At 33.1% G+C, this 72,089-nt stretch overlaps 2 protein-coding genes across 3 annotated transcripts; both read left to right on the top strand.

The window, feature by feature from the left end:
• The first annotated feature begins 9,135 nt into the window (after window positions 1-9,135).
• Window positions 9,136-23,878, top strand: LOC127856206 (neurotrypsin-like). The gene is made up of 9 exons (XM_052392276.1): window positions 9,136-9,270; window positions 9,458-9,587; window positions 9,799-9,983; window positions 15,128-15,304; window positions 15,691-15,876; window positions 17,297-17,423; window positions 17,851-18,029; window positions 21,137-21,316; window positions 23,389-23,878. The coding sequence occupies exons 1-9, from the start codon at window positions 9,207-9,209 to the stop codon at window positions 23,406-23,408; spliced, it is 1,248 nt and encodes a 415-aa protein (XP_052248236.1). The 5' UTR covers window positions 9,136-9,206; the 3' UTR covers window positions 23,409-23,878.
• Window positions 23,879-24,348: 470 nt separating this feature from the next.
• LOC127856205 (adhesion G protein-coupled receptor L3-like) lies at window positions 24,349-39,334 on the top strand. 2 transcript variants are annotated; one of them, XM_052392274.1, is made up of 24 exons: window positions 24,349-24,601; window positions 25,464-25,592; window positions 26,518-26,708; window positions 27,760-27,960; window positions 29,989-30,126; window positions 30,841-30,932; window positions 31,145-31,357; window positions 31,496-31,567; window positions 31,709-31,814; window positions 31,970-32,092; window positions 32,292-32,367; window positions 32,469-32,568; window positions 32,727-32,776; window positions 32,907-33,039; window positions 33,256-33,353; window positions 33,690-33,792; window positions 34,338-34,488; window positions 35,025-35,094; window positions 35,655-35,721; window positions 36,787-36,872; window positions 37,151-37,277; window positions 37,637-37,678; window positions 38,255-38,341; window positions 38,565-39,334. In XM_052392274.1, exons 3-24 carry the CDS (start codon window positions 26,519-26,521, stop codon window positions 38,574-38,576), a joined length of 2,337 nt encoding a protein of 778 aa, XP_052248234.1. In that variant the 5' UTR covers window positions 24,349-24,601; window positions 25,464-25,592; window position 26,518; the 3' UTR covers window positions 38,577-39,334. The 2 variants fall into 2 exon arrangements, with proteins under 2 accessions (XP_052248234.1, XP_052248235.1); XM_052392275.1 differs by having other exon boundaries at window positions 27,760-27,939.
• Window positions 39,335-72,089: the final 32,755 nt, after the last annotated feature.

A 72,089-nucleotide genomic window follows, 5' to 3' on the forward strand; every position in this document is an offset into this window, starting at 1 on the left:
GATATTAGATGTAGGTCCAGATTTGGGTATTGGATATATTTTACTCTGATATAAAACTATAAACTTTTAAAACAATTCATAAACGTATACATTATAAACTAAGGACATGACTTATTTAAGATTACTAACCAAAATCAATTTAACATTGCACCGCGTTTTAAAACAAAACAAAGCACTCGTTACTGTGCGTAAAATGTGTATGATAGCATGCACTCTTTATAATTTTTCGTCTCGATTAATTAGGTGTTATCTGAAGCAATTTATTATCAAAGCCGCATTTTACAGAAGGCGTTCGTAATTATTCCTGCAGACACCCTAGGGACATATGCATCAAATTCACTAAAATCCATTCAGTTGCTTTTGTATAACAAATCCATCAGAAAAAACAGCATTCAAACGGCTTGATTGCTACACGTGATTAAATGTTTAAAAATTCAGGATTTATATTTTTCTAACAATGTATTAAATTTGAAACAAATACAATGTACAAGTGCATTACTTTACAGTGTAGTGTTTATTGAATTTTCGCTCTTCACGTAGTCTGTAAAGATCCACCATTCACTTGTCGTCACCATTCAATTCAGTTGGATGTCCACCTTCTTTATCGATAAAACCCACACAATAGACAACAATTATTATTTTAGGACAAACAATACAAGAAAATCATTTTATTACAAATTGTTTATCAGCATTTGCAGAAGCGTCGCTATCAATAACTTAAACAAATGCCAAACACCAATCCATCTTACACAACGCCGATACATCTACAAGACCTCATAAGCGCTAGAATATTATATTGAAGACGCAAACAAAGTCAAAGCAAAGGATATCTTTTAATGGTACTACAAGTTTTCAAATCGTAATGGTTTACGTTAGTTTGGATTGTAATTCAAATTGACACGAAATGGTATTATTTGAATGTCTGCTTATGAATAAATATAAATATATATAATGTATGAATTACTTGTTATCGGTGTATTACATCATCACTTTCTAAGGGATGTTTCACATTTTAAATTCTAATGGCATATTTATAGTTATATTATTGCTGCCAAACTGGGTAAGTCGTTTCTGATTTAATTGACAGAGCGAAGAGACAAAAGAAATGTCATTAGCCACTTACACAATATTAGAGCCTTATATGTCAATCAGGTTATTATTAATATAAATAAGAGGTTTATACCTGTTTAGAAAATTTAAATAAAAAAGTTCGGGCACTTTACAAAATTAAATAATATATATATATTCAATATTTAAAGTTTGGGAATTTTCCAAAATAGAAAAGTAAATATGTGTTGAGCGGTTTCTGTAAAATACAATCTCTTAGAAAAATTTAGTGATAATATGAAATCTATTTGAAAGATTAAATGTAACCCTTAAACCTTGATTCGGCGTTTAACGAAGCTAGAAATAACAGTCTGGCTCAACACAAATGTAATTTCAAAATATGTTTTAGCTGTCATCTTCATTGAATCTTCTTGTTTAAAGCTCAAGAGATTCGCAACCGAAGCACAGCCTAGACGATGCGTCTCACACCATCCTCAGCATGATCTACATCATCTTTCAAGTTTGTGTACTTGAATTCAGTCTTGTCTATAATACTATGATTCACTTTGAGAAGGAAAAGTGTACAAGCAGGTTCACGCATACGACGTTTTAACACGGGGAATGGCTGACAAAAGCTATGGCAACCAAGACAAGATTATTTTTATATTCCACAAGCAGGTTCACGTATACGTCGTTTTAACACGGGGAAAGGGCTGCCAAAAGCTATGGCAACCAAGACAATATTATTTTTATATTCCATATTTATACTTATTGACTATATATTCACATGACATGTTACGAAAGGCGAAACTATTGTTTAATAATATCGTACCGATATATCTGTATTTGGATTGATTTGACTGCAATTTACATCCTTTTACAGATTTCTCACCACTAAAGTCCACGTGTATATTCGTGTTCAATTTATTTGTGAAAATAAAGACAGAATGTCCATGATATAGCAATCATTTCAACTGTCATCTAATAAACAATTCTTAAAAAAAAGTTGTCAAACATAAACGGGTTTTCAACTGTACAACATTTACAGTTTGTATTACAATTTGTTACTACAATAATGTAATACACATATAACCGATGAAACAATTAAAACAAATGTTATCATGTAATTTTTAAATACGTATTATCAACAATCTTCATTTATAACATAAATGAAACAGAACAATCTTGAAATAAGCAAATGTTTATATTATACAGCAGATAAACGGATAACCTTTCTAAACTAATCTTCTTTTAGAAGTCAACTGATAATCCTCATTTTCCAAAATGCAACTTGTGTCTTCAATTATATATATATATATATATATATATATATATATATATATATATATATATATATATATATATATATATATATATATATAACAAAATGAACGAATACATACACTGTAAAGGAACGTCTCAGACAAGGATTGAGTCCGAATCGAAAACAATCATCAGCTGATATGATGTTCTATGAATTCTGAACGGAATTGGGCGAATAAATCATTTTCAAACATTTTGCTATAGATTCAAAAATAAAAGAAAACATCAAATAATAAAACACCATATACATAGACATAAACTAAAAGTACGTGTTGTGTTTGATAAATTATCGGTTAGAATGATAAAATTGCAAAAGATTTTATTAAATAATTTCAAGTGTTTATGTTGTTTTCGTTTAACATACTTTCGCCGAGAGATTATCTTCGATAAGTTAAAGAATGATATATACAAAATAACTGTAAGAAAGGCAGGTAGATAAAATTGGTAGCCTTTTTTTCCGGATGATACCGGTGTGTACACCGATGGTGCCAACATTGTTTCCCAATCTTTATAAATGTAGGCTAAAATGAGTGTTATCTTGTTATACTTGTTATCAAAAGTTGTTATCGAATTGAGTATTTTTATTGTATTCTTAAAAAAATTCAAGTACCTTTGAAACAGTAAACATGTATAATTGGCTTAGGATCGAAATAAGCATTTAGTGCAGTATGCCGAATATAAGCACTTGCCTTTTCTTCTAAGTCAGTCGGGAGGAGTTCCGTCTTTCCGTCAGTCCATTCACCCATCAATTGATATAAATTGTTTGTACTTGGTTGTTTCAAGTACGTCGGTATTTTCTCCCAGATGACCAACATCTCACTGAGAATTGTTATGTGAGGCCCCTCTCCAAAGACCACGTTTGATCTTTCAGTTCCTGGTGCACGCTTAAAATCGGTTAAACGTCACATGCATACAACATACTACTAAGCGTGCAAACTGCTTTCCCAACTTCTAATGGAATCGTTTAACCTGTAGAAAACGGATTCGCATGACCTTGTGATCTAATGATCGTAAAAAACACTGTCTATTTTTAAACACGCTTTATAAAATTACTTATATATTTGGCGACAATCGTTTTGCCAAGTTGTGTGTTGTTTTAAAGAACAAACCACTTTAGAAACCGTATGTTTAATATTCTTTTTAACATAATAAGTTCTTACAACCTTTAGTTATTGCACATACATTAATTGTGTATGTAAGCTGTGAAACTTTTAACCATGTTTGTTTTCAGAGGTTGATTCCTTAGGCGTGTGTATTCGTCATATTTAAGTTGCGTTCGTTACATTTCCGTTGTTATTAAAGTATATATACTGTCTGAATTCATACAGTTAATTGTCAGTACACGCCAGACAGAAGGAGGTAAAGTATTCATAAATGTGTGTTCATTTGATTTGATTTTGCATAGCTAATATTAAAGCATAGTTTAATCGTTTTAATCGTTAGCATTTTCATTTGATATTATCCCTCAAGATCACGGTGGTGTAGTGGATGAGATGTCCGCCTAGCGATCGGGAGTTCGTGGGTTCGCTCCCTACTTGGGAGCGTTTTCATGATATCCTCAATAGACACCAAGTACTGGTTCTTCCCGGGAAACGTACACAACGTACCCTGTCAGTAATAATCGAGAACGATTGTAGACAGTATCAAGTTGAAGTTGATGTTGAAATGTTTGTAAAATTACCAAAAAATGTCGTTTTGTGGATACGGTAAGCACAATTTTAAATATTAAATTTGGATGTCTTTTAAAAAAAATAATTGATTATGAGTTACGGATTTCCTGTTCTTATATGCACCAATTACCGGACAAGTCCGCCTTTACCTTTATTCTGCACACAGCGCTTCCTTCTCAACTTACATTGTTTTGCGCGTTTGCTTTTGTTCATGACCGGCTAATGTAAATCGCGTGATCATTTACTGGTTGTTATAATTTAAAGCATGACACGTACTTTTAACACTATTGGCGGTTCACAAGTTAAAACAAACAGTTGCAGTTCTTTAAGTGATCATAACATTGGAATGTTGGAGTTTTACATCTTATGTTATGTAGTTAAAGTAGCGATGAGGAATGCTGACTATTTTATGCAATACAAATGGCGAGTCAACCCTTCAGAATTTCAGGTATACCGAATTCCTCGCAATTTAGAATTTAATAGGAGTCGCTATATCCTGCACGAAGCTCTTCTCCAGTTACAATGTTTTTGCACGATTCATTCATTTTGACCGACACATGACAAAGACGTGATCAATAAATGTTATGAAAGGTATACTTAAACACATGAGCCCTATTTTCTGCTTTATCAGAAGTTAAATTACCACTAGATATAATGGTTATACTTCTTAACATTCGATAAAGTATTGTTCTTCAACTTACAAGATAATTTTGTGAAACATGTATAGGTGGATGTCTGTCCGAAAATTAATCCGCCATCAGACGGGTTCACTCTACATACCAATATAAATGTTCATTACAGAAATGTGGTGAGTGGGGTAAATAAAAAAAGACCACTATTTACTTTTGAGTCCATTATGTAAAGTGTCAAGGCAACATAATGCACTTAGGTAAAATTATTCGAGGGTTATTTTAAGAAAATAGTACAAAAGGCGATCGTCGCCAAAATGATTTGCATGAACTTAATGTATTTGCAGTACGTTCGTCTTCTAAACATAACCCATTTCGACACGTTCAGAGAGCTTATCCTAAATACCGGACGGACGCCAGCAATTAAATCTCGACATGTTATGATATGCATGACGTTAAAGCATAATACAAGGAATTCGAGTAACGTGTGTCCATACCGATTTTTTTTAAACATATCCACTTAATTTCAGCTCTGTCGCACATAACGCAATATATGGATGGAAGTCTGAAGTTTTGTCCAACAATACATACTAAAAATTGTGTACATTGAATGAAACACATGGATTTAATTTCAGCTTTGTCGCACATAACCTAATATATGGATGGATGTCTGAAGTTCAACAATACATACCAACAATTGTGTACATTGAATGAACACTGAGGCCTATTTAAGTAATAGTTAACCTTTTATTTATTCAGGTTCTACGACAATATTGAGAATACCTCAAACAAATTGTTTTAAAAATTGTGTGCGGTAAATCAGGACACTTTTGTAACAATTTGTTCAACATGTAATGCTTTGTTCATTAGTAATCCGTTCGTGCACAAAATGAATACTCTTGCGATAAAAGAGTATTATTCCATTCGCAAATATCAATACTTATAGTCCTGAAATTTATTTGATCTCGTTAGATATAATCATTATACTAAAACGATATAAATGTCATCAGTCCTGAACCTTGACTAAGATTGATCAACAACAACAAAAAATAATATATATATATGTGTGTGTGTTAAATATATATCATATATATAACATCTGATTGGTTTTCTCGAAATAGCTTTTTTATAATGCACAGGGTCGTTGCATCTTACACATGTACATTACGTATGCAAATTGTCCTGTTCCGTAATATTAGTGTAATATCATGTAAAAAACATAAAAAAATACGTTTGATTTCTTTACCATGTTCCTATCGTTTCTATCTATCATTGACATTGAATCAACATCAATTATTTCTGAACGGGATTAAGTTTTATGTTACGTCTCATTGAGCAATACACAAGGGAGACAAGTAAGCGGTCTAGTTTGTGTATAATAACATGATATTTGTCATTCGTGTTATATTTATTCTACTTCCTTTATATAATGACGACCAGCTATGTCAATACTTGTAGCTGTTTATTTATATTTCATTACACACTTTGTATTGCGTATTTTTTGCCAATACTTTTTATTAAAGGTGCTCTTTAATGAAAATACAGGAATTTAATACATATCATTTAAAAGGGAGGTATTTTATTCGTAAATAATGTTGATTGTATTTACAGTTGATTAATCAATATGTGTATCATATTGTTTGGCATTCTCACTTCAACGTAAAATGCCGTATCAAAGGGGGAAAAGATTGGAAAAAACATATACACCCGAAAACATGTTGCACAGTCAGCCATCTATTGAAAATTGTATGCTAAAAATAAAAAGCCACTCTCAGGTTGTGTTACGAAGCCTTTTATCTGAGATTGATGTCATATGAACGAATGATTAATGCAGCCTATGGGTTCCATACATAAACACTATCATACTGCCTTGTTTAATTAGTGTGAATGACCTAACATTATTATCTTACTGTTCAACAATTTGATACTTCATTAAAAAAAAACACAAATTTAACTAGCAAAAACGATTTTCATAATCACATTACATTTTCGTTCTTGTAATAAAATTCTGAAACATGCCGATACATACATGTTAGTTATAAAAGTACTTTTTCTTAAAATATAACGAGACACCAATTTCGCATGTAATCTTGTGGACTCATTTCTGCAGTTAAAGCCCTTTTTAATATACACAACTAAACAATGCGCCCTTAAGCCTCATCCCGAAAGAAATAGTTTATAAAGAACACTTAATATGACAAACGAGCTAGAGACATGTGGCATGAAATTGACACCCAAAATAAGTTTTTTTTAACTCTCCACATGTGCACACCATCGCGTATGCTTCCACATAGATAATTTTAGAATGCGTATGTCCAATATTTCATTTATGAACTTGAAGGTCACGTGTACATTTGAATGTTATACCATTAAACGAAGTTATTTAGTCATTGGTTGACAGTATGCATGTGCGCACGTGCATAGCTACAGTTGATAAGTATCAAGTCTTCATGTGCGAATGCTAGCGATCCAAAGTTCAAATGCACGCTCTAAATATGCACATTAATGTTTGCCACTCGATGAACTATATAGACTTAAGTGCTAACCACTAGAAAGTCTTCACGCGCGGTCATTTAAGGTTACAATATACTAAATAAACGTTGCATGTAGTGCTGTACTCTCTAAACAATATCATAGTTGATTCGAAGGCATGTTGTACAATTTAAACTATTGTTCTGGCTTTATCTTTTGGAGAAAGTAGTAGGGCATGAATATGTCCTCACAACTAAATCCCTGAAATGTGATAAACTTAGAGACTTAAGTAAAACATTGCACTGAAAAAGGTTACATTCCACTATACAACGGCCGGAAAAAAAGTTGCAAAAAACAGTCGATTTTGACTTTTGACAAGTTCATTCTTGGTTCGTACATGACATATCTTTTTTGTTGCACAAATCGACTCCGCTTAGAATGGCCTTTAAGAAAAGGTATGGGTATGGGGGTCTCTATGTGCAAAATGTTGCATTTATTTTTGCTTAAAGATGTCGCTTTTACATTGAATTATGTAGGGAAACTATTTAGTATATTGTGACCTAAACGCAAACCAGGCCCCGTCACGAAGGAGCTGTATTTACATAAAATCACCATTTTTTTGGTGGGATATTACGCGATTTGGCAATTTTTACGGAATTAATGCGTTTGTTTTATGTATTTAAGGAGCAGTGTGAGTTTTTACGAAAAGATGCTTTTTAGAGGAAAATAATTAAAAAAATCGTACAAAAACTCGTCTTGAGCATCTTAAATCGCAACAATTTTTGCTGAAAGCACCTCAAAACACGTTTTTATAGTTGTTTACTTCTTTATGGAGGTAGCTTGTAACAATATTCCAGTATTTTGACTGAGTGTTATTAATTAGGGCAGTCTTTTTACGCCTGATCGCCTTTATAAATCAAAGCTCCGACCGCGAAAGCCAGATGGCTTATCAGGCGTTATTATAAAATGCATTTTCAAGCATTTCTACGTAAAATATCGATCTGAAATTTGGCACGCATATTGAAAACTGGTTTATAATTATCAAGAAGTGCTTATTTTTGGCGATGTTAACAATAAACGTTTTTTAAGGTTACAATATACTAAATAAACGTTTCATGTAGTGCTGTACTCTCTAAAAAATATCATAGTTGATTCGAAGGCATGTTGTACAATTTAAACTATTGTTCTGGCTTTATCTTTTGGAGAAAGTAGTAGGGCATGAATATGTGCTCACTACTAAATCCCTGAAATGTGATAAGCTTAGAGACTTAAGTAAAACATTGCACTGAAAAAGGTAACATTCCACTATACAACGGCCGGAGAAAAAGTTGCAAAAACAGTCGATTTTGACTTTTTACAAGTTCATTCTTGGTTCGAACATGACATATCTTTTTTATTGCACAAATCAAATCGACTCCGCTTAGAATGGCCTTTAAGAAAAGGTATTGGTATGGGGGTCTCTATGTGCAAAATGTTGCATTTATTTTCGCTTAAAGATGTCGCTTTTAAATTGAATTATGTAGGGAAACTATTTAGTATATTTTGAACATAAACGTGTATCACAATACTTGTACACGCGTACTTGCTTGAAGAAAAATATCGGATGTATCCTGCATGCGATCATATCTCCCGACCTGAAGGATTTTTAGCGATGGGCCCATATGAACCAACATTTATCTCGAATAATTTGAGTTTTCTTCAGTAATTAAAAAATGTTCTAAACCGATAAGAGTATACATGTACATTGAGTGTGCATGAACAATGTATGATACCATGTAACACAAACCTTCCATCAAATAACCGCCTTACCAACTTAATCGAAATCCGCGCTTTCGGATTATTTTCTACGTATATAAAATGCTTAAATAACATCCATCGTATGTAGAAACAACCGAGTAAGCGAATAAGTATTTGACAGAGGTAGAGTGCCATGTTCAGCGTTACGACGCTTACTTTAAGTGCACAACGCGGAAGAACACAAATAATGCCAAGTACAAAGGCATGTACAAATATTCATCAACGTTACGATAAAGGTTTAGTTGAATTTTAGAATTGATAGTTAAATATGTTTTATTTGGGATATATTATTTTTGGCTTATGTGTTACACGTGTTGAAAGCACAGACCCAGGTGGTTTTGATTGTTAAATTTTAATAAGATGAAATACGTGTTTCTTTCACCGTACCTCATCTTTCTATTTTTTTCATTATTAAAGATTTAAAGACACTAATTGTATTTTTTTGTTTTAAATTTTTTATAAGTTTTATTATTTTCTTTGTTGTGACGTTATGTTTGTTTTAACGTTTCATATATCTAGGTACTGTTCGGCTAGTTGGTGGAGGCACCGATTGGGGACGAGTGGAGGTTTTTCATAATGGCGTTTGGGGAACAGTTTGCAGTACAAACACTAATCATCGTGTGGCTCAAGTAATTTGCGATCAGTTGGGGTATGTGTTATTTAACAACTAAGAATTAAAACAACAACCAAAACGTTTAAATGGTAGTACCCAGTTTGTTCTTAATACAAATATTTGAATATGTTTTTCCACCTCGAAGAAACAACATTATGTCTCCTATCTTTTATTTATGCAAATGCAATTATATCTGATATTGTGTCTTTTTCATGGTTCTTCTAATATATAACGTAAATTCTCTCAGATTTAGCAAGAATGAAAGATACCGGTTACAGCTAGTGGATATTCACAAAGGAACAGGCAAAATATGGCTAGATGTTCGTTATTGCAACTACGATACTTTGTCCATTCAAAACTGTATCCATCGCGGTTGGGGAAATCATAATTGCACCCACGACAACGACATTGGCGTCTTATGTGCTAGTAAAGGTAAGAACGACTATTATACTTCTATCATACAATGGAGTGAATTTCGGGCAAGGGGAAATCCAGCATGTTATGTATTAGCAAACATAATCCTGGGAATTGGTTAGTCAACATGCAGCGAATATCAAGCCAAGGATGAATACCCAGCCATATTTTGCGATTTTCAAAACTTCGTGTTCCCTTACAGCCAGTCTTAGATTCGCATTGTCGACCTCTCGATAACAAGGGCGAATACGCGTGATCACTGTACGAAGTTACTACTTGAGAACATTAGATAACAATTGCGAGAACGCGAGATCACACACTGATATTACAATAGTTATATCGCAATCTCACATCGTATCTCATCTCTTCGCATAGTGATCACGTGTTTCCGCTTTTTTAAAATAAAAAATATGAGAACACGATGCGAGAGTAAAACATTCATATCACATTAATTGCGTTGTAACCTCGCAATATGACCTCGTGATATCGCACTATTTACCTTTGGATTACATGAGCGAGATCGCGAAAACACAATGCAAAGGCATGATACTACGATGCAAGGTCTCGAAAACACGATGCGAGATAACAAGAAAACGATAAAAATATAGCGAAACAACGATGCGAGGCAAATATATCTTGATCTCGCATCATGCAATCGGGATCTCGACTGCGCTTGGGCCGAAAATTCGAGATCTCGATATTTACTTCACAGTGTCGCTTTCCGATCGCATATGCGACAACAAATCAGTTTCGTAAAGTCAAATAAAGGCATTTCAACACAGCGTTCAAAAAACGCTGACAAATCTTAAACATTCAAATGCACAGTGGAAACGAGTTGGTGTTTGCTTTCAATGATCCGGGGTATGAATACCGACAAGAGCAAATATGTTATTAATCTTTGTCTCTTTCTTTTTTGTCTGATTATTGTAGAGCATTCCCAATAATTATAATTGTTTTAGTAACAGCATTTAAAGACAAGGAAAACATGACTACACTTCCACAAGCTACATGATATTTTTCATACAATAAATTCAATTTACTTAAATATCTTCATTATCCAATATTCACATTGTAGTTCGGTGTTAATTGATTTAAAAGCAACAGGATAATAATAAAATATTAACAATAATTGATTTTAATGTTAAAAATAAGAAATATTGGAAAAATAAACAAAACATAGCCAATGGCACTTAAATAAATAGCATATGTATTATTTGGTTTTCCGCAAACCATCGATATATCGAAATTTAATTATAAATCGTGTCAGTTTAATAACATTATTTTGAGATTATATTTTTTAGTGTAGGTTCAATGACTAAAACATAATGATTGTTATGCGGTAAATTTATATCATTAATTTTTTATGTACTCAATTTTTTGAATCTTAAAACTTAAACATATTCAGATAATAATGAACTATCATTATTGAAGTGAACAACAAGAAAAGCCTCTTGACCAAACATTATTACACTTACAAGAAAATCCAAATAAAATATGCTATGATCGCGGATGATCGTAGATGGACGCATATGAGTGATTGCATCACAAATATTACAATTATTAAAATAAAGAAAACATGTTTATATGACCATTTTTCAGAAATAGGAAATATTGCCTATCTTTAAATGAATGTCGACATCGTAACTGCAAAGATACACATTGTACCCATCGACCTCGAAACTAACATGCAACATGATCAATATGTTCGGAATTTGCTATTTCGTTTTGCTTGTTTGTTGGCATTAAACAATCTTGTCCAGTATTCGTTCGATAGTGTTGTGCCTGTACATAAATAAGTACACAATAGGTGAATGTCATAACTCCTTGATGCGATTCACCATCCTGCTCAATCCAATTTAACGCAATATTAGTAAACTTAAACCAGTTCATGCTTTCATCCATGTCTCTACATCCCTATACGTTGAATGACTTATATATGGCTGTGTATTGCACATTGGCTGGGTAATTACAAACGTGTTTTAGGGAATATCAACAAACGAGCTTGGTATTCATTCCTGGCTCGATATTTGAAAACTGTTGAAAACTCAATACCGCGTTTGTTGTTGAAGGTTAACTGACAATGAGTAATGGTGTATTTCTCGAAAACTAAATTCATTGATGGGATGTAATTGTCCTCTTTACCACAGGTGGTTAGCGTGTGGCTATGATATAAATGTGTGAAAACATCATTTTGAATGATAACTTATCATATTATAACGAAAAATCAACTTTTCTGAAAAATAAATTTTCCCTATCAAGTATATATATAACAAGGTATCCAACTCGAAATCACCAGAAAACGCAGAAATGAATTTCCTTTCTGGAAATGTATATATCTTGCAATATTTTTACTACTGGGTCAACTTTTAAGAAATAACACGATTTGCAACTCGCGTTACCCAGTTAACATCGATAAGACAGTATTCATGACTGAAATCTTCACGGAGTAAAGGACATTTTTCCTGCAAAGTTCACGGACCTCGATACCATAATTCAATAAAACGTATGAAAAAAAAAAATTCTTACCGTGCTTGCCGTTGCATTATGCATCAAAACTTACTGTCCAGCGCCGTTTGAAACCTTTGTTTACATACATTTCAACTAACTGACATTTTAAACACACGAGTGATTTCATTGGTCCCATGCGAAGGTGTTTCTTTACAACTGGAGATTTCATTCATGAATACTGTCTGATCGTTGTTAATTGGGTCAAGCGAATTGTGTATCGTGTTATTTCTTAAAATTTGACCCAGCATGAATAGAAATATAACAAGATGTATCCAGAAAGGAAATTCATTTCTGCGTTGAATAAGACCGGGTTCATGAAAATCGCTGCAAAATTGATGAAGTAATGGCTGTTCAAAGCGATGCACCCCGTTTTCGGGTGATTACGAGATACCTTGTTATATATATATTTGATAGTGAAATTTGTTTTCAGAAAGTATGATTTTTCGTTATAATATGATAAGTTATCATTCAAAATGATGTTTTCACTAATTAATATCATAGCCACACGCTAACCACCTGTGCACTTTACATTTCCTTTATTTTGAATAACCCACCGGGCACTTGTGACTGCCTTGATATTCGATAACAAGTTGCTTTTTCGCGAATATCCTATAACATGTTTTATTTTTAAATATTTATACCTGGCTTGCTATATGTTGACCATCAAATAACAAGCTGGGTATTTGACAGATGGATAGAATTGCGAAAACCTGCATTTTTTCGATAATACCAAAGACACATCTATACTTTCATTTGTAACTCGATATTGGCAATACTAAGCTTGATAAGGAGATGTAGCTGGATATTCGTTTGATGTGTATTGTGTCAAATAACCGATTGCACGATAATTGCTGTATTTTAATAACTTAATACAGACCTTCCTTGTTTTCTATTGATGGCTGGATGTTTGCTGTCATGTTTTTTGCGACCATCCAATTTCCAGTTGGGTATTCATCCCTATCTAGCTCTGGGTATCGTAGTATGGCTGGGTAATCGCTAACCAGTTCGTCAAAGTTGGGTTATCGAACCTGATTCGCTGTATTTTGAAAAATACCAAAATCCAACCTGGGATGTTAACCTTGAGTCGAAAATGACTTCTTCCCGAAACCACTTAAAATGCAATTTCTATGACCTTTATTGCAGGTTTTGCATATGTTCTGGAATTAATGTGCGTTGTGTTCTAGAGGTTTTACAACGGTAATATTTTTCAACAGACATATCATTTTAAAATATATTGTAAACACTTTTGCATACATTTGTATGGAATACCCAGTTATTATAACTAAAATATTTATGCTCAAACAAGTGTATAAATTCCATCAAACCTCATACACTTTTCACAAAACCAATAGTTCAGAGTGTAGAGCGAAGTCTAAATTCGCCAACATATATATTAGTTGTACACAGCACCGATAATGTTTATTGTTAACGTTAAGATATATATGATGCAGATGTTAAACTATTTTTAATGTGTTACCATACCGTCAACCTTGAATATCACAAAACATGCATGGGTCATATTCATGAAAAATACCACAATCCAAACTGGGATGTTAACCCTGAGTCGAAAATGACTTCCCAAAACCACTTTAAAAGGCAACTTCTATAACCTTTATTGCAGGTTTTGCATATGTTCTGGAATAAGTGTGCGTTGTGTTCTAGAGGTTTTACAACGGTAATATTTTTCAACAGACATATCATTTTAAAATATATTGTAAACACGTTTGCATACTTTTATATGAAATACCCAGTTATTATAACTAAAATATTTATGCCCAAACAAGTATATAAATTCCATCAAACCTCATACACTTTTCACAAAACCAATTGTTCAGAGTGTAGAGCGAAGTCTAAGTTCGCCAACATATGTATTTGTTGTACACAGCCCCGATAATGTTTATTGTTAACGTTAAGATATATATGATGCAGATGTTAAACTATTTTTCTTGTGTTACCATACCGTCAACCTTGAATATCACAAAACATGTACACGTCTTCAACCGTACTGATTGGTGTAAAATGCAATATTGCACATAATACTATATGATTTAAATAAAAAAATAGTCAAAAATATCTTTATAATGTATTATACGATTTTTCTTTTTTTAAATCCGTGTATCGTAGCAATCGGTTAAAATATATAGCCCTTTTGTTAGGTCTACCACACATGTGACCACGTATATTTTGTTATTTAATCTTTGAAACAATACATGGACAATACAGCGTACTCTTATGATTTTGAGAAGTCTTATGCTACGGATAGGTTTAACGCACAAATATTCATCTTATTGGTTCATTATAAAATAATGTACATACAATTGTAATATGTTCAGCTGTTTTTCATGATGTTTACGTTAATTTCATTATATGCGTGATAGACCTTTTAATATAATAACGGACCATGTAACACCCAAAGTTTAAGAAGACAATAACGGACCACACATTTTAAGTTGACTTTAGTATGTAATAATAAGTAATTACCCATTTAAAATGTCAAAACTGTATGAATGTTTTAAACGTCACAATAATACCGTGACGTGTGAAAATATGTTAGCCATTTAAGAGCAAATGATATACAATAATTACTGATTTAATCACATTTCAGAAATATAGGCATACATTTAAAATTGTGGAAACATCAATCTATATTTCAGTGAAGCGAGGTGTCGATTGTCCCAGGATGTTCGCCAGCTTCAACGGCAAAGTAAAGTACAGGCGAAAGGGATTACGGGCTGATTTCAAGTGTAAAAAGCGGATGCGACTACATGGTTCAAATAAGCTGAATTGTCGTGAGGATGGGACGTGGGACGGCGAACAACCTGTGTGCATTGGTTAGTTATAATTACTACAATCAGTACGTGCATGAGTTCTTAGTAAATCACAAGGTCATAACGGGTCTATTTTAACGACCGATCGAATCTATCGAAACATCGGAACTTAACGTCCTGCTGTGATACCTGAAAGGTGGCGAATGATACAATTGTCATAACACCAAAAATAATCTCAGTAAATCGTGTGCTCTGGTTAAATAATTAACATGGATATAATTTTAAACTTTCAAGCATTTTAATAAATACACATATTCAAACAATTTATTTCGTTTAATATCAAACACATTGTTCGATGCAACGACTCTATGGAGATCAGCAAAAACTCCCTCTTAAGTGTAAGGTTTCTCGACCGCTTAAATATACTCGAGTACAAAGGTGTTTTGCAGGCTCCGGTTGTGTTCCGTATGACACTAGTTCCCAATCTCGCCTCAATACCAAGGACAGGTACAGCGATGGCTCGTTGATGCAGTTTTCGTGCACCGGCAACTACCATCTCGTAGGTGCAGAAGAGGCGTTTTGCAATGGATACGAATTCAGTGCACCACTTCCCTCCTGCGTTGGTAATTCAATATGTAAGTGCAGATGTATATTATACGACGGAAACTGTTCCAAAAAAAATCGCCCTTTCAATATTGCCATTAATATGTTCATGCATGTTGGCATCTCTTTTAATGAGTGGTACGTTAAAATCACATTAGTTACGCATCAAACACAATCAATCCAAATTTTCCCGAATAAGTGGTTTCAAAAATAGATAATTGTAAAGGCGTCTCTGTGTCTTAGAAACAAGTTAAGATATATATTCGGGTAAGGTGTAATAACCAGTTATACATTTAGCCTTATTATTTCCCGAATTATATAAACCATTTACATAGCATAAAGCATTTAGATTGCTGCGTTTCTCAAGAAATCCATTAATAACTCAGAAACTAAGTGTTTATTTCTTTGTCAAGTTTTTTCGTAATATTATACAGAATTTGTTTTCAGCAAGTGCAATTTGTTTCGAACAAAAGCAGTTTGTCGATAATCAAGAACGTTATGCAAGTTATTAACATGAGTTCGAAAGTAACACTAATTGCCAATTTAAAGACAAGACTAATGTCAATGCAACGTAATAGTTTATATGACCACTCGCTTGAGAAAATACAAATATGTTTTTATTAGATTTGCTGCTGATAACCCAACTGCACGAATGTTATGTGCTTAGCCTATGAGAATACGATTCAAAATGAAAACTGATAATCAATGCGATGTTTTTATTTAACCGTGTGCGCAACGCTTTTTAGAGATCTATAGTAGTATTAATAAGTTCGTGTTCTTACGTCTGTCCTTATAAAAGCCACGCGACGTATTATAACGACATCCTTTAATAACAGGACTAGGCAATAAATATATTTTCTTCACAATATGTTCTACATTTAGGTCTACATGTTATACCCTTTTTATTATGAAGAGAAATTTTCTAAAAGTGCCCAGTTAAAGTCTTTAAAAAGTCCATGATGATTTAAAGTGAGGCATATGTGAAACAGACAAAATAACCATCCATAGGCGTCTTAAAGCAGCGCAACAGTAAAATTCTTTCGTTCGAATCAAAAGTAAAAAAAATTGTTAAAGTTAGGAGGCCACTCTACCTACAAACACCAATTCGAAGCATCTATCAAATGTGCTTCATGAACGTTCATATAACAAACATGCGTTAGTTTTGTATCCCTTAAAAGTGTTTAACCTCGCCAATAAAAAAGGACGGTAAAAGATTTACGCAATCAATAATTGAACCATTTTATCGAAATCGGCAGCTGTAATTTTACCATTAAACTAATATAAATAAAGGTTAAAGTACTAACATCTGAATAAGAAGTGGCATTATTCATAACAGTAATGTATGAAGTCGACACGTTAGTTGTTTTATTACTAATGACGTTAACGTATAACAAGTTGATTTCAGTATGTATTTCGTTAGTTATTTTCTAACACAGTTTATATTTTATGGAGACGTTCGGCTCGCCGACGGAGGTGAAAACTGGGGACGTGTAGAAGTTTTCTACGATGGCGAATGGGGAACGGTGTGTGGCGTGTACACGGATATACATTTTGTAGATGTTCTATGCGCTCAGCTTGGGTTAGTTTTGTAACGAGGCTTTCTGCTTGTGTACAAATGTACAATCAGAGTGCCGTTTTATAATACGGCGTATTATTTTGTAAATTTTCTTTATGTACATATGTATCACGTAAATTAATAATGTGAAATTTTTATAAACTGTGTAAAACACAGACACGCTCATGCACTCACGCGAACACGCGACTCTCGCAAACACACGCACACGCAAACGCATACCCACAAGCCCAATTACACCAAACAAACACACAGACACACACGCACACAGCACACAGCACACAACACACGCATACGCGCTTACACACACAAACATATAAATATCAAATGTCTGGATTAAAAAAATCGAACGATAAGGTTTCTAAACATAAGCTCCAATTGCAAATACGGAATATATATGTTGATATGTTATGTATGTTTCCTTTCCTTTCAGAATGAACGATGGCAGTTTTTTGCAAAATTTTAGTTTTAAGGAAGGCACCGGAAAGATTTTGCTGGGCGTTAAGTGCTCCGGTGCTGAACTTCTTATTGAAAATTGCACAAATCTTGGTTGGGACACGCGTTCTAATTGCAATCATAAAGCAGACGTTGGTGTTGTCTGCGACCCTAGAAGTAAGTCATGTCAATATATTGATTGTCGCTATAAGTGTTAGCGTCATGATCGATTTGAAAGTTGCTATCACAACATCGATATAAATGAGTATGCATTATCTAGTTAGAACCACATAACTGCAATAAAACAATTAAAACTACGACAACTGACGTTTCGTAGCATACACATCGAATCATTGGTTCCAGTGAAGGGTGACACTGTTAATTTCACAATAATTGTTTGCATTGTGTTAACCTTAAAACTTCTAATCAAAGATTTTGTGTATGAACATGTATGCACCATATAAAAATCACCCAGAAATAACAATCAATATATTGGTTTATATAGTATACCTTATGGGAAAAACAGATTTATTTTTTGGAAAAAAATAGATTTAATGCGATAACGAATTTACTGCAGGCTGTGCCATAGTTTATCAATTTATGCATTTGCAAATTTTTATATGTACTTTAATCACATTTGAAAGAGGAACATAAGCGTTCTTAGGGATTGATGCTATGGGTTCTAAAGGTTTAACATAAACAAAGTTGAACCACAATTTTCACTAGCCGCACTACCAGGTTGTTTATGCATAACAAGTGATTAGTTATCAAATAATTCCACACAACTAAACAGCATACAAAATACAACAAATGGATAAAACGTGGGGAAAAATAAGATGAATAAACTACGGTTAATATCTGCCAAAACAACTACGTGAGAATTGTGTTTCGATTCGGTAGACGGCATTGGTTGGATATAATTAATTTCTATAATTTACAAGAGATGAATCTACTCTCTGGAATGAGAGAGATAATACAATATAACGAATTGGACCAGAACGTTTAAATATAGTTTATATATATAGGTCCATAACTGCTTATCTAGAAAATATTTTTTTTTCAAGATGATCTGATCATTTTTATTATATTATGCTTCATCTCAAACGTTTAAAATCAAAAACGAGATATAGTTGAAGCGTGTTTTGGTTTATTTTTTCATTTTGGTTTGGATAAAAGTAGTGATTTTTTTCGCGTTCAAATTAAGAAGAATGTGTAATAGATAGGAAATATTGAAATGATGTGTATACTTAAATTTTCAGATTTTTAACCCGTTTTACTGCTTTCGGAAATTAAATATTGCTACGCAAATAAGTATTTGTAAAGAAATGTTACTTGTATACAATTTACACAATATACATTATGTTGATTATCAGTTAAATCTGATTTAATATGCAATATGCCGTACGTGCGCATTTATATACAGTGGCATTAAGTAATTTGAACTTTCGAATAATTCTCTACTTATGTTCAAAACAAAACAAACGCTTATAAGCATATACAATGTGTAACGTTAACGTTTTATATACAATGTCTTAGTTGTTGCTGACAAAAAGTCAATGTGCGCACAATACTATAATTTGAAATATACATTTCAATCGACATTAGTAGAAAATTTCAAAATATTGCAGCGATTTTCCTAAATTACGAAAATCCAAAAACATATGCATTATTGTGTAGTATTGATCATCATGGACAGTATATACTTCATTATAAATAAATTTTATTCAGATGCACATTACATATATATAATGCACTGTTTAAACATATGAAAATACACATGAATTGAAAAAGAGAACCCTTACTTGAGGCATAAGATCCTCAATTGCATAAAAGTGTGATACACAATAAAATACAGGGTATGTTTTAATATTTCAAAACAAACACATACGAATCAATACAAATGTAATCACTGCCTTGGTTAATTCAAAGACATGTGTGGTTAAAACCGGTTTTAGTAAACTCTGAAATTAAACATATATACAAAAGCTATTTACTTAAATTTTACATTTTATACAATCGACAACATTGAACAGTTGTACATGGACCATTCATTTTTTTTCTCATACTATTATTACAATAGCGACGTTTGCCACTTGTATTCCAAAACGTTTGAAAAATGAGAAAACTATTTAGTTTTTGTGTTTGCATCCTCCTTGTTACCCGAGAGCAAATACACATTGAATGTTGATTAAAAAATTAACGAGAAACTTCGAGATTATCGATAATGTATAAAAGTGTTCGATTCATATATTAAGTGAAAGGGTGATTAATTCGAAATCGAACGGACAGATGAATCGTTAACTAGTGGGTTATTTTTTGGATCTGTATTATATTCATGCTATCAGGTTATTTATTCAATTTGGACTACGATACGGATTCTGCTGCAAAAGAATACAGGTCTAACACAACATGTGCTATATTTATATGCAATATTTCTATAAATAGGTAAATACGTGCATAACCAAGGTATCTTAAATACAACAAAGAGACATAAAAACCGTATGTTCCCATCCCAATTTTCGCTGCGTTCGCTGCTGAAAACATGTCAATACTATTAGCATGACAAACTTTCTTAAGTAACTATTTCTTTAGCAATTCTGTATGCGTTACCTGTAGAAGATGTAAGCGAAGGAAAAAGCTGTTGCCATCCGCGTTTATGTCTTCATATTTTAGAAGATTAGCAAGTACATGATCACGAATTATCAAGGCTTTTATTCGGATTTATGTTACCTGGAGCATGCCTTTTTTTAACATTGAACGAAAAATAAAAGTTAAGATGCAGTTTTTGAAGCAATGTTATTGCTATGCTCAAACATCTATGATTAATAAATTCAATATTTCTATTCATTTACGTTCAATTTTTCACACAGCCTTTATTTTAGAAACACATTGATCATACATTTACATATGTTTAGAGCTAAACATGTGATAGCAACTTAATTTTGTCGTAAGATCTTTGGTTAGAAAGGAACCGGGTGCTTATGATAAAAGTATATTTATTTTACCCATAGGGGAAAACTGCTTAGATTGGTGGTTTTATGTTGCATGTTTTATGTGTTTTGAAAATGTCAGATCTTTCATTGAGCATACTTTGTATGTTCATTTTACGTATGAGAAAATTTACCATGTTGAATTCTGTATGTTTTTTTGTGCATTTAAAAGTACCTTCTTAACTATAAACAGTTTGAACTTTGAACTTTTGGTAATGAAATGTAAGCAATAGTCTTCTGGGTTTATACTCAACTCTTGAATTGAAGTGAATAACTAAAACAGTTGTATTTCAGACTGCGCAAATCCGTCGACAATTGCTAATGGAAGCATAGTTTTGACTGGCTCAAAAAACTACGGATCAACTGCTCGTGTAATTTGTGATCCAGGATTCAGTGTCTATCAAAACTTGACACGCGGAGAAGTGAGATGTCTTCCACACGGCGAATGGGAGACCGTTCAATGTGAGAAGAACGGTAAGCGATTTTGAAATGATTGTTAACATTTAAAAGCATTGTTCCTGAATTTTATTTTTTTTGACAAGTTTTTGTCGATATCTGTAACCGGAGGGAGGCTTACAAAGTATAAGGTTCCAATTTGTTTTATATGTTTACTACAAGTATTATTTATACATTACCAACAAATACATTTATTTTTTATTTGCTCAAGCTTTTTAAAATAACCATTTCTTAAAGAACTCTTAAGATTTGCCTTAAGATTACCGAAAGGTTCAACCGTTGTCATTCACGTTTATGTCGTCACATTTTTGAAGTACAAAGCACGAATTATCCAGTTTATAGGGGTATTCCACAACGATCCGATTCCCCACGATTCGTCCCGATTTCCAATATTTTGAGGTCGGAGACATTCGTAGCTCAATCGGCGAAGGTCCTAACTAATTCGTAGCCAATCGTGGGCCGGTCATAAGTGATTCCTGCAACTCGTGAGCTCCCGAAAAATTGTGGCCAGATTTTAAACGCGTTTAAAATTTGGCCTGGACCTCCAAGACCGAATATAATCGCAATTGACTCGTAACAGCGTCGTAGTGCGTTCTTGGGCGTCGTAATGGAATCGTAGGTAATTCGTGACTCAATCGGGAAATCGGTGATTTCGTGATTTGTCTACAAATCATGTACGACTTTGTCAAGACTCTCACGAGTTCACCCCGAGTGAGTTGCGAGCCCGCTAAGATTCTCGCGATTTAGATCAAGACTCTCACGAGTTCACCCCGAGTGAGTTGCGAGCCCGCTAAGATTCTCGCGTTTTAGATCAATATCAATGGATATTGGCGCCTAATTCTTGGTTGCGTTCGGTGAGGTCCTAGCTTAGTCGTGACCGATCTGCAGTGTTCGTATTCGATAACGTTAACCATGATGCATTATGGGTTAAACTTGTTAAAGCCGGTATCAGTTGCAAAATGATTTATATGTTACAATGTATTTATAAAAATGTACAGTCGTGTCTCAAGCTGCCTAAATTTTCAAAGGCAAATAATGCTAATACTTCTTACTCAGATTTCTTTGAAGTAACAATGGGCTTAAAACAAGGGGAGCCACTCTCGCCGATATTATTTATCTTATTTATTAATGACGTTTTTAAAACCATCAATTTGGATGATTTAACTGGAAAAGATGTTGAACTTCTCTCTATGTACATGATTTTGTTTGCTGACGACATTGTATTGTTCACGACAAATCAGCTTAGTTTACAAGCCAAACTAGATGCTATTTATTATTCAGTAAAATGGAGCTTGAAAATAAATGTCAATAAAATGAAAAATCTGTGTTTTTGAAAAATGCAAAACAGTTGTAAATTCTGAAAAAAACTTAAGTATTAATGGAGAAAGCATCGAAACTGTTCATGATTTTACTTACTTGGGCATAAATTTTACCGATACAGGAAACATGAAAAACGCTGTTAAAATGTTACAGGACCAGGCTCTTAAAGCCTTTTGTAGCTTATTATCTATTTTTGATAAAGTGCAATTTGACATTAAAACCAAGCTTTCATTATTTGACGCCATGGTCGTTCCAATTCTCCTGTATGGCTCCGAAATCTGGGGTGTCTATAACATAAAAGATGTTGATAAATTACATGTGCGATTTTTGAAAAACCTCCTCGGCGTCAAACAGCAGACTCCAAACTATGCTGTCCTTGGTGAATTTGGTCGCTTCCCCCTCTCTATTTTATGTAAAGAAAGGGCGATACGCTTTGGGTTAAAAATTATGAAAAATAGAGATTCTCCTATCTGTAACATATACACCGATCTGTGTAACACTGGTAGCAGTGACTGCTGGGCTAACAGAATCAATACCTTGATTGACCATTAAGATTTTAATAATATTCGTCATAATTTTAATTATGAAATTAACTACTTTCCAAGCTTGAAAAATAAACTTAGAGATATTTTTGTTCAAGAATGGAAGGGAACTATTCAATCAATGTCTAAATTACAGCAGTATTGCTTATTCAAATCTGAATTTGTCTGTAAAAAGTACTTATTAAAAATACAAAAAAATGACCTGCTGAAACAATTTGCCCGTTTTAGACTATCATCGCATCATCTAGAAATTGAAGTGGGCAGATTCCAAGGCATTGATCGTGATCAGAGACTTTGTCGATGCTGCAATATTTACGTTGTTGAATCTGAGTATCACTTCCTACTATGTTGTGACAATTATAGACACTTAAGTTTGAAATTTATTGGGCATATCTCTTGGCCTACCTTAAATTTATTCCAAACTACTATGACATCGAAAAAAATTAATAAAATATTAGGAATTTGTAAATACCTAAAAGAAGCTATGTTATATAGAAATAATACCCTTACTGAACTATCTGTTCCTTAATCCAAAGTATATCAACGTTTCGTTACATAAATACATTTTATATATGCATATATATTATGCTTGAATATTTATATGTGTACTTTGTGTGTGTGATGATATTACTTAACCTTCTTTTTGTCTTTGCCATAATTATGTTGTAAATGGCTAAAGGCATGTTTTTATTGCCGATTGCCAATAAACTTTGAACTTTGAACTTTGAACTTTGAACTTTGAACTTCGTATTACAGTCGAAGTAGATTCTTACACATCGTAGTGAAGTCGCGACCCTATTCGCAAGACTTCAACCGAACCCAACGATTCGTCGTAACTCAATCGTACCTGTGTCGTAACTTTATCGCAGACTGTCACAAGTCTTGCCGATTCAATAAATGTGATAAATCGTAGCGCATCGTGGGCTTGTTTTCGTAGTGGAATAGTGCCATTACCTTTGTGGTTTTATATGTAATACAGCCTGTGCAGATTGGCCGAAAATTGATCATGGCAAAATTATAAAAACTGGTTCAAGATCAATCTATTCAACGGCTCGGGTAATTTGTGATCAAGGATTCCGCGTCTATAAAAACTTAACAAACGGAGGATTGAGATGTCTTCCACACGGTGGATGGGAGATCGTGCAATGCGAAAAGAACGGTAAGCTTCGACATGGAATTTGAATTTGAACCGCGTATGAATTAAACAATATTATTCCACATATAACGAACACTATTTTAAAAATGTCATTTGTGTTTTATTTCGATTTTAAAGCTTTTTAATGAACCCACACTAAACTAGAAAAAAATGTTATAATATGGAAGTGCTCAACAACTGTTAAATAATAATTCACGACGAGTCTGACATGTTATTCGCAGAATCAGTTATTTATTTATTTCCTTTTTTGTTTGACAGATGTGCTAACAGAGACCAATATTTCAGGTAGATTCGATTGCAGTTTCTGTTGTTTTTCACTGATTATCATGTTAAGACGTCTGTGTGTAAAATTAATATAATAATTGTAATATTGTGTAATATTGTTTTTGTCCTGAAATTGCACTGCAAAAAAAACAACATCAGCAGTTAATGCGCTGTTATATCAGTGAGATTTATATATGTATTGGGTGTAGACGGACATAATAATTTCATGATATTTAACGTGTGTATTCAGGTTAAAATAATAACTTGATTGATTTTTACAATACGGGTTGCACTTAGAACTTAATTCTTACAAGCCGCATTTTCTAACGTTATTTAACAGAAATCAGTTAGTGATGAGTTTTATATGAAGAATTAGTCATGGTATAATGGTTCATATTATACTGCAATGATTAAGATAACAGTATGTGTAAACTTAATAAGTTTTGCTTATCATATCGCAAATACATTTGTATATAGCGGACTATTTGTGTTCATAAAATTGTATAAACTCTCAGTGAATAATCATATGATTCAAGCATAAGCGACATTGTAACAAAGAATCTGTTGAATGTGTATGTATTCCAAATCAAACAAAATGGTATAATAAGAAGTGATAATATCACTATATATCATCGTTGGAATACATGTGCACTAAAAGACGCTAGCTTCACCTCATTTAAGAGATTTCTTTATGTGAACATTTTGTTAGCAATCAACGGTTTTCATCCAGACGAATCTGGTTCAAATTCTAGTAGGTGAACATAACAAATTAATTGTATTATTACATTAGTATTATACTGTAAACATACAAACATGTCAACACGTCCATCGTATGTATCCAAACATTCACACGGGTTTTATTTGACAAAACGAACATTGACAGGTAACGTTCGCCTCGCAGACGGAGATGTTAATTGGGGTCGAGTAGAAGTGTTCCACGAAGCGAATGGGGGTCAGTTTGTAATAACGACATAAATAATAACTTTGTGGACGTTCTTTGCAGTCAGCTCGGGTATTTGTTATTTTGATATTTGTATCATTATTTTTAAGCAACTAAAAGTGTCTTCAACTTAATAGTGAGGTTTAGTTTTAGTTATAATAATTTTATCGATAGTACGATGTGATATGGTGGCAAACTATGCATGGGTTTTTAATATTTTAAATGAAGTATATTATTCACAGCTAGTTTATTGTAAAATGTGAGTATCGTGACTTGAGTCAATGTATATAATATTTCAATATTTCCTAAGCAACATAGTGCAATACCAAGACGTTATGATGCCTCGTATTGCATTTAAACAAAACCGTTAGAAAACAACAAAGTCGCTGTTACAGTAATGTTATTATTAAATGAACATAATAGTTCAAATTTGAAATATAACTTTTCATCTTGCTTTTCTCAAATTATCACAATAACATGTTTAATATAGAAAAGCAAAATAAATCAAAACGATTATTTAATGCTCTGATTATACTCATTTTTGTTGAAATTTCTGCATTGCGTCCTTATCAAAGATACGGAAATGTCAAATGATGGTTTTCCGTAACTGTGATAAAGGCACAAAGACGCAAATTTAATATATTCAAATGATAGTTTTATTTAATATCTCTTATGATATTTCACTGGGCAGATTGTTTAATGTTTATGTTAAAACCAATATGTATTAACTCGGATGAATCATTCGGCGGTTATTTATAGATGTAGGTTCATTTTGTTTTGTAAGTCTTGTATGATGATCCTTTATCGTAAAATAACAACCGTTGCATAATCATGTAACCATTCGTTTCGTTGCGCCAACATCATTTTATAAAAGCCCTACTATCCTATCACTCAAGTCGATAACAAACATGTGTTCAAGTGATTCACTTTGAATTTTAAATCTGATTCTCATTTTAAAGATAATCGAATTTGAATCATTTTCTTTGTTTGATTTAAGAATGTACAAAGGCCAGTTTTTGAGCAACTCCGAGTTCCAAAAAGGTTTGGAAAAAGTCTGGATGAACACATTCGAGTGTATGGGTGCTGAATTATCTATTGAGAATTGTACCAATTGGAGTGTGAGTGATGACTATATTGATTACAATATCGATTGTAATTTTCACGTTGGTGTTGTATGCAACCCTAAAGGTAAGTGATGTTATACGATGTTCATATTGGCATGGTCAGGAAATTATAAACATAGATGCCGTAAAGACTTAAAGCAAAATAGTTTCTATTAACGCAAACCACGGATTAGTCGTATAGTTATTACTCTGAATGGCAACAAATATCATAAAATTGAGATGTTTTTGAAAAACAGTAACAATAAAACAAAACGTGTCATATACCTTGTTTCGAGGACCAACAGCGTCACAACTGCCAGTCTATCTACATTTTTTTCCTTTGCTGCTCAGCTTAATAATGAGTCTGACACTCATTACTGCAATGATTTACATAATAATATTTAAAAGATAGTAAGTATTAGTCTTTCATTTTCAAATATACCAGATTTTCCTGTACACAAACGAGTTCACAATACAACAACAAATTAACTTATATTTATGACTGACTTGCATAAACGTGACAAAACTATTTAATATAAAAATGTTTAATACATTATTCTTACCTTAAATCATTGCATTTTGTTGCATTTCTTCACTATCTTTTTTCTGCAAATGCATGTATACCAAACAAAAATTAAAAAATTACAACATATAATCATTGATGTAGGACAGTAATGCTTTTGTTGTTTTAATAACAATTGTTTTTGTTATTTTTCGTTGTGGTTTAAGGAAATTTTATCCACAAATCTAAATGCACAATACACTGATAGTTATTTCCGATTTAATTAATAAAATATCATAAACATATATTAACAATACTCACGATTCCATAAATAATTACTTGTTGAGCTTAATGAGTTATTTGGTCTTAAATTTTTCTTAGAGTATAGATCTTTTAACAACACATCTACCAACACTTTATCTTTAATTTGGGCCCGGCATCCCAAACTCCTCCCACAAATACAAACTGCATTTACGAGTAAATATCCTTTCTGTAGCAAGTATATATATATCACTTAATTTTGTATGCATGTTATTGTTAAAAGAAATAATAAAGATGAACAATTCTAGAATAAAAGGCATATATAACATAGCACTCAAACAACGTGTGTGTTAATTTTCACCAATTCTTTCAGACTGTCCGTCCCAACAGAAGATAGAAAATGGTAAACTTGTAACAGATGGATCAACATCATACGGATCAATTGCTCGAGTGATTTGCGACACGGGATTCCGTGTTTCAAGCAACTTAACAAACGGTGGCGTAAAATGCTTTCCTCATGGTGAATGGGAGACAGTATACTGTGAACGCAATAGTAAGCTGATTTTCGTTACAAGTTGGTAGATTAAACAATCTCTTAAATGTTGTTTATCAACATACTGTTCATTAAGACGTTTTTTTAGTTTTTAGTTTTGAGATCTGATGTTCAATATGTGTCCTACGTTACAACTAGCTCAATCTACAGGTTAATTTCACTTGAATATCCTCAATACAGCCGAATAACAACGTATGATAAAATTTAACACAAAGTCAAATTGTAATACAATTGTTTGTTTGTATTTTTTTTCTGACAATACTAATTTCGAATTAACGAGACCAGTAATCATAACTGTTACAATAAATAACTAGTCTTGAATCTGGGCCAAACTGAACACAGAATGTAGCGTGCTTTATATATTGAAACACCAGACGGATTTCGGACGGTTGTATACTAAAAGCAAATACGGTTACGCAGAAGCATCTATAAATAAAGACGCTGCATGATCAAACGTGAATGGTTATACACGGGTATATAATCAAAGCAAAAACTGTTTCACAGAAACGTCTGTAGATAAATACGTTGAATTATAAAACTCGGGTTGATCTTAATCACCAAAAAGTAAAAACGAAAAGTAAGTGCATTTCCCTTAACTAATGACAACATAAACGGGCACTGTTATTTAAGCCAGGACTCAGAGTAAGTAACTATCATTGTATACAGTTAGCACGTTCAACGTCCAGGTTAGTTACTTAGAAGCAGTATCAGTTCCAGACTATCTAGCACGAATGGATCACCGATACTATCTATGTTGTCCTTCTCTATTAAAAACAACTTGGTCAAAGGTTAATGAATGTGGCGTAGTATGACTGAATCACACGTATCTTCAAAACAAAAAAAACATTGCAGCGATATATAAGGATCTTATGTTTTGTCGTGGTTGAGCGTTGTAAATCAAATAGGTTGGAGTGCAAGGTCACACTCTGGGTCCGCATACTGCAGCCCTGGGCGCGACAGAACCTCATCAACATCGAAATACAAATGTTCTATCAACAAAGTTTGTATAATTTGACCTGAAGTTCTACTTTTCTTTTCTTTTTCATTAAGGACAATATTCTGAATGATAATATAATATTTACTTCTTAATAAAGTTATTTTACTAAATTATAAAATAAGTCACTGAAATGCTACTATAATCAAACTTGTTATGTCCCCAGTCTATACTTGTGGACATATTGTTTTTGCCCTATTTGTTGGTTTGCTCGTTTGTTGGTAAGTTTGCGTCAAACTTTAACATCGGCCATAACTTTAGCAATATTGAAGATAGTAACTTGATATTTGGCATGCATGTTTATCTCATGGAGCTGCACATTTTGAGTGGTTTAAGGTCAAGATAAAGGTCATCCTTCAAGCTCAAAGGTCACGCATCTTGTTTTGATCTAAAATTGTTATGTAAGAGACATCTACTTGCTTATCAGTTTCTTTAGTGAATTGTCTATTTGCTAAGGGTATTAGTCGATATATATTGTATAATTTGTTTTGGCGTATACGAGTAATCGCATGTGATTTTTATTTATACAAATTACTAATTGTTAAGTGTGTGCAAACTAATTCAGAAATGAATGTACCATATATTAAAGATTCTTTCACATTCATTTCAGGAATAATTAAAAAAATGAAATAAAATATAATAGTTTGAAAAAATTCATAATTTGGATGTCACATTTTTTAAATCGTAAATCGCGCCTAAACCAATGACGTAAAGTCCTCAACGCCTGTCAACATTAACTTTTTTCTGTTAAGTAATCTTGTGTTTCTTTACAAGTTGATTTTTGTTTAGACCGCGCTTGTTTTTTCATAATATTTTTACAACATAGTGCACTTGACAAAATATACGAACCCCTTAAGGTAATCACACAATAGTTACTTTATAACGTTTATACATTAAGAGAAATGCAAACCTTTGCAAAGATTAAAACAAGAATGACATTATTAAGTCCAATAAAACATTATTTTATTTTATTCATCGTATATGTTCGATTTGTATGGCAAACCAATATACACCGCTTACAATAGTGCAATTGTTAATATGTTATGATTGTTTAGATGATCAAAAAGCTGTTAGCCCAAAGACAAATTTGGCTCCTGTCCAATGCCTGTCAAACACTGATTTTAAAGGGGTTCAATGGCCTACAGTTGATGCAGGGAATGCAACAAGGAAAAACTGCACGGACGGATACTCTGGTAGCATATTTTATTTTAATAATAATCATATTCGGCGTAATCATGATTATCGTCTGTATCATCTTCATAAGAAGATTGCTTCAGCAGCAGAAGCACTTTATGATGTTAAGTCAGCTTCGCTTAATATAGGAGTCTAGATTTTTTGGCTTGTTTTTCCAAAACCAATTACAAATATTTGTAGAAAAAGGTGTTTTATTTAAAATCGGTTTGTCTTTTACTATTGCAAAGTAAAATTAACAAACAAAGAGTTGAAATATTTTATTGACAGGTTATTAATTGACATTGGACGTACATGTTTCTGTATGAGCGCTTAAATGTTATTCGATCTTTATGTACTTTATTCATAAAAAATAAAAAATCGGGTTTATCAATAAAATATACATCGGTTTTGGTATACGATCAGGTTTGTTTGTATGCATTACCGATTTGCTACCTTTTAAATTAAATCGAACACAGAAAGGATATAATCTTTTTTCGGGTATTTTAAATATTAATAAATTTTAATCAATGATCGTGGCCACGGCAAATGAAAAGACTAATCATTTTTAATAGCAATTTTAATAACTTTAAAAAGATACCTTTCCAGATAGGAAAAACATTGATTATTCATCTATATATATATATGCATAGAGAGGGATGCCATCATGTACAATTTATATGTACAGGTTTTAAATATTGCATGTGTTAGTATTTATAAAATTTATCTTTAAATAGGTATTATAACTAGGAGTTGCAGTGCAAGTGGTTATTATGAAAAACCTGTGTACAACTGCACAACGCAGGCTATCAGCGCGTTATTTAACAAGGTCAGAATTTTAAAATTGTTTACTTTTGCTTACTTCATTTCAAATGTTTTATATAGTATCGTATTTACCATTAATCGTTAAAACTTTTGATTCGTGCTGATGTGGAAAAACACCTCTAGGCGTGTGTTAAAATCATATATGATAACAAAAATTAACGTATGTATACCGGTATATAATATAAAATATATAAATACCTTGCATTATGTTTACAGGTTAAAGACAATATGAGTGTAAACATCAAAGAAACAATCGATGATTTGAGGAAAGAAATCCGCATCAGTTCAGAAGACAACAACACCAATTCTGGGGATAAGACGGCACTTCGTGTTGGTGATATTGAAACGGCGACAGAAATATTGAAACTTATTACTGACCGATTTGAAGCAAATACTTCTGCCACTGAAAATGTGACAGATGTGACAGATGTATGTCAGAAACATTTAAACTATATACATTTGAAATACGCCTGTGTAATAACTCAAAATCAACTCGTAATTTAAGACGATAACCTGTTTGTACTTTGTATTCATATTTTCGTATAAATTAAAATGATATGTTTTCAGTCTTTCGTCGATGTCGTGGCTAATCTTATTAGCAATAGGACAACACATTCATGGGGAGCACTATTGGACAAGGTTGATACTATTCTTTGTATATATAAATGTAGTTAGTGAAAATTATTATTAAACATTATGTACCGAAAAAAGGTATTACAAAATGACTTTTATTTCATAGATTTCACACGCAATAAATGCGCCACTTTATTCATTTCATAGGGCGGGGCTGCCACAGTGATCAATGTACTGGATAACTTTATATCCAAAGTTGTTTACACCAGTGCTGTATCAAAACAAAATTTGACCGTTCGGAAAGAAAGCATTTGTAAGTTGCAAGACGAATAATCACATACATATGAATATAAATGCTCTTTTAAGAGTAAATCCCTAACCGTTACATACGTTCTGTACAACACAAATTGTATACGGATTTTTTTAAACCACGCGTGATAGATGAATTAAATGTATCGTTTGTTTCAGTTCTTGAAATAGGCTCTGTGGAGCAATGCTCAAAGATAAAGTTTCCTAATAGCGAGAAAAACGGAAACGTTCCAGAGTGGGCTTTGACGCGACATGACACTGTTGAAGTTGCATGCCGTGGAAGTAACTTGTTTTGTAAACCTTATGAAAAAATAACGAAAACTAAATTATATGTATTTCGAGCATTAAACTGATGTAAACGTAAATTTAATACTATCATTTCACATTATCCTAAGTTAGCGCGTGTATGGACTTCCACTTTTTCACTTCAGATAACGATCAAAGGTAATAATTACAATACACTAATAACTGTTATTTTCAGGTGGTGGACTGACGTTTAGTGGCTCCCTCTTCAGGAATATTACGTCAATAATGTCGTCAAAAACTAAAGACTCGAGGTAAGTACACAAGTTGTTCATATAGTTCGTTTTGTCATTAATCTACGTTTTATATTTTATCTCTACTGGTGTACATAACTATCAATATAGCTATGTTACAGGCATATGGAAATCAATGCCCCGGTTCTTGCGTTCAGCGTGCACGATTCCACAACGGCTTCTGGTGCACAGAACGTCACCTTAGTATTCGAACTATTTAATGTAAGTAATTAAATTTATTCTAACACACTTTAAACTTCTTACCGTTTTGTAATGTTTAAACGTATATATCATGACTGTGTGAACTTGGTGTATATTATATCTTCATTTCTTAAAGAATTAAATCCTAAATAAATTACGTGCTATTTTTATTTCCACAGACAGACTTAAGCAAACCGTCGTGCAGCTTCTGGGAAAAGGGTAATTCAAGGTAACTCGTTTACTTTAAGTTTAAACCGTCTGTTTTATCGTTAATATAATACTCGATGCAAATAACACTTCTTCGTTTTCTTTAACATAAGCCATTGCTTCCACCATAAACAGTTTATATCTGAATTTAGTGTTGAAGGTTTCTGGTCTAGCGACGGATGCGAACTAGTGGAATATAACCAACAGACTGGACGTGTAACCTGCTCATGCAATCATCTCACAAACTTTGCTGTCCTGATGAGTCCAGGCGTTACAGTAGAAAAGGTACACTTATACAAGAGTCCTGGAAATAAATTGTATTGTCTTTAGAACTACGAGTTTACGAGTATACAAATTTATGTTGATCGTTTGGTATGCACCATTTACCAAAAGAGAAGTTTCAGCAATCCATTTACATGACAACGAACACAAGCGAAAACTTTAAGGTTATGGAAATATACTTTGCTTTGCATTTGAATTTGTTTAAATGTTTTATTTCAGATCCATCATCAGGCTCTCAGTGCTATAACAGTGGTTGGATGTTGTCTGTCCCTGGCAGGTCTTGTAACAACGTCAGTAATTTACGTATACTGTTGGAGGTAAACACAAATATAACGCAGCTTTCAGTGTTTACGTTATACGTCAGAAGTATTAAGTCGCGTTATTGTTCTTTATTGATAGCTATCCTTTCGTGAAAGATTAATTATGCATACTACATTAATTCTAACACATTCTAACACGTTCTGAGGTAAACGAACCTTCATTGACTAAGGTTAAGCAATATAAATATATCCTTTGCACCTATCATATAAACCATCTAGGTTATGATCTCAAATATATTTTTAATAAATATAATAAAACATTTGTTCTGAATATTTTTGTGTTAGGTTCAGTGCAATGGTCTTACAACGTTGTTCTTTACTCTTTGATTCAAGGATGGTAAAGTCAAACCGAGCCACCTTGCTGTTAAACCTGTGTGTAGCTCTGTTAGTTGCGTATCTAGCGTTCCTCATAGGAATTAAGCGCACACAACCAATGGTATTGTATAATATAGTCATGGCATCCCTTTATAGTAGTTGTGTAACAGTATCAATGTATATTGATATCATAATGTAATAATCAAACATGAACTTATTGTATAATACAATATGTAGCCATTTCGATATATTTACTGCTCAAATGTGTTTTTGAAATCAAGGATAGTGCAGTAAAACTAAACTACCTTACTGTTAAAACTGTGTGCAGCTGTGTTTGTTGCGTATCTAGTGTTTCTCATAGGAATAAAATGCGCACAGCCGATTGTATTGTAAAATTACCTGTGAACGGCAGTGTAATGATAATGTTTGGCCAATCTTCTGTTGCATATTTATAAATTTAGAATACTTGTAAAAACAACAACAAAATAACCCTTCCTGAATCAGGAATTGTAAGGTGAAATTTTCTCAATATTGTAGAAACTGTTTTCGAAAGAAAGTATATCAACAAGTCTACTGAATATTTATTTGAAGCTACTTAGCGTTTTTGAAACAATCGTGTGCCTTTACAGCTTGCAAAACATGAAAATGTTCGTATCTGCTTTTTAGGGCGCTTGTACATTTACCGCCGTGTTGCTTCACTACGTATATCTCGTGGCATTCTTCCTGATGTTGGCAGAGGCAGGCGTTATTGCGTTGATGGTGCTGAGCCCGCTAACCAAGACGGATAGCGTCCCATACTTCTTGGCAGGAGCATATGGTTAGTAGAAGGGGTTAATGCGGTGTAAGCTTTTATGATGATAGTTGTTTCTGTTAAGTATGTAATACCTTTTAGATAGGTATAACATTTGAAAGAAGGTTATTATTAAAAATATCATCGACTCAAGCAATTATTAATTTGAAAGAACATGATCAATTTTTCGACTTGAATACCTTTTAAAGTAAAGTAGTGTATATAGTTTATATCAAAAAAGTAGATGCGTACATGATAACACAAATTTTATATGTTTATTTAAGGCTTTCGTATTTCATATACTACAAAAAATTCCAACTCTAGTAATATATAAACAGCATAAAGAACACGACACAACTACAATTTTAGTTGGTCTCATATTGACACTAAGTTTCATATTCATCCCGTTACGGTTTCTTAAATGTGTGAATCCAAACATCAACAGATGATTTATATATAATGCATTTAATGACTAAATAAGAACATTATGAATCTAGATCAAGGGTTCTTTTTTTTAATTTAAGCAAACATTTATGCCATAAAATCATTCCATGATTTTTCAGGTATTCCTGTCGTAATTGTTGGTGTGTCCATGGTCGTGACACAGTTGGACGGTTACGGCAATGAAAGATTGTGAGATGTCTTTTAAATATAAAACTAAGGATATAATTAATTGTACCATACACATGACTGTATGTGGACACTTGACATAAAACAAAAAAAGTATACGTTAAGTATTATTATTATAAAGTTTTTATGTTAGTTACAGAATTTAGAGTTATAAGGACCTTGATTTTCGTATTGTTGCGTATTGCTTTTATAGGTTTTTACTATAAAAATTTCTATTTCTTAAACAATTCTTAAACAATTATAAAAGCAAGCAATATAAGTTGCTTAAAATGTTTGCTTTTACCGGAATTCGATCCTGGACTCTTTGTATAAAAACACATGTATTATATATTTAATTTACATTTTAAAGGCTGTATGAAAATATCTTAATTTACCGATTTTGAAAGATGATTTGTTTTTATGGAACATGTGTTTCAAATTTTAACTCAATATGCTATTGATCTTATTTAATATAACGCATACATTTTTTCAGATTCTGTGACAATTTTAATTGTTATTTTGCCAATCTGTTAACAACTCCATTTAAGCCTTATTTAATCAATATTGTATATCTCGTACTGCAGCTGCTGGTTGTCCGTGGAGTCAGGTCTGTTTTGGGCGTTTGCAGGACTAGTCCTTGCCATAGTCGTGGTGAGATTTTGTTTTAAATTATATATCAATTTCAAGTATTTACACGGTTTGTAAAATAGGAACGGTACTGGTGGTGGGCTCTCTTTTGGGCGAAATAGTGGTTATGCTGTCAGATTGGCGACCGAGTGGCCTAACAAATTATCCAGAGCCATTCAATTAAAAATTTAATGCAAAATTTCCGAAGCAGATTGCATTAGAACGACACGCTTTTAAAGGCGTAGTGTCGTGCGCAAGTGCAATCTTTCTATTTTCAAGAGCAATGACACACTTTGACTACTGAACCCTGGGTCGTTGTTTCCAAAGCATATTTGTGTTTGCCATGAATTGTTTGCTGAACAGTTGTTTGGATAATAGAAGCATGTGGAAGGCTACGTGTTACATCTCGTTTTATTTCAATAGCAAGGTAGATCATATATACAAAAATCGGTTTTGAGTAATTTGATCTAAATGTGTTTTGCCAAATGTCAAGCCGAAAAGTAAACTCAAAAATAAAATATTTACTTTAATGGTTTCTCATGTAACTTGGCAATAGTGATACGAACGTTGACATGACATATCTGACGTCTGAAGACTAAAGTCAAGCACATAGAATCACTCTGCTTGCAGCATACTATTGTTTGGCATACGGAGTGTAAATGCAATTGAAGGAGTTATCGTCGTCAATATTTTAATGTGGCCAAAATGTATTGAACACATAAATTGCGCATCCGTCTAACATGTTCGATTTATTAAACCGTTTTGCAGACAAGCCATAAATTAAGTAAAAACTGTTATACAATACCATTCTATTAAGAAAGATATTATTGCCATCTTTATTTATTTGGATATTGTGTATGTGATTCATATCCTTTTATAAATATAGTATAATGATAACGTATTGCTAATTATTGTTATAATTATATTATGTACACATGAGCTTTAATAAGTGAAGCTCATGTATGTGAAAGGGTATTACGAGACTGTGTGTATGTATTTGCTTGGAACATTAAAGTGCATGTATTAGTGAAATCTACTTTCCTCATGTATAAGTACAATTTGACCGCTGTCTGGTGTTTTTCTTATCAGACAAACCTGATTATCCTGGTGCTCGTGTTGAAACAATTGTTCGGAGTTGCCGCCATGTCAAAGAAAACAGACGCTGAAAAAGTCAAGTAAGTTAAATTGTATTTGAACGTCTTCTCGATATCAAAGAATACACAATGTGAAAAAAAAACTAGTGTAACGAATTAACATTCTTAACAGTCTATTTGATAGTATACAACAAAATAAGATGATTTTAGTAAACAGCTATGCTGCAAACGAATTAATGCGTTATAAGTATATAATGGAACGAACTATCGCAAAACCTTTGAGTGACAGTCTCGTAATACCCTTCTACATTAATGAGCTTCACTTATTAAAGCTAATGTGTACACCTGTATCATCACAGGACCGGTGTTCGTAGTGTGTGTATTCTACTTCCCGTGCTGGGACTCACCTGGGTGTTCGGCATTTTTGCAGTCAACAAGGACACGCTCGTCTTCCAGTACTTGTTTGCAATCTTCAACAGTCTGCAGGTATCCATTAAACGTTGAATATCGCTCGCAAATGATAGCATTTCACAACAATATGATTAATAGATAAAAGCAACTACTATGAAAGTTGCGATTTTAATCTATCTGGATATGTATTAAAAACAAACGCGTAAAATGTTCAACAAATGTCAGAGTTTTACCTTATCCTCATATTGCCGTATGTGTAGTGCCTATAGAAAATGGAAACGTATGCCTACAATATATCCCGTAAGATAAATGCCATACATTGGTTTGTTGACTCTTGATATATATATTTTAAATAAATATAAAACATACCAAAAATAATAGGCTTATTGTCGTACTTATTTTCACATACAAAGAAATTCTCTTTTATGTTACAGGGGTTCCTGATTTTTCTGGTACAATGCGTGTTTGACAGAAAAGTAAGTATAAATACTGTAATGTTACTGGGTACATAAACGTCTAAATGTGATCTTCAAAGAAGTCGATGTTTTAATGGTCATTTAGTGGGTTTGCAAACAACAACATTGTATTTTGCATAGTTTAAAATAATTATTAAAGCAGCTCAAAGAAGTTGAAGACAGTTGTAACCTGCCCAGTGATTCAAACAAGTGACATTCAGACTCAAAATATAACGCACTTCCATTTCACCACGCAGGTTTCAGATATAATGACGATATGTCAAATGCTTTGCTAAAAATACATGTTTTTGTTCCAAATAATTAATGAATAGCGCTTCAAACGCATTATAATTAAACCGATTTAGATTAATGATTATTCAAATAAAACCCGAGTTTTTTTTAAACATTTTTTTAGGAAATTCATTTTTCACTTGCTGAAGTATAAAATATATTTTTTATACATCTATGACATTTTGTTTTTATTGTCAATTTGCTAAACTGTAAACGCGTCACGTTAACTCTAATGCACGGAGATGCACATTTCAACGAACCCGGATGAGTGTTTCATATTTAGTAAACCCACTTTGTCATTGAAAGGTACGCGACGCTCTCCGTCAGAGGAAGTTACCATGGTTTACATCTACCGACGTTCGTACCGGAGACACAGAGATGAGGTCTACGCAGGTGCGAGCATAATGTGTATTACGTTAACCAATACATTCAACTTACCCTAGTCCATTTATTTAACGTGTTAACTGATATTGCGCCGCTAGGTTGAAATAAGTTTGTTTGTAAATGAATATCCCAGGGGAACGATTTCTTACCAAATTTTGTTTTTATAAAATTAGCAGTCGATGATATTATATTACAAAACATATGTACGTTTGTTTATCTTTTTTAATTTTAGAAATCTACATAACACAGTGTCAGTGTGCCCACATCGAAACGAGAGTCAATACAAAGTATAAGGCGACTCTACTGATATGATTGATTTCATAAGTGTTGTATTCGCAATAATTGGGTTGTATCCTAATGGCAAACCTTATGCAATTTTGCATGACCGCTTTTAATATGATTAAGGTGTATGTATTTATGGAGTTTGAACAGTTTGAAAAGTAGTGAATATGTAGTGCAAATACACTTTCAAAGTTTTGTGTATCTTATTTTGTGTAATTTATACTAAATATTTTGCATTGAAGAGCTTTTCATTACAACATGTTGTTTAAAATTATGACATAATTTTGATAAACGACAAAGGACATGAACTTGTATCAAAACAATCTGGACTATGGCGTTGTATCACTTCTTTGTTGGCTTAGTTTGATAGTAGATTTTGCAATGAAAGTTTGATCGTGAAACAGTCAGAACATTTGACTGTGCTTGCAAATCAGTTGTCTAGTAGATAACCATAATCGTTTTTTTTTCCTAAAATTAATGCAATGTGTATCCTCGTCAGATAGATATTAGGATTGTAACGTCTGTTCAAAAAGTATATTGGTGTTTTATTTTTCTATAAATAGTATTTGTATAAAGGCGTATTTAATTTCTCTTTTAATTTATTTACTTTCTTAAATTTCTTATAAATATGATGATTAATGTGTATGTTTTTTTTCCATAACATGTATGGTTTTATTTTATTTATTTTCTCTTATGGTTAATAAAGGTAAAAAAGTTCAAGGATTAATATATTTCGTGATTATCAACTACTTTCAAACGCCGTTTTTTTAACTTATGAATTTACATATGTTAACGGTCTATCTTTTCGGTTTTCTCATCTAATCTCATCTGAACACGTGATCTGGAAAAGACTATTATTATCACTATGCCAATTATTATGATAAAAATTATTATTGAATTTTCCTCATTTAAAAAGTAAGATTGTCCCCATTTTGGAATATGATTAAAACATCCCATTTTCAGGCATGAAAGGCATTTAAATCCCGTCGATTGTTCATCATTAAATTTTGATAAATTTTAGAATTGCTAACTAAATGAATAAGTCTCAAAAAATAAGATTTTATTTTTACATGTTTCTTACTTCAGTATGGGATTTTCTTATTTCATTAAAAATATAAACGATAATTAAGCCCTAAGATGATTTTTGATTACATTATCATTTCATAATTCCTATGAGGTTCTTTTCTCATCTGCAAATATAATGAAAATGTTCATGGAAAATATCCCATGGGTAATTAAAAAGAGCCGATTTGGTTAAAACTAATAAATGAACGAAATGCAAATTATACCATTAAAACAAAATAAAAACCATTAATTAAGAATAAGTAAAGCACATTTAATCGCATGATCAATCTCAAAGAGGCATTTCTAAAAGGTACTTACATTTGCGGAGTTAAGGTTTCGAAAAGTGTTTCTCCGATTTTCGTTCATTAAAAAAACTATTTTCGCAGATTTATCAAGATTAACTTCCATCGGAGATTGCCTTTGTAATAAAAATGCCGGTACCACATTTTTCACGTACAGGATTAGATAACTCATCAATAAAAAGTCTACCGCAACATTTGTTCTTCCTGACGAATGTCGGAGTGCCAAGGAAACCAACTAATTACACTGTAATAACCGTTTTTAGTTATCATAATAAGACATTTTTATATTGCTATGGAATACACGACTTTAAATTACTATATAATGCTTCCAACTGTCACCGGATTTGCCCGATTCATATCCGGACATGTGGCTGGCGTTTCCGTTATTTATATGTTCAACAATGGAAATTTTTAATTTTTGTTAATGGCCATTTTCTTTTTCATCTGTGCATTTATGCAAATAATCCTTCACATACAGCTTGTATTGTTTTTGCATACACATCTTAAACGTAGAATGTTTTATGATCATTTGTGATTATTCGCGGCGCTATATTGGATTGAAACAAAATGTGGGCGTCGCACATGTTCCTTACCATGTTACATTACTAGCTTACATTTACCGTGTCACTGTACGCTTTTAATGCGATTGTTATAATTATTTGCTGCTTAGACTTTTTTATTGTAGTGTATGCGATTAAAGTGCGATTAATTTGTTGATGTTAGTGCCTCATGTTGGAAAGTAAGTGCATATTTTACGGAGACCGCGAGCGCTATATGGTTATACAAAATGTAAAATATCAGTCGAATATCCTTGCGAGTTTTACGCTTGTCCATACCAAATCCATTCACTAGCATTAATGTGAACGACTGAATTCCGTGAGGAGACATTTACTGCGCGATCATGACGCAAACTTTATATTATACGCAAGCAGACATCTTTCAGTGCTACAAACAGTATACACACTAGAGAACGGTGTTATAAAAGAAACACAAACACACAGAGCCTAGTGCATATTTTAATCCACAAGATTTTATTAGATACTCTCAAGGCTGTATTATACTAACACTCCTCCTTAAAATTTAAACATACGTAATATGTGTATGGACTGAGGTGGAATCATGTCAGTCAATGCGATAAATTGCCTTTCATATTTGCATGTTTAACACATTTTCTTCACTATGAAGTTATCTAATCAAGCTGACGTTCTAGTAAAGTAGCACTTTCAAAATAATTATGGTGTAAAAACAATTATTGTTTCAGTCATCAATCGTGGGTGAAATCAATATTAACATATTATAATATACATGTATTAAATGCTATTTAAAAATTTATAAATGATTAAATAACCGAATAAATATGAATATAATATAGAGCAATGTTTTCCTGAAAGTTAACGATATCATTATGAGGTCGATTTTGTGCACATGACTTAAGGCACCTGTTTACGAGGTATCGTAATATACCTGCGTGTTGGGGTTATCAAAACTCAACGAGAGTGAAACAATCGTACGAGAAAACTTGCCCAAATGATGCTTCAAGTTAAAGTCCAAATTATAAACAGTGTGGCTAAATTTGGATTGCGTTGTTTGTGAGCATGGTTTAATTTTTCATAGATTCATTATATTCTAAACGATTAATGAAACCTAGTGTCGTTATATAAGCGATTAAGTAGCGTGATTGAATAATTAATTTGCAAGATCACGCCTATTATTGTTTTATTTTGACAAAATATTAACTATTAAAGGGCGCCTCTTTGATACTTTGAATCAATCGCTTGCTTGTTCTTAATATAGAACGTTGATGATTCTGGAATGCGGTGTATGATAAAGAAATTTAATGCACAGCTGTGGTCAAATCTTTTGATTTTGAGTAATGTTTTATACGTATCGTTCTCAATCGTCTTGTTTTTTTCGTTTTAAAATCAACACAACGAAAAACAAGAATAAACGTATCTTCTTTCATTTTTCGATTTCCTTATAACCGTAACAAACACAAAAAAACAAACTAATTTGAGTTCTTTGTACCGTTTTTCGGTGTACTAATAACAAACAAAACACAAATCTTATTTCTTATTCATATTTCGTTTCTTTTTTTAATGCTACAAAAATCAATATATGAAAATTGAAACACAGTGCCTGTTTCCATTTACCGTACTTGAATCGATAAAACGGTATACGGAAAACGAGGGGCGCTCCGCTGTTTTGGGAAGATATGTCGTGATCTGTTTGCGCAGTTTTCTAACTTCGATCTTATTATTTTTGAATACATATTAAAATGTAGACAATTATAGAAGACGAATAGTCGAGTCTTGGGACACCTATTGTTGGCTACTGTAATGGGAAAATAAATAGATCCAGTAACATTAAATTATGATACAAATGTATTTTGTTTAAACTCATTAGATTTGAGTACATGTATAACATGCATTTCGATAATCATGGCACGATAAAATATCTTTTTTAAGAATTGCTTTCTTTAAAGTAATTAAAACAATTGCATTATTTACTACATTGTTTTTATATCTGTTTAACAAATGAAAAAGCCCCACATTATTGCGCAACATATAAATTGAATTAGTATGGTGAACAATTTCCCTGAGAGAATAGATTGCCTCGTGAAGCCCTGTCACGGCACGTCGTGTGCTCTCGTTCCACGCATGTTTTGCATCAAACCAGTGATTTGCAACAAGAAGGCAAATATAGGGTGCGACACTGGTCCTTAATTTCACACTAAATAGTGTTATAAAGTTTAGAGCATAGGTCTAAATGCCTTAAGCAATGGGTTGACGAAATGTGTTCTTTAAAAAGTGTTTCAGAATGATTATCTGTGGTGCTTCCTTTATAGGATAATTAAACTTTTGCTTATAATTAATATACACATATTTGAAACTTTTAACAAGACAATTATATTATAATAATAGAAAAATCAACGCTAATTCATTATTTAAAATACCATATAAGTTACAACTATGACATTGTTACAAATAATGAATTTTATGAATAACGTTTTTTGGTACGTTTTTTCCACTTTTCGAATGAATGTTCAAATGAACTGGATGTATAAATGGAATAAAATAATGCATTTTCCGACTATTGCATGTACTTTAACAGCTCACGCAAGCCTGAAGGCGCGTTCCTCTTCCCTGCTCACGACCACAACCACCTTGAAGAACTTATCAATGAAATATGCTCTGAGACTCATATATATCCTTGACTCAGCAAATCATACACGTATAGTTACAGATATACAAGCTTTTCTATAATGGTATTCGAGTTTCATTTTAGGAGACAACCAGGGTCTAAAACGGAACGTTTTAACGCGTGCAAGAAGTTTCTAGAGGCGTGACGCAGGCTATTCGCCTTCTTTATGAAACGTAACGTTTAAAGTCAAAAAAAAATTAACGGCGTTATAATATCATTGGAAGGTAAATATTGTGTTATAATTGACTTAATCTTGAGCGCTTATTTTTTTTTCTCGTGTGTTGCTTTCATTGACACGTTAAATTTTTAACTTTTACAATTATTATTATAATATGATTATTTGAATCATGTGCTTGAGGACATGTTCCATTTAAGGTGTCATTTTAGAAGATAATATAAACACGGATATAAAATGCTCTTTTTGTGGGACAATATATTCAACACATGTTCAAGTACCATGTTAGTGTTCGTGTTTTGCATGAATAGATATCGTTGTGGGAAATAAAATGCAATATTTTATCCCCAAAAAATAAACACAAAAAGAGTATTTTGTATCATGTTAAATCTATGTTACCGTACTACATCTAGCGTTAAAAATGTGGCTATTGCTATAAGGAACACTGATTTTTTATGTTTTAACTTTATTTGTTGAACAATTGTACAAAATATTAGATGATTTTGAGTGTTTATGGGCTTTTAAGAAATATTTTTATTTTCATTTCGTGTCATCACAGGTATTCATTGGTAAGTTAAACATCATTGGCTTAATTCCACAAAAAATATATCATTTGTATGTGTCTGTCATATCAGTATAATTAATACCTTATCGCAAAATAAGGTTCAACAAGTGCCATTTCTTCTTAGCACCTTCCAGCATAACTGCTAAACGAGGAAGCACAGAAATCACATTTTGGCAAAGAAATTTGGAGTTCTTTACACATTTTAGTTTACGTCACTCATTTTAATAGCTCTTCTGTTTGCAAATAATCATGTGTCGGAATGGCAAATGTGCACTTGTTCCTGTTCAGTGAGTATCATCTTCGGGCGTGTATCGTATTTTACAATGTACGCTTTGATGTTTTATATGAATTGTTTTCAAACATATACTTTTTTCAGATAAGTGTATTTGGGAAACTGTCAAGCTATAAAACACAATCATATAAATATACATGTAAATGCAGAGTCGTCATTATATAATTTTGAATACAGCAGTGGAACAGAGATCCACATATGGATTAATTTATTTATACCGTTACCTCGTTGAGTATATAGTTCCCACGTGTTCATTCTATGTGAGAAATACTCAGTAAGTCGTGAGGACTAATAAAATTAATATCTTTTGACAAGGGCGCAACTAATTTGAGCGAAAAACTTAATAGGTAATCGGTAAGACTAAAAAATCATTTCAACAAGTAGTTTCATTCCAATTTTCCTGAGCATCATTAAGTCGTGAAGACAATGCCAATAAAACATGCACACAATACATAACCTTATTGAAGTTGTTTTATGTAGTTATTAATAAAATAAATTACACTGTTTTTCATGTTTTACTAGTGAATAGTCGTACACACATAATATGCTTGTTAAATTATATGATATGGCAAATGAAAAGATGAAGATCGGTACGAATATTCAACTTTATTCTACCCCTATTTATATCATCAAATCCTAGGTCGTCATTCGAAACACGTTGCCTTCTTTTGTTTGATGCGCGTGCATGGATTGTATAACGCCTTGCACGCGTATCAGAAAGTGTTATCAATTACAATCAATAGAAACTAGATGTTGAAACTACTGCAGGCTTGTGATTAAGTGGCTAAATTGTTTAAAGGTCCAACATTAAAATTTCTGCTTTACAGCATTGTCTTAATTATATCATGGTCGTAGTGCTTGATTGAACGATTTTTTTAACTATATTTATTACTTTTCTAGCTGGGATTTTGGAAGATATCGCTTTTTAATGGAATTTGCATTTTAAACAATTATCGAGCTGTACACGTGAATACACGGTTTAGTTCCCAAAACCTCAAACCGGAACTCCTGTTTGCAGGGATACATGCAGTCAACTTGATACTAATCACACATTGTTCAATGCATGCTGCCTAGGATTTGTACAATACATTGCAAATGGTATGTTTTGGTATCAAATTGAAGGTATATATGTAAGCAATAAGAAAAAAAGCCATTTTTGTGCTCTACTTTTTCTGTTGATGGTTCCCGGCTTTGAAAGTAGGTCATACTATTTGAGCCCCAAATGGCCGCATCCACAGGTGTCAAAACATGTGTGCGTATTCTAAGGTAAATATTTTGAGTTACAACACATAGCATTTAACGACATGCATTTTGTTCTAAAGAGTATGCATTTATCTTTCCAATGATGTATGATGATATATTGGCTATACGCTTGATCATGGTAAAAATTGATATCGAACTTCCACTATTTTTTATGTAATATAGAAGGAAATTAATTGCGCATGCGTAACCTTTAAGAACTGCCGACCAAGTTAGTCGTCTGCCAGAATTTGGACAATTTACCATCAAAAACTCTCTGTATTGCAAAACATAACTGCCAGATGTCATTTGGACCCAATTTAGGGCTGTTTGCAATTGGGCTCTTGCACTTGGGGTCATAGGGGCGGGGGGGGGGGGTAAATGCTGGAAAATCACACCGAAACCTGTTCCGAAGATTTATTCTAAGACTTCTTAAACACTCGGTATTGTTTTTCAGTGACATTTTTACATTAATGTGCATCTGTCTCAATAATGAACCTAATGCATGTCTTTATTTCATCTGTATTTATTACAATTGTTTACTTTTTTAGCTTTTTACTGTTAAAAATGCCCGCCAATTTTGGACCGACAGTCCTACCCGCCTTCACCTTCAATCCCGTCAGGCAGATCTACTCAGAATAACACTTTTTTGCCTTTTTTTCCTGTTCGGATAGCTTGCTGAGTTCAAGTAAAATCAAGTTTTCAGCTGAAAACACAAAAAAGAATAAAAGTATGCTTTCTTTCCTGAAAGGATGTGGTTGTGATAGACCCCGCGTGAAAAACACCAGGGAATCTGTATTTAAGTACAATAGTATGCGTAAACCTAAGTGTGCATTTGTAGGCGGAATCAAAATGAGTCCATAGCTCTGCCTGAACTGTCGTCCGATTGGTTCACAAGTCCGGCTGAAGAGACAGGCCATCAAAAACTGAACAGCAATACTTATTTCGGAGACGGCCCTTACACTCGCCCAGTCGTGGCGAGAGGATCGGTGTCTTTGCAGGTTTTACGCCGTTATTTTCAATGAAATCTATTGTTGAATGATTTCTTTGAAATCCTGGCACACTTTTGTCACCAAAATTAGGATTTTTTTTACATGTACTGCAGCTCTGAAACCACATTTTGTGGCGATAACTTTGCCGGTGTGCCCGACAATGTGATGCCGGCGTGGTGACTTATCCATTTGCAGCAAATAAAGCAATACAGACTATTGAAAGCTTACTCTAATTGTATCCCACTTACATTAGTTGGCACCGTAATGGGTAAATGTGCACACAAAAACCTTTTTCTTTTTCAGAATACACGGAATTGAGCACCCGGGCCAGACTGACACTTTCCGGAGCCTGTCCGAGACGGAACTCGAGCCAAGGAATCATAGGTCCAGGTGTGACAGAAGACTTGAAGCTAATGTCTGACGATGACTTATTTTTAGTCAGGAAGTCAAGCGTGTTGTTTTTCCATGCAAGCAAGCCCTTTTGTTGGGTCAAACGAAATCAGAAATGTTGCTTCTACGTGGATTTTACCTAAAATGTGCAAAAAAAACATATATATAAAGAGTATATTCGAATCCTGTTCACAACCTGCTATGATGCACAAATATTGCCATTGATGATTTTTTTTCACTTATTAAGTTATATGTTGCATCTGCTTTGCCTATTAGAATGGAAAGTATGGAGTGTAAGTGCTGCATGTATGATGTAACTAAGTTTGGCTTTTCTACCTTAAAGTAGCATTACTACTCAAAATCAACGAACATTTCGTACAATTGTTCGTAAAATAAACTTAACCAATTTAAAATCAGTGTTCCTTATGGCAATTGCCGAAATTTCAACGCCTGGTGTGGTCTGGTGAAATAGATGTTTGTAGATACAAAATGCTCGTTTTTATTATTGTTTTGCATATCTATTCATACGAAACATGAACACTGTTCGTGTGTCGTATGAATAGATATATTCGCGGGAATTAATTGTGGCCACAAATAAATAAAAACGAGCATTTTGTATCTACAAAAATCTATGTAATCACACCACATCTAGCGTTGAAATTTTGGCTATTGCTATAAGGAACACTGATTGTTAAGGTGTTTACTTTATTTTACGAAATACTTAACGAAATTTTTGTTGATTTTGAGCGTTATAGAGACTTTAATTATTGACGCGAAACGCTGTTACGCATGACGCATTTAATATATCATCCTTTTTTCTTTAAAATATATTACCGAACCAGCTTACCGTATTTATTATTTTCATTTCCTTGATTATGCAATTAATGACGTATCTAGTGTGACATCATTTCTCAGACGAAACATATTATCTAGTTTCTCTCATGATTTGAGGGACACATTTTTGACATGGTTGTTTTAACAGTATTTAAAAAAAAATTAAAGCATCGAACGAATAATAAACGTATTTCGGATTGTATGTTTGTCATTAATAATTTTTAACTTCGATAGGAATTAAATCATTTGCTACGGCAGGATAACGATTTCGTAAATCGGTTTTTGGGTCAGAGTGGTTAGCATTCGATACAAACGCTATTAAAAAAGTGTGGTTTAAAATACATTTCGATAATAGGGATGGACACACAGAAAATGGATTTCGACAAAGGGATGGAAGAACAGATAATGGATGTGTATATTATTGTAAATTTATTGTTCGATCTATAAGCAATGGATTAATGTTGTAATTAAGGTAAAGTAAATTTAGTTTATGTTTTGATGCTTCATTTTGTTTCATTTTTTACCAAGAAAAATAACACATTCTCGATTCGTGTTTTAGTTATTCTCATATAATTATTTTCAATAGGAAGGTATTAAAAGGAACAGTTTAAAGTGGAACTATTCTTTACGAGACACAATCGGTAGTTATTCGGTCGTCTGGGATGTTGTGTACACGTAAGGAGGCTCGACAAGAATAATTATATTGTTATGTCAATTTATCATTAGTATTTGATAAAATGTGTCAACGGCATGAAGCAGGATAAATAGAATACATGGTTGGTGCCCAGATGGAGTAGCCTTACCGGATAAACATTCTCCATCTCGGCACCAACCATGTATTCTCTATATCCCACGTTATGCCAGGATGCCCTTTAACTGCGATTTATATTATACGAACACATAATTTATCAATTTGTTTTATACTCTAACACTTTACTACTGCTGTGTTTTTGTAGTTTGAAAAATTACATTCTCTAAATGGGCCGGACATTATTATATCTCACCTTCTACAAAAATTACCTAATCCGATTGGCTTAGAGCGGTCATGTGCCCATGGAGTATCTTCCACACACCCCGAGTAATTGCCATACTTCCCGAGTAATCGAGTAGTCAGTTGAGATATAATCGTGACAACGTTAGTAACTGACGGTGTATGGGATATACACCCTCAGTAATTTCATTCCATACGAGAGCTTCGTATGGTAAGAAATTACTATGGGTGTATATCCCATACACCGTCAGTTACTAATGGTGTAACAGGGTTTTTTCTGCCTATTTTGGGAAAAGGAGTCTGACCAAATTGGGAATTTTTTATCGACAAAATTGGTCATTTTGGGAATTTTTGATTCGATGAAACGGCTCATTTGGGAAAAACATTGTGAATTAATCATGCTTAAATAATTCAGTGGTTTAACAAATGAATTTGTTTTTATTTGGTTATTTTGTCTTCTTTATGTAAACAGATGCAATATTGGGCATGTTCAACGTTAATTCAATTACTGCAGTTTTGTTTTTCAGTTACAGTTACACTCTGTGATAAGAACTGAACAGTCAAAACCTTATAGCAAATATTTTTGACAAGTTAAAAGACACTTCATTCTTAAAAAAAAAAAAATGTATTTTTTTTTTGGAAATGGGATTTTTTTTATGATTTCGGTTTGGGATCGGATCCGTTTGCTTTGGGTGTGCCTCCGTTGTCCGGAGGCGCAGCCAGTGCTGAAAAACCCCTGTGTAACTAATAATCTAACTGTTCTCATTGTTGTGTTAATTACATAAAAACCAGTTTAAATTGATGAAAAAGTTAAATATTTGCCTTGCTTTGTGTTATTGCATAACATTTTTTGTAACAGCTACTATTCCAATGTATGTTTCTTAAAACATATTTTAGTTAAAATATAACGATACACCAATTTGTTTATATGGATGAGGACTCGTAGTTAACGCCTTTGGTAATACACAAAAACGATGCGCCTTTTAACTTCATCTCTAGGAAATCATTTTCGCAAAGAGCACTTAATGTGACATAAAGAGCTATAATCACGTTTTCAAGAGAGATATTTTTGTGCATTATGAGTGTTTACAGAATCATAACGTTTTAAACTCTAGTATGGTGGCATGAAGTTTACATCCGAAATATGTGTTGTGAGACTCTGCACATTTGCATACTTCTGCGCACGCATTCACATGAATATCTCAATATTCCTACGTTCAAGACTGCACTAATGCACTTTCATGTCACGCGAACATATTACCAATAAGGGAACGATATAACTTTAAATAAAGTGATAAAGTCGTTTGTTGACAGTATGCGCGTTCGTAGTTTCATGTGCGAATGAGAGCGATCCAAAGTGCAAATACAAGCTCTCATAGGCACGTCACTGTCTGACCACTGAGCAAATTATATAGCATTAAATGTTTGCCCCTATACAGTCTATTTGTGCGCACGTCAAACACTTGCACATCATGACTTGTATGAGCGGACTTGAAGAAAAATACCGAATGTCACCTACATGCCATGGTAATCTACCACCTGAATGATTTTGGAAGGAGAATGCCTTGGAAACCGACAGAACTATGTATGTATAGAGTAATTTGAATTTTCTTCAATATTTTATGAATGTACTGGACCGATAACAGAGCAAACATGAACATTGTGATTATAAACGATATGGTGAAATGTTTCACGAATCTGCCACATATAAGAACGCTTGACATATTCCGGACTTTTACTTTTTGAATAATTTGTTCTTTTACATAAACATGCTACAATAATATATATCTTATATAGAAAAACAAACGAGCATGTAAGGCCAGTATATGATCCATGTTTTAAAATAGCTTAAATATTGATGGATAGAACCTTGGAATACACATAATAATGAACTCCAGACAGAATATAAAGGAGATTATTTTTATGCAACTGCAATTCCTATACAGTTGAAAATTCAATCAGTCATATGAAACCAAAACTCATTATTTTGCAAAAGACTTGTACGCTGTTGGGAAACCCCTACCATTTTATTGCGAGATATGGACAAATTACTTGGTTCTGAATCAAATATGTGTAAATGATTTAATATCGGAATACATTTGGTAATTTAAACCCATGTATGCCTAGTTGACTCTCCCATCCGTCTAAATTGGATCAATTTATTTCCAAAATTAGGGATATCTAGTATATTTATTTCTATATTTAGAATATTTCTTACAGAAATTCCTGCAAGCAAACGGCGCAGACCATGATGAGACACTGCATCATGCGGCGTCTCATCTGGGTCTACGCTGTTTGCCAAGGCCTTTTTTCTAGACGCTAGGCATAAATGGGGTAATGAAACAAGCAATATTCGATTTATGAAAATTATGTAAACAAAACAGCCATGCGATTCGTTTAATAAGTAGCTTGAATGTTAATTAAATAAATACTGAAAACTAAAGCAGTCACATCTAATGGAGTTAATGCTAAGTCAATGATTTTCGTAGTGTAAACATGGGCCGCTATCTATACTGACACTTTTTGTGCACGCATTTACAAAAATATACCACAGCTATTTGGATAGAATAAAATGCATTTTCCGTTTAGTGACACAGAATGCGACTCATACCAAGGTTAATTTTTATGACGTCATATCAACAGCTTATTGACATTAAAATGTGTCATGGAAAATTCATCATGCGAGATCAGCATGATTTATAAAGGGATAATCTAATTCGCTGCATGTATATTATCTTTTGAAACTCACACCTACTTATATAAGATTTAGTAGCGGCGAATTAAGCCCCATATAACAATATCACTGAATTCGCGTCAAACATAAAATTAATTCATCTTAATTCGAATTATTATTCGAATTCACCCTAATAAACGATCAACAAAGTCGCGTCTCGTCTATAAGGCAAGCCTTTTTATATGGCGTCATGATTTGAATCCTAGCGTACACGCATGAACGGAAATTAGTTTATGTATTTACATGTAATGATAGCCACAAGTATGTATTACCTATTCTAATACTGCACGTGCCAAATTTCATATAAACAAAAAAGAACTTCCGGTCGTGGGTTATTCGACAACAAACTATGGGCGTATTTATGAGAGAACTTCACATAAAATAGTACACAAGAAAACTGAGAAACATTGTATAAATCTTTAGAAAAAAAACGCGTTAGAATCGCACTCGTGATTTAATCCCTACACATCTAACTTCCGACCGTGGGTTATTCGACAACAAACTATAACGTACACGAATTATTTCTTTAACAACGTATTCGATCGAGGTTTGATAAAGTCTCAAATGTACATTTTCGGATGTAGTTTTAACGTTGATGTGTGTATTTTAACTTGGTTAACATATCAAACGTACGTGATCGATGTAAAAAATAATAATTTATGTTTTTATTTTCCAATTATTCTATTGGTAAACGCCTATAAAGCATTTATCTCTATTCTCTTTTATAACTCTTGGTTTTAATTTGTGATTCTACGGTGTTTATTGTATATGCATCGTTGTATTTTTGAGTAAAACTGGGCCAAGTGTTCGGCTTGGAGCTCCATAAAACCGGTTTAAGTCCCCAATCTACTTTTGAATTGTTTTTTCTTCGGCAGATACGCCAAAACTTATAATATCCCTTTTGCTGTTGGTTGTTATGTTGACTGGGTTGTCATTTGTGTAAATATGCATGAAAGTGTTAAGTATTTTATTTGAACCAAGGACTCAATAGAAAAAGTTAAAACGCTCAATGCTTCTAATTGCCCGACCACTCTAACGCGATAATGAACACAAACATGTAAAGCTGTGCCTTAAGACTTTCTTAAGAATTCTCTGTTAAGTTTGAAAGATGACTTCCCCAAAGAACACTTTACATAATTGCTTAACAACTTTATCTAATAAACTGACACGAACAAGGCTTAAAAATTTACTTAAGAGATAAAAGCACATCACTTTTAATGTATCTGAAACAGAATATGCGTTGTCGGCGTTAATGCATGTAAGAAGTAATTTCCCCGACAGTTCATGTGCTGTTGAATTCTTTAGTGTTATATGCTTGTGTGTTTGTTTTATTTGCCCATAAAACTAACGTCATTAATTTTGAAATAGTTGATACTAACATAAAACCTTTTTCTACCTCTTGAATAAAGTTTGAACATATTGGAAAATAAAAATGTATGTTTTGTATATTGAAAAGAAAACTCAAGCGTAAACAAATAGAAAAAAAGTCGCAACTGTGAACGGATATGGTATTCGCCTGGTTCGAACCCCGATCGAGTCGCTTGTCCACACCATTCCAGTTACTCATCGTTTGCGATCTATTCGCCCTTAATTAAAGCGCGTATACATGCTTAAAAGCATAATGTCTACTAAATGTTAAAATCCTCCATGAATGTCCTGTTATAATAATAAATAGTATTTAGTGTTCGAAATGTTTGATAACATTCATTATTATAACGTCATATGAAACAAATTGCTAAACTCTTAACATATGGTAACTTTTATCAATCAAAGAAATATTAAGAAAGAACAAACGTTGATTATTAACCCAAAAGAATAAAAGTTGATACGACATTGTACCTTAAGTTGAGCGGAATAAGAGTTTTTGATAATGGATGATAATTGTGTTTGAACAGGCGAAAACTCATTAATGTATCAAACAGATATACCATGTTGCAAAGTTCAATATTTTGCATACGGGATATAAACATATTTTTCTTTCTGTAACAAAAACCAGAGTGGATAATCACGTGCTAATCGAGATGGCGACGTCCAAGCTGAAACAGTTATTTTTTCTCGCTGTTTAATACCCTTTATTACTTTTGTTTATTTTTTCAAATGACGCTCACTTTCGCTCATATAAGTAAAGATGATAAGCGATTATTTCGTATCAAAAAACGCTTTTGATCTCGACTTTATTCACCGCAAATGTTTTTGGTTGAGCTGTAATAAGGTCATCCCGCTTAGAAATTTCGCAGCGACTTAACTTGAGATATAGAGCGAATATAAATACGAAATCAACGCTGTTACTTTCTTACTGATATGGCTGGAAACCTTTCAGTTAGTTATAAGGACTACTAAATAATTGTCAACGACGTTATCATTACGTGGGATCGACATACGTCATTAGAAATACTCATTACTCGTAGGAACTAGTAGTAACGGAATCATAAGCTGTTGGAACGAGACGTTGCCGTGTATTCGTTTTCTCATTCCTATGTCTTTGATCATTATTAAAACGTGAGATCAATACAAATAAAACATGCATATGTGCCATCGTAGACTAAAGATGATTTGTAAGAAAGTTTACTTTAAATTATTATAAAGGAAACAAATTGCCATAATAACTATAGTTTGCATGTTTAAAAAACTTAACAGTCGTAAAAACAAAGTATGCTTGGTATGATCTTGCAATTGATCAGATGAAGATGGATGCGAGTATTCCACTTCATTCTAACTTTATTTATATCATCAAATCAGATATCATCATTCGAATACCTTTAATTATTTGACTTGTGGGCATGCAAAGTATACCGTCATGAATGGTATCGAAAGTATAATCCATGAACATATATAGAATCTGTTGAAACCCCTGTGGATCTGGAAATTAAAAAAGCTGATTAACCTTTTAAACTGAACTCATATGGTTTATTTCTCGAGAACACACAATTCTTTTGAATGCTCGTGTTTTTTGTGGACTTTTTTTACATCACCTGAGCACATATAAGTGTTCGACACTAACGGGGAACCGGTTGTCCGAGACTCGTTGAAATGAGACTCGGACTTCTTGTTTTTGTGTTTAGGAAGTCAGTCGGACTCTTTCAAAATCATCTGTGAAATATAAAAAAAATCCCTTCGTTTCGCAAAATCAGAATATCTGTACAAAAAAACATCTCACTCAGAATAGTCATTGTCGAACGCTGTCTATAAAACTGTTAGTTTGATTTGTTTGTTGTAACATTAAAATTGTTATCATTTAATATTCACCCTCTACTTACTGCAAAAGGAAGTTTTTAAATACAAGTAATAACCGAAAACTTCAACCACTGCTTGAGAACTGTAACAGATCTTCTTAACAAGGAGGATTATAGACAGCTGGTCTATTGCTAGAGAGAAGTGTTTAATCAAAACTAAGTGATGTCGGAAGCATATATAACCAGTACAATACCATCATTTGGACTATGCACTTGAATAGGTATTTTTCTTTTATCTCATGAAAACCCTTGTCTGATCTACAAGTTTGTTTTCAGAAGATGCATTGTGTATTATTATGATGCAAAACCAATAAAAATTGTATTTGCAATGGTAAAACATTCTATTAATACTATAAAAAAAATTATATATATGTTGATTATGTTTATTCAAATCACAGAATTGTATGCTATGATTTAAATGAGTAAATACGCATGTTTATAACAAGAAAAAATTAGTATCCGTCATGTACGTTTGGGATAATATTAGGAGGCAGTCTACAATTTTTCTTAAAAATCCCCAGGCAGACAACCACTGGTCTGCAAAACACCCTCAAAACAAGGCCTCAAGTCACAACCTGAAAATAGACTCAGGCAATATTCAGTGGAGCTCATCAACAGCTTGAAAATAAAGCACAAGACAAAGCAGAAACTGCTCTTTAAATTGATATCTGGGGTAAAAAAGACCTTTTCGAGGGTCTCGTAGTTAGCCGTAAAAAACATTTTTGGTGTTGTAGAGCAGTAAAGAGCTGATTACACGTTTATCACAAAACATTTTGCTGCTATAATATATCGCTGTAAAGAATTATCATTCAGAGGTAAACGCATAAAGATTTTAAAAGTTAAACGCTTAAGTTGGTACAAATCGTGTTAATTAATATGCTTATATGTGTTTCACGCTTAACTTAAGTCAATGTCACATATATTCAGTCATTCGGTTCTATATTGCGGCTTTTATAATAGAATGATTTTTTTCCTTATGATGAGTTATTTTTGTCTTAATTCTTTTTTCTCTCTTTTTCGACATGTGAAATATCTATATAAAAACTTTTTTTTTCGTTGTGAATATCTAGTTGTTTTTTATTATTTCGTTACATTAAAAAAATTATGGGTATGTCCCAGTCGACAATAATATTGGTTAAGCAATTCAAGATTGAAAACCTCAATACTCGACATTTAAACAGATCACAACATAAACCGACCGCACTTTGAGAAACCATACAAAACGTACATGTTATCGGACGAACACCTCTATAATGATTAATACGATATAATTTCAGTAGTTTGCTCTATTGATTGCTCATAGCTTAAATAAATTTAAAAAGTTTCAGTTAGAATATGTGCTGTTTGACTTCATTTTCGTTAGCAAACATTATATAGGGACACTATATGGCGAAACTTGTTCTTCTGTCCATTTGTTTTTTACTAGAAATGAATTGACTTTTAGTAACATTATAAATTAAACGTTTTTTTCTTCATACAAAGTTTTTTTTTCAGATCTCCAAAAAATGTCTTACATAATCATTGATTATATATACAATTGATTGTATTTAGCTGTCAAGTATGTCCTTTTCAGGTCATTGAACATCGACCTCATGAGTTGAATGATAAGACGTTTTTTCATCTACAGGTCTAGGAAGCTTACACTTAATTTGTTAAGTAGTTTAAGGTAGGAATAATATTAAGATTTGCCACATTTAATTTGAGCATTATCTATACGCAGGATGTTTAATCTAAAAAACACAATATCGAACTGTACCATACGCACTACAATGAGAACTCTTTGAGGCAATGCAAGCACATGCATCCGATGACGTTTATTAATAAACAACTTTCACATCAATGTTAACAGTCGTGCACATGAGCTATTTACCGATCATCATGCTTGCTTCGTAAATCGGAGGATCATCAGGGACACTTTTCCCGGAAAAAAAAACTTCATACACATCAGGAAATAATTATCTACTTGCTTATATTACGCAAATTGTTGTTAAGCAGTTAACGCGTCTTGGTGCCCTTGGGATAACAATGAAAACAAACCGACATGTCAAATAGAATTATACCTAATGGGTATTATCATATACGTTCGTAGGGAAAGGTAACACGGTGCATACAGCGAGGTCTAAACACATGTGAGATGTAAACAATGCTTCAAGTTTGACCACGATTGAATGTGGTCAAAATATGGTTGACTGTGATGTTTGATCCAAACTTGGTATTAAATATTTATGCTGTACATACGTATGTAGATGAAGTAGTAGTAGTAATAGTAGTAGTAGTAGTAGTAGTAGTAGTAGTAGTAGTAGTAGTAGTAGTAGTAGAAGTAGTAGTAGTAGTAGTAGTAGTAGTAGTAGTAGTAGTAGTAGTAGTAGTAGTAGTAGTAGTAGTAGTAGTAGTAGTAGTAGTAGTAGTAGTAGTAGTAGTAGTAGTAGTAGTAGTAGTAGTAGTAGTAGTAGTAGTAGTAGTAGTAGTACATAATATATGTATGTATGTATGTATGTATGTATGTATGTATGTATGTATGTATGTATGTATGTATGTATGTATGTATGTATGTATGTATGTATGTATGTATGTATGTATGTATGTATGTATGTATGTATGTATGTATGTATGTATGTATGTATGTATGTATGTATGTATGTATGTATGTATGTATGTATGTATGTATGTATGTATGTATGTATGTATGTATGTATGTATGTATGTATGTATGTATGTATGTATGTATGTATGTATGTATGTATGTATGTATGTATGTACGCACGTACGTACATACGTATATATGTTTGTATATATGTATGTACGTATATATGTATATATGTCTGTATGTCTGTATGTATGTATCATGTATGCAATTCTGTGATACCGTTGCGAGCAAGTGCGCTTGAAGTTTCATTATAGCGTGCGATCGTTGATTATATAGCATTAAATGCGGTGTAAACTGACGCCGCTAATTTCTGATGCTCAAAACATCTGGATGTTGTACGCATACAACCTAACGATAAGCGTCACACAAATGTGCTGATCAAATGCGCAGTTTACCTGCCGTGAGGACTAGCACTAACTTGTGGTAAACAACTCGTAAAACCGCTTTGTCCTGTGTAAGGCAAACGCAAATGTACAGATAAACACAAATGAGTGAACAAAGTATCGGGGACTAACCCGTAATTTGTGTAGTTTGTGTAGTGTGTAACAAAACACATAACTTTTCTAATATTTAAACATTAACATACACAAAGGTTTCATCTAGGTTTAGATTTGTAATGCCTGAAAACCGTTTGAAATGTGTATTGGTATGCTTTGTATCGGCTCAGTATTAGCAACGCTGTTCTGTCCTTCTGTCAAACCGTATTAATTATTACAAAGTGTTACATAGCCGCGACATATTTGTTGCATAGATTATGCAGTTAAGCATCTACGCCAGGTATATTACGATGAAGCATATGGAGTATACCGTCCTTAAAGGAACGCCACAGTAAATGCTGATACGTCAGGTGAGATGTTTATAGTGACGATACGAATAAGCATTCGAAATGTTGCCAACAATTTTGTATCTCGAGACCTGTAAACAAAACTATCTTATACAAAACAGGTATTATTTGCACGATCACGGCACAGCGAAATCGCTAAATGGAAATTGGCAGGGACTAATTACTAGCCTTGTTGAGTGATTATTGCCTTGTATGCACTCCTTTCTGTATCGTGTTTAACTTACCGTTTGTTATTCGATCAATTGAGTTATATGACATTCATATAACTGAGAAAGCATAAAATCAACAAACTTGACGCGTGTATAATTGGACGATATTTTCCGGAAAAAAAAAGAAATACACATTAAACAGAAGAACTCGATGACAGGAAGCAATGTTATGTAACATTTAACATTTATCTTCGCAATATTTCGGACGCTTGGAATCATTATGTTGCGTTTTACTTAGAAAGTCAATGATGAAAAGATATATTCTTATTGAAATTAGTAATTGCATGGGGTATGTCTAATCGTCCGTGGTTTGGAGACTGTTTAGCTTTCGGCGCTCTCTTTCCTTTGAAATATGTTGAGTATTTGTTTATGTGTATACGCTAACGTATTGTTCCCTGTTGTTGCAATTACACTCCATTATTGTAATTATCTAAATTGCTAAACCAGTTAGAGGATGAACGTTACCAAGAATTTAGGATATCCGAAACGTCGCCCATTTGATGATTTCCGCATAAGGCATACACAGACTGCGAGGACCAAAGAACTAGTAAAAGAATTTCAGCGCGGGAATGTATGCAAGTAAGAACGCAGCAGGAACGCTAGCCATTCTTATTTGAGATTTCGTTAAAAAAACAAACATCTTCAATAATTGCGTTAAACTCTAAAGCTTTTACATATATAACCCTGTACTTTTAAACAAGGCGGAGAATAACGCAGATCGTGTAATCAAGGCTGGAAACGTGCTTAATAATAGCTGATTATAAGTAGTTCGGGTTATTAGTTATCGACGTCTGCTTGTTCATCTCATAGTAGCCGAGACGATACGTTGATAGAAAATTAGTAAATGTTATATTAATTGCGCAAACAGTGATCATAATATTTTTGTTCTAAATTAATAGTTAATCTCGAAATATCATTAAATTCGCTTTATTAATACACAGATACAGGCTAACCATCTTCCAGATAATACATTTCGAAGTGGTTTCTCGATCCCCCTATATAGGTTTTCGCGCTGCAATAAATTTAATAATTTAAACACTAATACATAGTGCCAGTTACGCGGTCTCGGTAGTTTTCAGACTATACTTAAGGGGTCAATATTAACAAGAAACCGTCGGAGACGGGTGATGCTCCACAAAGGTTTTTTTGTCACAATATTGCACTATATATTCAGATAAAAGGAAACGTCTTGAGGGCACAGTAGTTGGGGGGGACAATATTTTTTTATAGAAAATTTCAAATTTCAAAGGGACATAACTCTGTGAAAAATCATCCGACCAGAACCCGCTGATAATATGCACATCTCCTCTTGGTAGTGAAGCTTCCCATAAAGTTTCATTGCATTCCGGTCATTAGTTGCTGAGAAATAGCCCGGGCAAGAATTGCACTATATGTACAGTTAATAGAAAATTTCAAAGGGCCATAACTCTGTGAAAAATAATCCGACCAGAACCCGCTGATAATATGCACATCTCCTCTTGGTAGTGAAGCTTCCCATAAATTTTCATTGAATTCCGGTCATTAGTTGCTGAGAAATAGCCCGGACAAGAATTGCACTATATGTACAGTTAATAGAAAATTTCAAAGGGCCATAACTCTGTGAAAAATCATCCGACCAGAACCCGCTGATAATATGCACATCTCCTCTTGGTAGTGAAGCTTCCCATAAAGTTTTATTGAATTCCGGTCATTAGTTGCTGAGAAATAGCCCGGACAAGAATTACACTATATGTACAGTTAATAGAAAATTTCAAAGGGCCATAACTCTGTGAAAAATCATCCGACCAGAACCCGTTGATAATATACACATCTCCTCTTGGTAGTGAAGCTTCCCATAAAGTTTCATTGAATTCCGGTCATTAGTTGCTGAGAAATAGCCCGGACAAAAATTGTGCACGGACGGACAGACGGACGCACGGACGCACGGACGGACGAAGCGGCGACTATATGCTACCCCCAAAATAAATTTGGGGGGAGGTTAAAAACGGGGTCTGTATGTGTATATCTCGCAATTAATGTTGCTATATATTTCCTTGTATGTGACGTTACATAAATGACTATTTATATATAATACTATACTAGGTACCCCTATATACCTTTATTCGTGTTAATATCGGATAAAACAGGGTATGGAGATACATGTATTTAAAGTGGGAACCACATGACCTATTTCTAAATCAGAGACCCCGTAACTGGCGATATGTGTGAATATATATATATATATATATATATATATATATATATATATATATATATATATATATATATATATATATATATATATATATATATATATATAACCTACAATTGTATTTCATCGGTTAACAAAGCTAGTCCGTTAATATGAGCTTTTCAACCGCATACATGATGAAATTATGACTCTTTACCAAAATGTGTTCCCTGAATGTTCAAATATGTTACAATATCATTGATCTTGAAGAGCAATGCATCCAAACTATTCAATTGACACATAAAAGGCCATTTTCACATCTCTACGAGATTTTGGGACATGATTGACTTCGACCGAAATTTACCAACATCGCAATACATAGTTATACACGTTTTCGTTTATAAATGGGTTTTGAATTTAAAATAAAAATATTTAAAATGCAATGACAAGGATTATAATAACACAATAAATATGTTATTCACATTTGCTTAAGTACTTTTAATGAGTACTGATTATAAAAATGTGTCATTCACGACGTCACCGTGACATTAAAGCGGTTATTCCAATAACCATATATAATGGACGATAAGTAGAATTATTGTTTCATGCAAATATTTTACAACGTGTCGTTATTTATCGACCAATAAGCACCACGTATGCAAATAGATTGAAAATCAGCCAGGTTTAAATGTTAAGGTAACTTATGTGCGTATTGCCTTGTCTATGATTAAACATCCGCAGTGTAAAAGACTTGTGTTCCAGATATTAATACAACGCAGAATATGAGTCGCGTTCTAAGAAAACTGGGCTTAATGCATGTGCGTAAAGTGTCGTCCCAGATTAGCCTGTGCAGTCCGCACAGGCTTATCAGGGACAACACTTTCCGCTTTTATGGCTTTTTTAGTTACAATGAAGTCCCCATTTACTGAAAATCAATTTTAAGCTGAAAATGCCGTTCCAGATTAGCCTTTGCGGATGCACAGGCTAATCTGTGATGACACTTTACGCACATGCATTAAGCCCAGTCTTCTCAGGACAAGGCAGAATATCATCAGAATATACACACCTGTTTGTACTGTTTAGCCCTGTCCGCTGTGCTGCCTTGCTGAAATTAATATATAGTTGTTATCATTTACTGCCTAAAACAGCCTGACTTTAATACCGGTTTCCGATTTTTAAATACCCAAAGAGCAAAATCATATAGGACATGATTTTAATCTACGAAAAACAATCTTTGATGAGTGCATGGCAGAAGCTGTGATCTTTTGCGTGCTCACATTACGTACTTATTTTATTAACTTTTAAAAATGTCTCCTCAAATAGACATATATATAATTACATATCGTATAGCTTGTTTTAGGGTCGACTAAATAGTATTCCTGCATCGTTTGTAAATATTGTTATTTTCAAACTATCCATATGAAGGTGAAGGTGTGAGAATAAGAAATACTGAATCCCTTTTCATACGATAAGCCTTAAGGATTCTGATCCTTAAGGTGTTCATGTCTGTGCATAAAAATTGAGTTATTAAGGGGTGTTGCGGCAGTTTATTTAACCGAGGATATATTTATAGCAACACCGATGATGCTATTATCACAACTCAGTATTATTGTTATCAGTATCATCAGAAATGACCGAGTTGGTTCATAATACAATTGTCAGTGGTTCGATCCCAGGTTGGGTTAACTTTTTTTTTCTTTCTTTGATTTCATTATTGTTTTATACTGGAGCTCGTTAGTCCTGTTGTTTACATTTATCAATTTTAAGCATTTAATAAAAAAGTCAAAACATGCCGAAATCTGTGAACAAGTACATGTAAGTTATTCATGATTAAGGTCGAGTTTGATACTGAATGGTCTTATGTTTGTGATTAAATATTGTTTTTTATAAATGTCTTTTGGCCAGCTGTTGTGATCCCAGTTAAGAGTGTAAACACTTTCTAATGTTTATGCATATTTCTAACAATCTATGTACCGGTACTTGGGGTTCGCCTAATTGCTGTATTTTTTATGAAATTTGACCTAGGCGGTAGGGATTGTGAAAACAAAAAATCTCTGTTAAAAGTTCGGTGACCCCCTTTTTTATTTGTGTTTTATGATGGCAATACGTAAATGAACATATTTGAGCAGTTTCGCAGAATTCTATTTGACAGAAAAAATATAATTCCATCAATGTGGTAACAATGGTAAAAAATGACGTTTTTTGGGGTGACATAATATTATAAAAATTTCTTAAAATCTAACTTTTTACTCCATTTTATTGGTAGCGTGTGGTATAATTAAATGTTATATGATGTATCTTAGCTTATATAATAACTACATGTTGCCAATTTCATAGGTTATTAATTATTTTTACGCAATTAGAGACTTTTCAGTTTTATTGAAAAAGTACATGTTATATAATGGCGAATAAAATCAAAACAAGGCCGGTGACCCCATGTTTTTGTTTCATTTTTCATAAAGTATTTTATACATAGCTTAAATATAAATTTTAGACAAAATCTATTTGATGGAAAAACAATCAGCAAAACTGCAGCAACAACCCTTAAATGGTTAATACATTTACATGGTTTTATTTTATTGTTATTTAACTTGAATCTTGATGGTATGATGTTGATTTATAATTACATTTAAATGTTTTATTACTAATTCTAGGTCAAGTGTGACGTTTGGAGCTCCTACAACCCGGTGTGAACCCCGAGCGCTTTTGCTTGGACAGTTCCTTGGCGTAGACCCAAGTTTAATACATAATAATGTGTCATTTTTGGTGCATATGTTTGGAAATAACTGGTTAGCATTAGGTTCCTTTCCATAAATGAATGGCCGTAATGTATCAGATGAATTCTCCACTGATGATGCAGATGGTGTGTATCTTAATTATTATTTGACTTAAACTCAATAAATGTATATTGAACATGATATTGTTTTTATCATCTTGCATACGGTGTACTTGGCTTAATATTTTCTTAACTTATTACTTACTTGACGTCAAAGTGGAACCAAAGCTCAGAGGTTGCAAGTTCTATCTACCGCTCACCCCTTAAGATCTAACTTTGTCTGCTATGACGTGCAGTGTCATAGGTGCTTCACAGCTGACACTCATATACCTTATTTTTCTTGGAATATGGCGCCTCCTGTATCTTGAACTATACCCGTAATCGAACTAACAAAACTCAAACTTCCTCGATACAGATCTACCATCCACACGCTAAAGGCATTTGATGGTTGTAAGGCCTGAGTTTTAGCACAACCTGAGCAACTTTTTTGTACATAAGTTACTTACGTTTGAAACAAGGGAGTAACAATTTGTTTAAAAACGAATGACACTATGGACATGACTGGCCTTGTCTTTAAAAGATAAATAGTGTATTGCATGTATGCATTTGCGTAATATCAGGTACACGTTTGTTCATCAAATTACGTATAATAGATTTATTTCATACCAACGCTGTTGTTATAATAAAAATTGAATATACACCATTGTAATTATAACAAAAACAAGACAACTGTTACAGTCATAAGTCACAGTCAATTAGGAAACACCATTTAAATATATGTTAACATCGTACCGACACAAATTATACTATAAGCATAGTTACAAACTTGCGTATGTATATTATTTCATTAGAAAACATAACAATTGACATGAACATAAAGACAGTGTTACGGGCACGTACCAAATTTAAGATTTCCCACTAATAAAATTTCATTTTGAACATAGCAATATTATAAATGCTTAACATTTTGGCATGTTCCCATATCTTATACTTCGGTTAACATTAATTAAGTTTGCAGAAAACCATTACGCTATCAAAGGCTAATGGTCAAGTGCATTTTAATCAATATTTTGTTACAAAGCAAAATGTTTAACCAAGGCATACGCTTTTGTATAGTCATCGTAAAGAGAAATCCCTTCCCCCGTTCTATGCACAACACACACACACAACAAGTGTGCATATATTTGTTTCATTCATTTATTTTTATTTATATATTCTAAGTAACAAGAAACTTTCAAAGTTCAGCACTCATTGTGTCTCTGAATGTTACATAGCAATATATACTTAACAGAACAGAACAGAAATTTTATTACGACTTGTACATAGTACATCGTCAGTCAAAACCATGTAATAATAAACATATCGAAGGGTCATGTGAAAAGAAAGAGATTATACAGTTGTTAAAGTTGTACATACTAACTAACATGATACATGACAGTGGTGGGTAAGCACAAAACAATATGAAAAGAAAGAGATTATACAGTTGTACAAGTTGTACATACTATCTAACATAGTACATGGCAGTGGTGGGTAAGCACACAACAATTAATACAGGAAACACTCGAATATTTTCAAATTTGTTTGCAACTGAGCGGCAAACAGCTATTAGCATCTATGGGAAATAAACATACATCAACAAATGCTATGTGTATAATAATGATTAAATTATAATAAAAAGAAATAGCTCACGATCTTTGTATGGAACAAATTTGGCGCCAAATTTAACATTCAGACAGTAAATGGCAATTGGTTATCTTACATATATTATGCACAAATATATTAAATAAGTGAGTACATTAGATATGTTACATAATATAACTACAATAACGCAGTTTCGTATCCAGTATGAATACAAGTAAATTTACAATTCTTGCGTAAATATAATTACACAAACCATTAAAATAAACAAATAAACAAAATCATACATAATCAAACCAGCGGAACATAAAATTCGGCTGATGGTATTCGTATAATGTATATTTTATTATATACATACAATTATACAAAACAAATAGACAAGCACAAAATCAAAACCGTGTACCATTACAATTCAGTTGGACGTATTCGTATTTTTAACAACATTCAATATAGACTTCCTAATTAAAAGAGCTTCTTTCACAAAAACAGCTAACTTAACAACTTCTTCTTTAGAACATGTTTTCATTAGACTTAGAAATTTATATACTGATGGTCGCTTGAAATAATAAGTTTTTATGTATTTTCTTCTGATATCGTTATAACAAGGGCATATTAACATAAAATGGTATTCGTCTTCAATATCACGTGAGTTACAAAAAGTAAAATATCTTTCTTCCCTAGCTATGCGATTATTACTAAACCTACCCGTTTGAATTCTCAATGGATGAGGTCAAATTCTTAATCCACAGAAGTAAAATCTGAGACTTTAAGGTAAGACATCTAAATATTTTTCATATTCAAACGATATTTTAAACTCTTTGTACAATAATAAAACTGGAATTTCAAGTGTGCGCAACCAAACCTGTTTAAAACAATCTATGACTCTGCATTGAAATTCACCGATAAATGTCTTTTTGTTAACAAACCGGGAGCCGTTTCATAAACGATCGTACGACAATTTTTACTTACGAGAGAATTTTGTAATCTTTATAAGTAGACGAACTAGCTCGTCATGCTAGTCAAATATATTCGGCGATTGAGATGCCAATGTAATTAATTAAGTACTGAAAATGTATAATCATATGATATGGACTTTAGCAATTATGTATCTTCGAAAAATGTATCGCATCGTAAATGTGTACTACGATGTTTATTGAAACGGTCCCCTGGTGATTTTCAAACACGTATGCAAATCTATAATAATTAAGGAGAGTTTTTACATTGGTTACCCAATTTCTCTTTCCACTAATACAGTCTTTAAGAGCTTCATTATAAACAACACTTAATATTAAATTATCAGTGTCTTTAATTTTAAACCAATACTTAATTATTCTGATGTATCTGTGGATATAGAGTGGATATCTGCCAAGTTCACCATAAACTGCAGCAGAACACGTATTGCTTCTTACTCTTAATAATCTTTTACAAAATTTAAGATGGATTCTTTCTAGTTCTTTTGATTTCGTATATCCCCAAACTTCACAAGAATAGTAAAGTATTGGTGTTACAAATGCATCAAATAGTTGACCCAAAGTTTTGGGCGAGAGATCAAAGTCGTTACATTTGCAGAAAAGAACATTTAAAGCTTTTAAGGCCTTTCCATTGACATATTAAATTTTTTTACAAAAGTTCCCTGTGTAATTAAAAACAGTACCTAGATAGATAAAATCATCTACAACTTCGATTGGTTGGCTATTATAGGTCCATTTTTCATTTGCTAATAACGCCCCGCGTTTTCGGAAAACCATTATTTTAGTTTTTGTGATATTTACAGTTAGACCCCATGTGCAACAATATGAAAACAAAAGATCTAAATGCCTTTGAGTTTCCTCAGGGGTTTTACCTATAATAGCCATATCATCGGCGAATAACAACAAAATCACAATAATATCATCAATACATAAGCCTGCGTTAATTTCATACTGCAAATAAAGCTCTAAATCTTCAACAAATAATGAAAACAAAAGGGGTGACATCACCTCTCCTTGCCGTAAATCAACAGCGTAGTTGAAATATTCAGAATAAGAAGAACAAACCTTCAAACAAGATTTTACTTTTTGATACATGTCTTTTACAATTCTAAGTACTTTACCATCAATACCTTTTTTTATACATTTTTAACCAAAGTTCATTTCTATAAATAGAATCAAAACATTTCATCATAACGACGTCTAGGATCATCACAAGTCAATCCATATCAATTGGCATGACATAATACATATTGAAATTCTAACTCATAGATGAGCTCATAAAGCGGTTACCGCATTGTAAACCGTTACTTATTCATGGCTTGTTCACAATACTCAAATGGTTTGCTTTTACCATGGCTCGAAAATCAAATAGAACACGTAAAGATGTCATTTAAAATAATCTCAATAGAATTGTAAAGTAAGGTTGGACAGTTCTTGGCTTGTGTTGTAACTTATCTAACTTAACAGTTACATTGTATATCCTCAAGAATGATACGGAACAGGCATCAGTGTACCTTATTTAAACGAAAACATGCTTTATGTGACTTGGTGCCATCATGTGATTGCATCTTGGAACTAGATTGGTGTTATCATATCGTCTAGTATTGTGTATTTGCTTCAGTGCCGAATAAGAAGATTTGCGATGAAATTTAAACTACATGCTCGCAAAATGTACCCAGATGCCAAAATGCCAAGAGTGGCCTACAACATTTACCCAGGGTTTCATACATTTGAAATACTTTGTGATACGTAAGTAGAGCCTGGTCTTACCCAGCACTTACAACGCATAGCACTTCTGATTATACGTATTGCCGAAGGCACAGTTAGCTGATTATTATCCTCATCTGCTGCTCCTAGAAATTACATTTTGCAAATTCAGATATTTCAAGTAGTTCATTTCGTCCACAAGTATCAATTAAATCCGTCTTGTCTTGAGGGAAATTTAAGATTGTACACTGAAACAGTGTTTTTATAATAAAAACCATTGTCATCAAATAAACGCGCGAAAAATGAGAGGGAAACGCCATGATCTTACATCGAAACCAGGAGAGGTACAATAGTATCGCCACAGAGACGTGTGGTGTCTACGAAGCAAAGCTGTGCCTTTTCGCGGCGACTCGTGTGTGCTTGTACTACGTCATTTTGAATATCTGTTATTGTCTACCAAGTTGCTTGAGCACTAAGGGTGATTGCACAGAGTTGTAGTCAGGACGCCGTTTAAACGCCCATCCTCGGCGTTCACTTTAAAGGCAGTTTTCACGCGTTCTCATAACTACCAGACAGCGTTCTTGGCGATCTTGCCGCGTTCTGGCTCGCCGTAAGAACAACACCGGTATAACAGTATCAACACCAGTATAAACAGTCGGGAACAATTGTGGTAAACTGCACTACGTATTTCTCATTTTGCACGTTGTTCAACTTACTGATTGACACAATTTACAAAGGCATGAATGCATTGCCTATATATATTCAACAATTATACAAAATGTTTTGCATGCTCGGGCTATTATACGAAATTAAATATTTAAAACGCAATTGCTAAGTGTTTAATCAATACTTGTACATCTGAATTAGAGTGAAACAACAAACCGCGCTGTGTTATCACTGCTTTAAACATGTATTAGTTTAGACGCCCTAGTATTTTGTCACGTAGCCAAGCATCGTTACCTTGACGAGCAATGTCATGACGTTAATGAATTATATTTCCGGCACTTGATAAAACTAATGTTAATTTTTATTAATTATTCCCTAGCATAATTTTTATTGAAACTTCAAATTATTATGAAATATGTTCATTTATTTTGTTTCATTCGTATTCAAACAAAATAGCCACATTTTATTGCAGCATATAAATGGAAATATCTAATATACCCAATAAAATTGTCTATGGTTGGCATAATTATTGTACGTCATATAACCAGAAACAGGACTAACACGTAACAATCTGAAATGGCATAGCAATGTATTGGAAAATGCCTGATGTAATTAGCTTTGCGTGTGTGGAAATGCATCGCCAACCGCAGCAATTGCAAAACAATTATCACAGCGGGTTCAGTCATAATAGTTAACGTAACAAAGAAAAAAAACATAATGGTGATACTAAATAGCTCGCTTTACCTCAATTATCCAACTAGAAATGAACTATAAATAACCAGTATCACATTATCATTATAATAATATTTGTTTTACAAATACACAATAGTTCATTGTAATACATATTATATTCAACAGTACATGTATGCAATACGACATTTGACGTTTTAGCGTGACCAACGCATCAACGTTTTACAATGTTTATGGCATAAGCAGTCCTGCACATACCCGTATTACGTCAAATAACGTAAAGTGGTCAAAAAACGTAAATAGTATTATCTTTAAATGTAAACTGTTCACTTAACAGACAATATTCAACCAAACGCGTCAATATTTCATTTAAATATTCTTAACCTATCATTAATATTCACGTGTTTTATCAGCCGAGAAATGTTATCAACAACAGCTGTCAAGTGACTAAGAAAGCGAATGTACTGGTTTTTTCACATAAATCTTATTGGTGAGATATATATGTTTGTATTAAAGCCATGAATATTCCGTTTTACAAGCGCATAAATGTAGGAAGACTGATCTGTTGGTAAAAAGCATATAATTTTCCATGTCTAAACATTTTTAAACTACACTACCACTACAATCTATTCACTTGTACGAGTAGAACATCCCTTCATATCGAAGACTAAATACGACTTCAGTCGTTTTTATATTGCGTTATAACTATTTTAAAGACTTATTTACTCCTCAACAGTACTGACATAGGGCTCAAAGTCGAAAGTGTCCACAGTCTGTTGCACATCATCAACATATTTTCCCCAGTCCTGACTGCCAAAATCGTTTATGGGACCGGAATGACCGGACAAATATGCACAAGTCTGCGTTATAGGGATGCTGTCATGTTTCATCAAATATTGATTAAAATCGTCTGAGATCTCGCGCGGTGACAGACATTAAGCATTCCCAATCAACACATGGCAAAAAATCCCAGAAAAATAGTAGACCAGAACAACGTGTTAAGGATGCTTATATTCACCCTATATGCATGCTAAATATCAAGGTTTGATTAATTCAGACCATGCATTTCTGAGATCTAGCATGTAAACGAAAAGATGCATATTTATAATCAAAGGGCAATATTCCGAGAAAAATAATTGGATAAAAACGACCTTACAAGGATGCACATCTTTATCAATAAGGAGATACTAAAACTAAAACCCGAACAAACACTTTGTCTGAATTGATCAATCATATTATAAATGGTTTCGTGTTAAAGAGACCTTTGTTAAAATAGAGCGTTGAAACATTTAACTTTTTCTGTTATTTTTTCTCTAGAAATAAAACTTAAAACATGCTACAACTATATATCATAAAACTTGGTAAGGATTTTTAAGACTTCCTATATATAAGCGCTCGTGGTTATTGTTCAAAACATCAACTTTCACGAACACATGTCAACCAACTAAGATCTCTTTAAGACATGCTCACATAGCAAATGGATTACGACCACTGTCGGTCAATAAGTGGCTAATGTACATCACATATCGAATAACAAACAAAAGGGGTTACTGGAAGTTCAATGGGAAATCCCATGTTGTCAACAGACTCGATTTCACTATAATTGTGTCGAAAAAGATATTGACAGAAGAATCGGCTTGCTTGAAGCTATTTACGGCACACGTTTACTTGAAATTCGAGCGTTCCCTAGATAACACAGTTCAAGGGAAATGAAAATTAAAATGCTTGATACAATATGACTTTTAAAATTTAACACTATTTCATGAGTTGCTACACTTATCGTAAACACAAGTAGAGTACCTAATATATAGGAATTGTCTTTTTCTTGAATGACGAGTATTACTGTTTAAAACACATGTGGTGTGGTGTGGACATTATAAAACAAATACACTAAAATGAATAACAAGTCCCATGTATTCTGATGCCATCGTAAAGTTGCACTTTTACTGTTGTGTTAGTTTATGATTCACTTTTCAAAGACTTTTACTGATAATGAATAAAATTAATTGTGATGATCTGATATCAGCCAGTGAGTGACGAGGTCAACTGGACGAATGTTTGTTTGTTTAATGTGACATTTAAACAAGAGGATTAGCATTCATTATTCTTATCGCTGTGTTAGTAATTCAACCTAACATCGTTCCGTTCGTTTAGATTCGCAAAATTACTTCTATATCCCATAGATCTTTGTTAAGAACACAAACAAGATTAAAAACTAATCCGGAAGGGTAATTATTTTCTTTTCATCAGTGTAATTCATGTTTATGAAGCGTTGTTGTAAGTGCGTTGACAGTTCACAGAAACTAATGGCAATTCATGTCCTACACGGCCAATGCCCTGTCAAGAAATATTACCAGATGCCAATAATGAAGCGCCTGCAACCGCGAAAATGACCAGATTGTAAGATTTTGATTTAATTTTAGATATGTGGTTAATTTGATTGTAAAGACTTATCTACTGAATTAGCATCAATGTTGATAAAACTCGGCAAAACCTACATGAGTCCTAAAGGCAAATTTCATGGTGATAAACTTAGATGTTCTAACTACACAAACTAGACATTAGTCCATAAACATAAGAAAATACAACTTAAGGCTTCCAACAGCGGAAACGAAATCGGCTCGCAGTACAAAAAAATGCGAGCAAAACCAGCAAAAAAAGATTGTTCAAATCAATGTAATTATTGAAAATATGTTCAAATTAACTTCTTTGTTTGCAGACTTATGAATAATGGTAGATTGTATTTGTTTCTATACGTAATTAAACACCAGTTTACAGTAAACAACTTACGGATTTACCCACAAGGACGCTAACCGGAGCTGTGTGATAGCCACGAGCCACAAATCAAGCAAGAACTAGTTGTTTATTTGCCAATAAAACGCCTACGTATATAATTGATTTTTTTAAATATAATAAGATTACTATATGTAGACTCGATTTAAATACGAACTATATTAAGCTGTGCACATGTTGTTTTTCGGTATATATATGTTTATCAAATCGGTAAAGTCTGGTTTTACAAATAACCTCATAACTAGTATTGTAAAATTTAACATAACGAGTGTCGCATGTGTATGAATCTGGTCCGTAAAATCGTTTGTTCGTTTGCAGTTTGATGGCAATTAAATCACTTTTGATGAATGC

The sequence above is a fragment of the Dreissena polymorpha genome, chromosome 13 (genome assembly GCF_020536995.1).
Source record: "Dreissena polymorpha isolate Duluth1 chromosome 13, UMN_Dpol_1.0, whole genome shotgun sequence".
NCBI classification, from domain to species: Eukaryota; Metazoa; Mollusca; class Bivalvia; order Myida; family Dreissenidae; genus Dreissena; species Dreissena polymorpha.

Excerpts from the sequence above, each read along its gene's own strand:
- LOC127856206 (XM_052392276.1), top strand. The coding sequence starts at position 9,207 with ATGTTTTATTTGGGATATATTATTTTTGGCTTATGTGTTACACGTGTT. Across the intron at positions 9,271-9,457 it reads TGTTGAAAGCACAGACCCAG|GTACTGTTCGGCTAGTTGGT; the intron begins GTGGTTTTGATT and ends TCATATATCTAG. Across the intron at positions 9,588-9,798 it reads GTAATTTGCGATCAGTTGGG|ATTTAGCAAGAATGAAAGAT; the intron begins GTATGTGTTATT and ends AAATTCTCTCAG.
- LOC127856205 (XM_052392274.1), top strand. The coding sequence starts at position 26,519 with ATGTACAAAGGCCAGTTTTTGAGCAACTCCGAGTTCCAAAAAGGTTTG. Across the intron at positions 30,127-30,840 it reads CTGCACGGACGGATACTCTG|GTATTATAACTAGGAGTTGC; the intron begins GTAGCATATTTT and ends ATCTTTAAATAG. Across the intron at positions 35,095-35,654 it reads GGTTACGGCAATGAAAGATT|CTGCTGGTTGTCCGTGGAGT; the intron begins GTGAGATGTCTT and ends CTCGTACTGCAG.